The sequence below is a fragment of the Protopterus annectens genome, chromosome 2.part2 (assembly GCF_019279795.1).
Source record: "Protopterus annectens isolate FY-2018-M chromosome 2.part2, PAN1.0, whole genome shotgun sequence".
Classification (NCBI taxonomy): Eukaryota; Metazoa; Chordata; order Ceratodontiformes; family Protopteridae; genus Protopterus; species Protopterus annectens.
In genome coordinates this window covers 989,885,130-989,957,218 of record NC_056730.1, presented here as the reverse complement: position 1 = coordinate 989,957,218, position 72,089 = coordinate 989,885,130, and positions in this window count along the sequence as shown.

Genomic DNA, 72,089 nt, shown 5'->3' with positions numbered 1-72,089 from the left:
GTGAGACTTTGTATCAAAGTACTAAAATTGAAGAATTGTTAAAATGTGAAACACTTTCATAAGTTTAAACTGAATGACTTTCTTAACTGCAAATCCTGAATGGAAGAGGTTAGGAGAAGAAGCAAACTGTTTATTCTTTTGAAAATAGAATTAAAAAGTATTAACAGGGGGGAAATGTCAGAAAAATATGTATGAATGTGTGTATGTTTAATGCTAATTAGAAACTAAATAAGTTAACATGTTTTTAGTTCTATTTTATATGCACTGTTCTACATACAGCTGAGTTTCATATGAGACTGAAAAGATGCTTTTTGAAACTGCAGTGTGCTTTCTGAAACTTGCAAGATGCCCTCTGACCTAGTAATTGCTAGCACAGCAATATTCATGTTTATGCCTTTTGGAAATGTACTTGAGAAGCAGGTGATTATCTGCTAGGTCAGGAAGAAAAGAATGAACAATGCTATATTCTGTAAATGTAATGATTTTAAACAATCAGCTCTGTTCGAAGTATGAGAACATACACAGCTGCAAACGTTAGAGATAACATAGACAAAGGACTGTTAGAGAAATGAACTGCAATCTATACTTGCTTTGTGCTCAAATTAGCCGTAGTACCTTGAATGGTAACATTGCATATATCTAACCAGTGGTAGCCAAGGCCACATTGTTTTTCTTAGGAAGTTTCTCATAAAAATTGATAGTACCAACAGAATATTGTAAAAACAATCACTACAAAATGATGATGACAAAACTTGTGATTCACTACGTCAGCTTGGTAGGCAATATCTTATTAGAAAGTGTATAAAAATGTCTGCATTTCCTGATTCTAGTTAGACAAACTCTGTATTAGCACGTTTTTGTCTCCTTGCTGCAAGATTAAAGTGCCTTAACCTGAACCTACCGTGTTTTGATCATTTTTAAAGTATATTTTTCCTTTGACAACAAAGCTCAGCAGTCACTGCACACACCTCCCTGAAAAGTCACGCTCAGCACAGTAGTGTGCCACACAAACATGTGGAAACACACTTCCAAAGGTAAATTAAGCTTAGCAATCAGTGTACACCCCCCCACTGAGCACAGTGACATGATGTGCAAACAGGCACAGCTAAGCACCAATCAGCTTACAAGTCCTTAGATACAACCCCTCCTGATATCAGCTACCTGTTCTATGGAAGCCAACATGGTTCTGTGCCTACATCAAATTGATATGTGGACACGGATACCCTTTTGTGCTATTCAGTATCCCCATCTTATTTTCATAGGGATCCATGCTCACATCCAGGAAACTACACTGTTCCAGGCCCTACCTGATTAGCTACAGCACCATTCCACCACTGTAGATACTCCACTCAGTGTCCTTTAATACACTTCTGTCGCATACTATTCAATGTGGTTTTTCCACTTTTTTTTTTTCATAAAAGCATGCTTGCACACTGTGGTGTACTGTGCAAACATGCCCAGATCATTAAAAAAAATAAAATAAAATAAAATTATTTTAACTTATTTCCCTTACATTTTTGGACACACAGTGGATAGTTCTGCTCATATCTATATCTGCTATGCCATTTCTGTCCATCTACCTGTGTTTCACAGTCCCTGTTGTCTGATTGAAATCCTGTACAAGGACTTTTTCCATGTACACTACAGACAGCATTGCACACAGGACAACTAGCTTGCAGTGACAAGCACTGTCCACATAGTTGCAAACCGGATACTCCTGACAGTGATTGATATTCTCAGTCCAACAGTCTAATAAATAAAAAAGGGTCTGCTGCCATGGATATGAACTTTCCTACTGTCTTCATTACCAGCTTGGTGGATATGGGCATCCTGAGGCAATGTAAAAATTGCCTCATGTTTACTGACAACCAGTTAATTCTCAATCAAACTGATAAGGTATGTAAGAGATGTATTTACACAATGTCATTGGAGGCAAAGTTTTCACATAAAACTACTCCTAATGTCAATAATGTTGTCAGTAGTACACATGCTGCACCCATCATGCACAGTTCAAAGCAGAAATATAGACCCACGTATACTGAAGCACTTACATGTAACCTTCCTAAACTACATCCTAGACAAAGTACACATAAGAAATACACTCAGCAGCCCTAAACGCACTCTTTCAAAACAACACCCACAACACATAGAGCTACATCTCACAGAGCCTCTACCTCTAAACCCATAAGGCAAGTCACCACACAATCCAACATTCTAGTTATTGGAGTCTCCATTGTGAGGCATACTGATGTCCCTCTTACCAGGCTAAGTAAGGAGAAAGTTACAGTCAGCTGCTTATCAGGGGCTAGGGTCTGCCATGTTATGCATGCATTCAGGTCATTGGATCACAATTACCAATATGACTCAGTCATAGTCCATGTGGGAGTAAATGACCTGAGATGTAGCTCCCTAGACTATATGAAGAAAGACATCATAGAGCTTTCGGAATATGTGTCTCAGGCTGGTATGAGCCTAGCATTGAGCAGCATTTTGCCTTCTCCAAGGATGATGCCACAGCATGGACAAAAGATGATTGACTTTAATAATTGACTTAGTTTCTGGTGTAATTCTGAGAGGGTGCAATATTTGTCAGCATGAAAGGACATGATCATCAGACCATGCTGCTTTTCCAGGGATTGTCTTCACCTCTCCCCTCTAGGCTTTCGAATAATAGCTAAAACATTCTCTTCCCCCATATGCCTTTTTTAGGCACTGCCAAACTGAAAGTACTTCTGACATAGCAAATCAAAGCCAGGAAAATCTAAAGGTATTACTGCTCAATGCTAGGAGCCTAAACAAAAAACTCCACTCCCTGGAAGCTCTCTTTACCCTCGAGAATGCTGATGTCTGTGTGGTCACAGAGATGTGGTTTAAAGACGTGGACAGCACACCAACAGTGCAGGGTTATAATGCCTTCCACACATTTAGACCAGCTACTTCACAAGCAGGGACTAAAGGTGGAGGTGTCTCTATTTACATCAAAAATAAATATACTTCAAGGCTGGTCAAACAGGACAATGCACTTGAGCTGCTCCATGTTCAAATCACCATAGGTAAAATCCAATACCACTTTCTTGCAAGCTATAGGTCACCCTCTATGACCCAGGAAACACATGCCATGTATTTAAACTTATAGAAAGACTAACCATCCAACCCAATACCATGGTCATGGGTGACTTTAATTATCCCACTATTAACTGGGAATCCTATACAACCTCAAACATACATGCACAGAGATTCCTGGATTTTGTAAACACAAACTCCATGGACCAGAAAGTTTATATGTCAATCAGTGGTGCAACCATACTGGATCTGGTAAACAGAGTAGTACCCATTGTCCCATCTAATTTTTTAAAAAGTTTAATATCAAGAAATTCAATATTGGTGTAATTAATATTAAATTTAAACTGTAAAAAGTACTAGTGGAATGTAAATAGTTAATAAAATCATCAAAAACAGATAAAAGATCCATCCCAAATAAGAAAAAGATCATCAACAAATCGTTTATAAAATAAAATATTGTTACTAAATCTATTATTTTCACTGTCAAACACATATTTAATTTCCTACTTGTTAACAACTAAATTGGCATAACTATTAGCCATGGGCGTACCCATGGCTACCCCTCTGCACTGTTTATATATAACAGTCTGGAATAAGAAAACATTATTATTTAAAATTAAGTCTACCAGAGCACAAATAGCTTCAATTTCTGTAGAGCTAAATATCGACAAAGGGGTTATATAATCCCTTAAATAGTCAATTCTCACATCATTGGGAATAGATGTAAAAGAATTATCCACATCTAAAGTAACAAAATAGCAATTAGAAGCATCATGCTCATCAGACCAGATGTATAATTGTTCTAAAAAATCAGGTGTATCTTTTATAATATTAGTAGAATAGCTTAAAGCTTTCTTTAGCTGTAATTCTACATATTTAGACAAAGGTTCGGTAATCCCAACCTGATGCAGAAACAATAGGTCGCAAGGGAGGGGGAAATAAGAGATTTATTATTTTTGGAATACCATAAATAAAAGGAGTTCTTGGATGCATAACATGAAAATATTGTAAAACGTCTAAATAAATCTGGCCATTTAGATGCATATCATATAAGCATGCCTTTACATTCTGAATAATATTATCTACTTCATTAGAATTCAGGATAATATAATCTTCTGTATTCAACAATTTCATCATGCCAGTTACATAATCTGATAAATTCAAAATATCTATTCCCCCTCCTTTGTCCGCTGGTTTGATTACTATATTGTTATTAGCAATAAGTGATTTAACTGCATCCTGCTGTTCCCTACCTGGATAGAAACTTTTTTTATTATGCAGTAACAAATCATATATTTCATTTGTAACCACTTCTACAAATGCAGCTATTAGTGGATTGTTGACAAGAATAAAAGTACCTTTCCTACTTACAGTTAAATCACAAGAATTCCCCAAGTCTGGCTGGTTCATTCCATATATTAATTTCAGGTTCAATGTACATGCAAATAGCTTAAAGCTCGTTAATATATCAGAAATGTCAGCTAACTGCCACAGGATAAAAGTCAAACCCTTATTTAATAACTATCTTTCTTTATCAGTCAAAATATAATCTGAAAGGTTAATAGCAGTAACATTCAAAATCTCTTTTGACTCCGAGTAATCATCCTGTGGCTTGTGTTCCTGGTATGGCTGTAGCCATGGCTGCTGTGATAGCTCTGTTTCTCTATGGGTAAAGGGTACAGTTTGTTGGGAAGAAGGGGTGCATCTAATGGGTCCAAGGCTGTGACTAAATTAGAGTCCACGATGGTATTTGTTAAATGGCTAAAATAAATTTTTTCTATATTTGTTGTAGATGTTAAATCCACTACAGGTTCAGCCGTTGGACCCCTAGCTGCAAGTAGCGCCACTGAAGATTCAATTCATGAAGTAATGCCTTCATGCATTGAGCATTGTTGCTGATTGGATGAATTTATTGTGACTTCAGTAGTTCTTAGAGCGGACTGGTTCTGAATATCCACTTTATCTAAAGAACCCTTATGTTGTTCTGGATGCAATGTAGTTCTAGTAATGTTAAAAGCATTACCTAGTTTAAAATCATTCATGTCCCTTCTTATTTTCTTTTTTTACTCTCAGTCAGGGTCTTCTCGTATGCTATTGCTATATGCTTTATTTTATAAATGATTTGTTGATGATCTTTTTTTTATTTGGGATGGATTCTTATCTGTTTTTGATGATTTTATTAACTATTTACATTCCACTAGTACATTTTTATGGTTTAAATTTAATATCAATTACACTAATATTGAATTTCTTGATATTAAACTTTTTAAAAAATTAGATGGGACAATAGGTACTACTCTGTTTAAGAAGCCTGTGAAGAAGAATACTAATCTGCACAGAAGTAGTATGCACCCCCCCCCCGCATATTTTTAAAAATATAGTTTAAAATCAAACTAAATGAATTATTCGTTTAAATACAAATACAGATTTAATGGATACACAAATACAGGCTATGACCACAGATTTTCTAGACAGGGGATACATGGAAAGTACGGTTACAAAACTAGTTACAGTTTTGAAACAGGAAGTTAATAGTAGTAATATATATATATACCCTATTTTTTCAGAAGTTCATGTCAAACAGCATAGTAATAAACATCATGCTAGAATGACTAAAGATAATGTGAGCACTTTTAGATGTATTCTGCCATATGATGTAAATACCAATAAGAATCAGAATATTATAAAAAAAAAAAAAAAAAAAAAAAAATTAGAAAATGATAAAACATGTACCAGCCTTTAAAGATGTATCTTTGGAACATTTATCTTTTGGCTATAAAAATCAAACAAATTTGAGATACCATCTATGTTACAAATAACAACAGCTTTATAATACACATAGTATATTTAATAAAAATGGTACACAAAATTGTTATAACTGTCTTTTTTGTAAGTATATTTTATAGGAACATCTTTTATTCATCCTGTAACATCAAAAATGTTTTATTTGAGAACTCATGGTACTTGTAACACTACTGATATAATATATATGGCTAAGTGCTCCAAATGTAATGCATTTTATATAGGCAAGAGCAATAGGAAACTGAAGGATATGATATGTGAACATCTTTCGGAAACAAGAAGAAAGTTAGAAACTAATGCCTTATATCGACATATTAAAAGTACAGATAATACACATGTATTTAATTTTCTTATTTTGCAGAATATTAATAAATCCATTAGAGGGGGTGATTTACTTAACTATACAGAGTTGTCAGAGAATAAATAGCTATTACGTTTTAAAGCTTATCAATACCCAGGGTTAAATGATTATTTTAGTCTAAAACCAGTTCTGAAGGACATAAGAAATAAATTATAACTGTTCTTTATATTATTTGTTGTTTTATTTTATTTTCAAATGATTTGATATATATGATATATATCCTTAATTGTATTTAATTAAGGTTGCATGATATGAATCAGACTGTATTTGAACTATGCTGATATGCTTATGCAGTTTTTCTGCCTGAAGAAGCCTTAAAAGGTGAAAGTATTGTTACTAGTGCACTGTTAATAAATGGAGCTTCATTGAGCATCGTGGTGCTTGTGTCACTATTTTTGTATGACTTGGACTTTTTGAGTGACACTGGCTTTGTCTGCATGGTAAGAGCCTTTTTTGTTTTGTATTACTCTGAGAACCTACCTGTATGAAACAGTCTTTTACCATACAGGGAACTGGTGGTTCAGACTTTTCTGGAAAAATTAAGGGGCTATCAGGGTGGGGGTGGGGAAGAAAGTCAATCATGGAGTCATTCAGACTTATTGGACTGCCATCTACAATAGGCAGTTCCTGCTTTCTTTCTGGAACCGCATCTGCTGTTCAAATGACTGCTCACTATCAGATTGCTGGTACTGTTTGTTTTGCATTTGATTGAAACTATACAAGACAGCATAGAATCCCTTAGTAAATTTGGAGAAAGGAGGCTAAAAAATCTATTAGATCCCTTGAATCAACCTCCCCCTCTTATCACATTTTCAATGATCTCTGCAGCTGAAGATCCAAAAACTAGTTCTCTATCCAAAGTGAATTCAAATTTTCATTTTTGACATCCTCTGGGTGGTTTTGTGAATGCAGCCAGGCAAGCCTTCCCGTAAAAATACCAGTGGCAGCAGCCCTTAAAGTGGTATCAGTAGAGTCATACCCTCATTTTAAACAATGGGTAGTGACTTGAGAAATCAAATTATACAAATCTGACATTTCCTCATAAGAGGCAACTGATACCAAAACATTCCACATATTCTTTTACATGGTCAGGATAAACTTTAATGCATGATCCTGACAGCTGAGAATTCTAAAAACAAGAGTTGCAGAACTATGCACTTTTTTCCCAGATGTTTCAAAATCCTTCCCATCCTTGTAAGAAGGAGAAGGATTAGTGTTAACAAAATGCTTAGTAGCAGCTGGGTTTACTAAAGCTACTGGGTCAGGTTTGGGATTATTATATAAAAATGTAACAGACTGAAGAAACTTATATAATGCATCTTTTTTTTTTTTTTTTTTGAGGCAGCAGGCTGATTGTCAGAGAAATTGCAGACTTTGAAGAAAACATCCTCCAATGCAGAAAGAACAGGAGGAATAGGTGAAGGTTCCAGAAATTCCATTTGTAACAAATCATAATATTTTCTGTGGCACTGAGTAACTTTACTGTTTTCCCACTAAAAACTAATTTATTCTGGAAATAGTCTTTGAGAAAGAGAAAGGGAATTCTTCACTGGGACTATCCAAAGTCACACTTTCTTCAGAATCTGAATCAGAAATTTGTGGAAATTTTACATAATCTGTTACTTCACACTCCTTTGGAGGTTTAAACTCTGGCATCTATTCAGGAAAAGAAAAATCACGTTTTCTTTTAACAGAACCATCCATATGAGAATGGTCAAGAGTCCTCTCCAGTCCAGTGTTACTGAGATAAGAGAAGACACATGTTTAGTCTTTTGTTTATCTTTGAAAGGAATTCCTGAAGAAACAGAACCAGGGATGGACATAGCCTTTTGGCTAAGCAGAAAAACACTCCTTCCTCTTCTCCCAGGACCAAGAAGGGCGGATCTCTACTGCCTCAAAGAAACACACTGATAGCTGCAGAGGATATGTCAAACCCCTGGTCAATGGTAGCAATATGGACTACACCAGCAGGACCCAAGGAAAAAGATGAGTGGTCCAAATAACCAACTTTTGCCACAGCAGAACAACCTGCAGTTCAGGAAAAAATCAGCCTGCTGAAGTGGCAAAGGCTGCTTAACATTTTTTTTTCTTTTTTTGTGGCTGGAAGAAGGTACAACTGAGGACTGGAAGATTGTTCCAAGGTTAAGCTGAAAAAGGTGCTTGAGCCCCATGAAAGCTAAGCAGTAATAGTAGGTAAACTAAGTAAGTTGTAAGAATTAACTTTTCCCTGAAAAAATGCAATAAAAAATGCTTTAAACACTTACCTTCAGCCCTCAAAAAGTAACACAGCACCAGTTTTTCCAGAAAATATAGTTATAATTAAATAATGTTAACATCTTTTTACCACAAAAAGTAATATTCCTCTTTAAACCTGAAAAAAAGTCACCAGCTAATGTGTATATATAATATATATATATATATATATATATATATATATATATATATATATATATATATATATATATTAAATGTTTGTGTGTGTGTGTGTGTGTGTATGTGTATAAGGGATTAAATTGATCAGTTACAGCAGGAAGTTATGACAAAGAGTAGTGAAAGCAAGGTTAAGAAGGGAAGTGATGATTAGTGATTAACAGTATGGTTTCATGCCAGGAAAGAGCACTACAGATGCGCTGTTTTCTCTAAGAGTGTTGATGGAGAAGTACAGAGAAGGTCAGAAGGAGTTGCATTGTGTTTTTGTTGACTTAGAGAAAGCATATGACAGGCTGCCTAGAGAGGAGTTGTGGTATTGTATGAGGAAGTTGGGAGTGTCAGAGAAGTATGTAAGTGTGGTACGGGATATGTATAAGGGTAGTGTGACAGCGGTGAGGTCTGCAGTGGGAGTGACGGATGCATTTAAGGTGGAGGTGGGATTATATCAAGGATCAGCTCTGAGCCTTTTCTTATTTGCAATGGTGATGGACAGGTTGACAGACGAGATTACACAGGAGACAACCTATGGACTATGATGTTGGCAGATGACATTGTGATCTGTAGTGAGAGTAGGGAACAGGTGGAGGAGACCCTGGAGAGATGGAGATATGCTCTAGAGAGAAGAAGAATGAAGGTCAGCAGGACTAAGACAGAATATATGTGTGTAAATGAGAGGGAGGATAGAGGAATGGTGAGGATGCAGGGAGTAGAGGTGGCGAAGGTGGATGAATTTAAATACTTGGGGTCAATAGTTCAGAGTAACGGTGAGTGTGGAAGAGAGGTGAAGAAGAGAGTACAGGCAGGATGGAGTGGGTGGCAAAGAGTGTCAGGAGTGATTTGTGACAGACGAGTACCAGTAAGAGTGAAAGGGATGGTCTATAAGAGGGTAGTGAGACCAGCTATTTTATATGTGTTGGAAACAGTGGCATTGACAAAAAGGCAGTAGTTAGTGCTGGATGTGGCAGAGTTAAAGATGTTAAGATTTGCACTGGGTGTGACGAGGGTGGACAGGATTAGGAATAAGTATATTAGAGGGTCAGCCCAGGTTGGAAGGTTTGGAGACAAACCCAGAGAGGCAAGATTGCGTTGGTTTGGACATGTGCTGAGGAGGGATGCTGAGTATATTGGGAAAAAGATGTTAAGGATGAAGCTACCAGGTAACAGGAAAAGAGGAAGACCTAAGATAAGGTTTATGGATGTGGTGAGAGAGGATATGCAGGTGGTTGGTGTGACAGAGCAAGATGCAGAGGACAGGAACAAATGGAAACAGATGATCCACTGTGGCGACCCCTAACGGGAACAGCCAAAAGAAGATGATGATGATGATAGACACACACACACACACACATGCACACAGCATATATATATATATATATATATATATATATATATATATATATATATGTATATATATATATATATATATATATATATATATTTTTTTTTTTTTTTTTTTTTTTACAGAAAACGTGAGTTCTGTGTCACATAAAATATAGTGGAAGTTTTTTTTTTCCTTAATGGAACTTGTCTACCAGCAATAGAAAAGCTGACCATCAGTACTCATGCCTAGGAAGAACTGTTTTCAGGATCAGAAAAGCTATAAAGGGTTTGGCACCCAAATCTAATTTTTAGTAAACTTGAAATGACTAAGAGTTTGGGCGAGTGAAAGGTATACTGAAACCTTGGAAACTGCCTGGCTGTTATGCCCTTAGCAGGACATACCCGCATAACTTAGTTTATTGTAGCAGTGATCATAAGACTAACATCAACAGATCAGATTGCCTAATAGAAAATATTCACTTTCTTCCCTCCAAAGTGTCCAGTTTCCTCAATGTGTATAACTAAGATTAAATGTATAGAATTATATACAAATATTGTGCATATCGCCTCCTGATCTCATTATTTTTTACATAATGCTTGCTGTTATTGGTAGACTTGCTTCCTCAGTCCTTTCTCAGGCTTTTGCACAAAAAAAGTCTGCATGAAATATAGTAAGGTCTTGTTTTGTTCAGTGTAATAGCTAACTGGGCTGATGAAATGAGGTATGCATTTAAAAATGATTCATCTGAGACCTGAACTCACAATTATCCACTAGACCTGTTTTTCAAAGTGAAAAACTTTCAGTTTGTGGGGTGCTTTGCCACTTTTCTACAGCAAAGCACAGCATCTTTTGAATTACAGCAGGTTTTCAAAACATAGTATGTGATATCATTCCCTAACTTTGCATAATTGCAGGTGCTGTACTAAGAATGTTTACTGTCTAGTGCTTATCTGAGTTCCAGACAGTGAGCTGACACAGTGCATCAGCTCTAAAAAGTCACTTAGCAAAACCATAAAGTTTAATTGCATTTATTTATTGAGATGTTGCTTCTAGAGATAACACCTCTTGAGCTGTGACATCTCATTTATCAGGGCCCTAAAGGATAACAGCTGCTAATGCAGAGGACATAGCAATTACTGTACAGTACAATCAACGTGATACATGGCTTAGTGCACCACTGGCAATGCATATGCTGAGCAGCAAATTAGACAGCTAATGTCACAAGACACTGTAAAACATCTTTGCAACAGGCTATGGTGTGATGCATTAAAGACCTTGAATGGCACCACAGCTGAATTTATGAGACTAGCACAGACAAAAAGCTGAACTGCTGATGACTACTAAATGCATATATATATATATATATATATATATATATATATATATATATATATATATATATATATATATATATATATATATATATATATATATATATATATATATCCCCCCAGGAATTAAGTGTTTGCTATATGATAAATGTGCATACTTAGCTGAATTAGATGAATCTGAGCATTCTAATGTTTAGTCTACCAATGCAGTGAGGAGTCTATAGGAGGCCACAAATGTTTTAAATATTACATTTTTTGTTATTATTTTTAAAAAAGCCTCTCTTAGATTTTAAAAAGGAAAAACTTTTTACTTTACCTTCTAAGCCATTCAGCTCCATGCTTGTAGATTATATGGTACACCTGTTTAGATTGTTTCTGTTAAAATTGTATCTTTAATCTAAATCAAGCAAAATACATTCTATATCACTGCAATGAATTAGGCAGCCCATTTGAAACAATAGCTTTGAATTTAATTCATTCCAGGAGTTCACAAAAAAGTTTCTATGGTTTGAAAGTTCTTTGGAATAAACCTTAAGAAATAACAAGGGTAAAGAAACCTGCCTTAACAATTCTTATGAGCTGTCTTCATCAGTTAAAGGACAGCTCCACCTAGAATCTAAGGAAGGAAAAATGGTTACATACTGTTCTGTTTTATACAGTACAAACCCATCCATATCTTGTCTATTAGTATTATTTTATGTTTGGTTAAAATCCAACATTGCCTCAGATGTCTGTTTACTTAATGCAGCTTTATTTTTCAGTTTTCCTTCATTTCACAAAATGCACATCCTATTCTTAGGACACAGCTGTTTTGTATCTATATTTATCTACAGTGTCAATGTTGAGATCGCTGTTTTTTTCAGAACTTTCTTCAAAGACACTGCCAGTGTCACTTTTAATTATCTCACTTTGGTTTAGGTAACTTGTATGCTGTTAAATGCTTTTAAATGCATATTTAACCCTTTTTCTAGGCAGAGCAGAAATATAATATGTTTTGCATAACTTAAAATTATTATTAGTAACACTCCTCACCATCTTTGACAGTGAATTGTTAAAATGCAAAGTAACTTATTTCCCTTACTGACCCCCTCAGTCATCTGTGATTTGCAGTAGACACATCATAGACCTGGTCTGACCTCATCCATTCTGGACAAGTAATCAATGTATGCCATGCAGAATGACACGTTCTTACACAAAATATTTAAGATTTCAAAAAAATGGAGTGATCCTGGCTGTCTGTTGCAGCCTCTGATGAGAGATGGAAAATTAAGAGGAATCAACTTTTTGTTAACATTAAGCTAGATAAAGCTGCAGTGCATAGAGAGTCATGATTATACTCTAAATGTGAAAAAAACAAACAAAAAAAAAACAAATGCAATGTAAGAATGAGTCTTAAAAATGGTTTCTTAAACATCTTTTAATCCTTTTAAGCAATAGTCTTTTGCTAGAACATAGCAGTCACTGCAGAAGAGATTACAAGTGTTGTCACTGGTGTAAAACCTTTTATACACTTCACTGTCACACACACACACACACACACACACACACACACACACACACACACACACACACACACACACACACACACTATGGCAGAGTGAACTGTATAACACTTTTTAAAGCCATTCATTCATCAGAAAGGAATTCAGTTTCTGCCCAGTACCTCTTGTCACTGCACTAATTGTTTTACAGCTTTTAAAGCTATAAAAAATGTTGCACTCCTTCACCTTTTTCTGTAATTGTTAGTATATGAGGCAGGTAAAGTTCAATGCATTACAATGAATTACGATGGGATGTCTCTAGTCATAACTGTTTATTATGTATAGTCAACATGGATTTCAAGTTCTGAATATGCTGACATCCATGTCTGAAACACAAAACACAGTGCAGCGTATTAGGTATCTGAGACACAGATACCAAAACACTAATTCTGAAAAAGAGGCTTAAGAGCTGAATCTTGACATCCATGCTAAAACACATAACAAAGGGTTATGATCAGTGGCACAATCACAATCCTTTTTAGGGCTTGATGCTTTATCGGCTGTGGCATCTGCCAGTAAAAATGAAAAAAAACTATTGGAGTGCAAAGTATGTTACTGGCTTTCAAACACTTCTCAGAAAGCAGACAGAAGTGAAGTACCCCTATGTAGTAGTAGTGGCTTTACATGCTACTAAACATTTCTTTCTGCTCAGCATTGCTGCTGTTCTATTAGCTTTATGAGGTTTGCATTAAGCTGCACATGCCTTTTTTCTTAGTCATGCTTGTATATGTTGCTGTCGTCAGTTTGCATTTTTTGAGCTACTCTGTTGGCCACAAGGGAGCATGAGTTTTTCTCCGATTTTATTATTCAAGTATCCATTACACTGTGCTTTATCATTTTTAAGCTGCATAAACCTGGATCTGACAAATTCTTTGAATTCCACCCTTAGTTTCAGTTTCAGAAGTTTTGCTACCTCCCTACTGAAAGCAGTTTTTGCGTTCAGATTTTTTTCTTTTTATACATTTTATACATTGTATATGCTATTCAGTTTACAACAGACACAGTTTTATGAAAGAATATGATTACACCTAATTTAGCTTGACACAGCTTCTCTACATTGTCATTCACTTGAAATACATGTCTTTTTAACAAACTCTTTGTTAAACTGATGGTGTATATGACAAAACTTACTTATGCAATCAGTTATCGGGTTCACCCATCTATTCTTCAGTGTTAGTTGAAAAATATACAAGATATTGGCTGGCATCCTTAAGAAACTCCCCCTGATTCTGTCATGCCAGAACTTATTCTCCCCACTAATTGAAACAATGACATAATTAAACAGTTTAAAGATTGTGAATTTTGTCTAGATCCACCACTTAAATTTGTAATCCATGTCCAAAAGACAATTACAAAACCCATGTGCTCCTTAGAAACTATTAAACAGTGTAAGCCTTCTCGTTGAAGAATCTGGGTTTACACTGGTAAAGACATATTGTCATTCCCATATTGTAATATGGCCTCCCATCGTTACATACTCCAGCAAAGTTCATTTTAACTTGAAAAGTACCTGCTTGCTCGTAAGTGTCTCAACAGGGATAGATCACTGCCACCTCACCATTCAAAATATCAAACATTTATTACTCATAGATTAAATGTAGTTAGCACATTTATGATTTTAGTCAAGTAGATATTTGATATGTGTGGTGTAACATGTATTCATATGGCACTAATGCGTATTGTAGGTTAAGATATATAGCGGTTCAGCTGGGGGTGATTTTAGGATTCTACTATTTTGCACTTTAATATGTGATTGCAGCTTTGCACTGCAATTTATCTCACATACTTCTGTATGTCATAGCTTATATGCTCCCTTCTTTGTGTGCTAGCTTATACGCTCCTTTTCTTATCAGTGTGTGCAGCAGAAGAGGTCAACTATTTTGTCTGCTCTGGAAGGTCGGAGAGACTTTAGAAACAGGAAGGTAGCCTAGGTATCATGTACTGACGTAGTATACATCATCTTCACTTATGGCATCTTCTCATTTCAAAATTCTAGCAATATTATACTACATTTTGGCTATGCTGTATGAGTTCCTTGTTGATATAATCAACCTGGGCTCCAGTGTGCTATACACTATGTGACAACTAATAAAATGGTACCCATTCCTAATGGCATTGTTCTGTCCATGGACACCTTTATTATAACATGCAATCTATTCTACCAAGTACTTTAGGGAGATGGAAGATGCCAGGGAAACCACAGACAGAGGTGCTTCTCTCTTCTGATGTGTTGAAGAAACAGATATGCTCATATACATGGGTAAGTATTCCATCGAGGAATGTATTATGCATACTACAGGTTAAAGCCCATGATATACCCAATATGTCCTCCACTTGTCTCTAAAAGGTTCCTGCAGCTAAGATAGTGAAAGCCATACATATCTTGGTGTCTACTGGTATGGGAAGTCTACATATTGGTCTGATCCTGATTGTGGTTTATACATGTGAGTCAATACCCATATGATATCTCTGCCTACTTGAAAATGGTTGGTCAGCTGCCTGCAGATCTTTTAGCTGGTTTTAGTTTGCATGCTGCAGTGGTGTCAGTTTGTACCTCTTGCTGCCATATTATGTCCCAGAGGGGAAGAGACGGATGCTTGCAGAAAGTAAATGATATTGTATGAAGGCTGCTGCAGATCCTTTCATCTTCGGTTATTGCAGCCACACAGTTTGTCCAATAATATTTGTTCTTATAGTGATATCAAACTTGTCTTGCATCATCTGCACATAAAGTAATGACCTACTTTCTGATGCATATATTTGCTGCTCATTATGTGCCCTTTAGACTGCATGTCATTATTTGAGCATTTGCTTACACCATTTCCCATGTTTTTCCTCGCTGTTTATGGTGCTAGGTGATACTACGAACTGGAAAACATCTGTGTAAGGCCTCTTCCCATGCTGTTGTGCACTGAGTATTAGGAAGCTTGTTTATGAATCCAAAACTAAATATGCTCTTCCAATGTGCATGCATTTATAGCCCCAAGATGCAGTACCTTATTCGGACACTAACTCTCACTCCACTAAAAACAGCCACAGCATCATCCATATTTGAATTCAAATGCAAATGGCTGATTTGGACTCTTTTTAAGTAGAGATAGAAAGCAGGTAGATTGCATTTCTGGAAAGTACTCTATTAAGACTGCATTTTGCTTGTGGAAATATACATCTTTTTTTGGACATGAATCAGACATAGTTAGAAATCCATTGCACCTCTTCAGCTCTTGTAGAAACAGGTCCAGATAGGCTTTTAATTATTCTTTTTTTCTACATGCCATATGTTTGTTTACATACATTTATTTTGTACTTTCCTGGGTTAAAGCTACATGTCTATTTTATTTTACCAAGTACTTTTTTCATTTAAAGAGTGTTATTATTCACTTTAAATGGTTATAGAGGGTGATTTATGTTGTTTGTACATTAGAATGGTACTCTAATGACTGCTGGCTTCTTCCTTTGAAAAGTTACTGAACAAGATGTTGCTACCATACAAATATTTAACTTTAAGCCTATTTTAATTTTAATTTTCATTTTGATATGATGTGCAGCATTGGGCACCATTACCATAAAGGAAATGAAAGGCTTGTTGGTGATGCAGAGCTATCATTAACCCCTTAAGGAAAATACTGTGTGTTTTCTTCTCTGTTCATATGTGCAAAATAAACTTGTCTTTCCTTTACTGTTGATAAAATTTGCAGTAGAAGGCACTGTATGCAGTCTTTTGTGGGTGAACTCTCATCTGTAGCTGCACAGTATGAAGCATATTTGGGCATGGTAAATTTTGGTTGTTAACTGAGGAGGCAGTGTGCATTTTTTTCTGTGGCATCTTAAGGCATGTCATTTCTTGTACATATTGGAAGCCAGTGGTGCAATACTGATCCTAATACTGTCACATAAAATTTATCAACAGAGATGCAGATCATGGGACTGTAGCACCTGCCCATTACAAAGAGCAAGAAAAATGCATGTGTGGATAATAAACATAACAACAATTTGGTACTTTGCCAAACATCCATTTAGGAAACCACTTCATTTATGAACAATGTTAACTACAGAAAAGGAAACAGTATCTGAATCTAACAAACACTCATACTGTACAGCATATCTTACTTTCTATTTATTTATTTATTTGTTTGTTTATTTATTTATTTATTATTTACTTTTTTGCATTTAGTTATAAGGAAGTTCTGACTAGGCCATGCAAGATCCTTTTTCAGCTGAGGCCCTGGGAGAAAATCTCCAAAAACATATTTATTGAGAGAAAATCATGTAAAAAAAATTGTATCAGATCCTTTTTGAGTGTGAACAGTAATTGAAATAAGTGATTAAAGATTCAGCATAGACTAGACATCTGGTGAATATGACATGTAGCAGTTGTCAAAGAAGGAGAAGTAATAAAAACGTAGGATTGCAGTAGATGAAGGAGTTAGGGTATACAGCTGTGGAAGAGTAGGAAGAGGTGTACAAGAAGAAAATGAGAACAAGATTATTTAACATTTGTTTACTGGAAAAGAGCCTATTTCCAATGGAGGCCTGTGGAGAAATACTCCAGACACATGTCTTTGGAATGTGGGAGGAAACATATAAATGCAGGGAGGACATGCAGACTCTGCACAGAAGGTATCCCAGCTAAGAATCTAACCGGAGAACCTCCATCTTGCTGTAAGGCGAAAGCGGTAACCATTGCACCACTGCTTACAGATATCCGTGTTTTCTATTCAGGATGTCAAATATCTACTGTTTTTACACATAAAGAATTGTTTTTTTCAAATGCATGCTTCATTTTGTCTTGAAATATTTACTGTTTCATGGACATTGCCATATTCAAAAATGAATTGCCATATTAAAAAATTAATTTCCATGAAATTCACCTCGGGGATCACTTCTGTGGTTCTGCTTGACAGGGGCACAGGAAAATAATTTTCTTGGGTGGCGAAAGCCAGGGTACCTTTTTGGCTAGGCTTGTACAGGCCCTGGGGCCAATAGCCTAGTACCTACCTATGAACCTATGTCAACTCAGTATTCTCAACATGAACATTTCCATGTTAATCTCATTATTCTCAAAATGAGATAGAATCTCTTTACAAACTTATCTTACAACCTTTTAGCTCATTTATTTGTAGTTCAAGTTGCAGCTCAAAAGTTCCCAGGTGCTATATCAAATTGTATTATTGTTAATCATCTCAGAGAAATTCTTTTTTTTTCATGTGTCCACATCTTCCATTCATTACTCTAGATGTGCTTTGTTTTTATTAGACTAAAGGTCTGCTTATGTGAAGTGCATTTTATATACTCCCACTAAACAGCATCACATAATTTTTTGAACTAAAAAGAAAATGTCAGTTTTTTCCAATACTTACCATTTCATCTGTTACAAAAAGTATTTCTCATTACAAAGCTTTCAGAATTCATTCATTTTTTTATAGCAAATGTAGTATTTATTATATGAAATCTGACATTTTATAAAGCTGAAAAGAAATTAATGTTTTTCAATTAATAATGATCACTTTTGACTTTTGCACACTGTATGCAGTTATGTGATATAATAACAAGCATAATCATTGAGATATGCAAGCCACTTAGTTATTTTTAATAATGATTTAGTATTCTATTTATATTCATTACGTTTCACATAACATTTTTGGTCAGAAGCTGGGAAAATGTCATTATCATTTAAAATGCCATGCAACACTGTGATGTCCTGTGTAGTTTGATATTTAATAGAATGTTCAAAATAATGACTGCTATGTATGTCTCATTCAGTAGTAGCATTAGCCATGGGGAATTGTATTGCAATGATCTTAGGTGTCTCTGGATTATGCACAGTAAAATACTTACTTTGATGAGGCTATCTTACAAGTGCAGTTTGCTTGCTGTCATGAACTGTGGTATGTGTTATCTTTTCAACGTATCGTTGTCTTGCTGTTCTGTACATAGACTCTTTCCCAAATATCTTTCTATCTGTGTGTTGCTTGCCCTCATGCTTGTTGAACATCAAGCTTCTCTCACTTGGTCTTGAGAACATTTGATCACCAAAACTGATTGAACTCCAAATAAGGGCAGTAATATGCATTTGGAGCGGCCATCATCCAAGCAGCCATGGAAGGGTCTTGTTGGTATCCCAGCAATGAGGGCTTATTTGTATGGGATAAAATAATTTCCCTTGAGGGGGATATATGACTTATATCTTAGTAGGAGAGGGGGGCACTATGCCTTCTTCCTTGCAAATGCATGCTCCCAAAAACTTCTGATAAAAGTTACTGTTTATCTGATGTGAATGCCAAACATACTCTCTAAGGTTCGTGAACACAAAAAGACAGCGAAATTGCAGATGTTCTTCTTTTCCAAAACTTTATTCCGTAGGTGCTTTCGTAAGGACTAGTATCTAAACTTCCTCAGACAAAGTTACATAAGCAGTCAATGACTTATATACTTATACAATTGATAAATAAAACAATAAAGCAATTATATAAAAAAAATTGAATAATTAAAATAAACAACTCAATTCCTTTCCACCCAAGGAAAATTATTTACTTTGTATTTCCATATATAATTCATGATTTTATTACTAAATACCTAGACACTAAATTAGTGACTTGAATTAATATAAAATACAAATGTATTAAGTAGAAAAAAATATATATATGTATAAAAATATTTGTGGTATAATTGAATAAATGAAATACCTGGTGCTATGTTTTTTGTGTTAACGCATGTGGGCACTAAAATAACCATTAGAGATGTTGAATACAACATATTAGGTAAATTTAATTGTGAATCAAAAGGCATTGTTTATGCCACTATATGCCAACAATGCCAATCCTTTTATATAGGAAAGACAGAAAGGACAGTGTGTCAATGCATATACGAGCATACATATCATATAAGTAAAGGTACCACCACAAATGCTTTGGCTAGGCACACATTGCAACATCCCACTCACAAATTGTTGTTTGCCATTGTGCACCAGGAACTATATATAACAAAAGAGGAGGGCCATGGATATTAAGGTTAGAAGAAAAGGAATTGTTGTGGCAAATTGGAACTTTTGCACACACACCCCCTGGCCTTAATGAATATGCTTTCATTAAATGCATTTTGAAACTTAAACAGCTAGATAGGTAGTGTGTGTGTGTGTGTGGGGGGGTTAACACAAAAAACATAGCACCAGGTATTTCATTTATTCAATTATACCACAAATATTTTTATATATATTTTTTTCTACTTAATACATTTGTATTTTATATTAATTCAAGTCACTAATTTGCTTGTGTAACTTTGTCTGAGGAAGTTTGGATACTAGTCCTTACGAAAGCGCTTACGGAATAAAGTTTTGGAAAAGGAGAACATCTGCAAGTTTCGCTGTTTTTTTGTGTTCACGAGTACTAGTTGGTTGTGTTGTTTTTAACACTCTCTATGGTTATCATTTACCTGACTGTCCCCAAGAGATTGTGTCAACGAATATCTCATAGTGCATTTTTATGCATAGTCCAGCAAATGGATCTCCCAGCCTAAAAAAAGAAACATGTCAAGCACCAGACCACTTCAAAATGGCTCTGCTTAATTTCAGATGCTTAAATAACAAATTGCTTGTCCTTGTGGCCCTGCTTAATTTAGAATGCATCCATGTGTGGGTAATTGCATGTACTTAGTTGAAAGGTACAGAAAGTACTCCTTCAATAAAAGGGTTTTGTTCCTACCATGCCTTTCAGCTCAATAGTAATTTTGGTGGAATATCCATATGTGTTAAAGACCACATCACTTCTAGGAAGGTCCCTAGTAACCCTATAACAGAACTGGCTGAGATCCAAATCAAACTAAATTGTACAAACTGTCAAGTCATATCACATTACTGGGCCCCCCTATGCTTCCAGAAAACCATGTTAGTTTCCTTAATACACTAGATGAAATTTAAATTTACAGGAGTTCCATTATCATAGGAGACTTTAACTACCCAACAACAAACTGGGATGCCTATATCTCAACTACAGGATATGGGCAAAACATCCTACATTTCATAAGTAAAAGAAACTGCTTGAACCAAACTGTCATGGAACCCACTAGATAACAAAATAGTTTTGATCTGGTCCTTGCCAACATAGCATCAATATCAGCTATCCGCCCAAACTCCCTTGTCCAGTTAAATTTGGTCAAAAAATTGTAACTTTTCCCTTTAAAATCACCTTTAAATCACCTTTAAAATATGCAAGTGCCACAAATACAAACACAAAATAAACATAAAAATTGGAAGTTTAAAAGTAGATCAGCCTGGTGGTCCTCACCAATAAATACGAAATACAATAAAAACAGTTTATAAACTATATAGCAAAAAAGCAAAAAAAAAAAAAACCTCAAATAAAGGCTAACATTAAAAAGCTATTGAAAGAACTAAAAAAAATCATCAGAACAAACAAAGGCATCTTGTGATCTTAAAGGTCCATCATAACCTGAAGACAGTTACACATTCTTATTTTGCTACATTAGGTAAAATAAGGAATAACACTCAGTATCGCTAAGAACTTATTCAACATAGTACCACCTACATGGATTCAGTTGATATAACAAACACACTAACAGGCACATTTAGTTGCATTTCACCCCTCTCACAACTGTATAAAACTCATATATGCCGCAGAATCTGAATCTCCTAGCATAACCAAAGAATGATTTGTAAAGCTACTATCCAAAATAAAGAATACATCATCCACTGGGCCTGATAATATAACTGGTTATCAAACACAAATCCCTTGAATCTGGATAAAGTAACCAACGATAAAAGTATAATGTTCCAAAAAAGCCACCAACATTGATTATGTTCAATCACATATTTTAACATATATACATATATTTTACAGTTGTAACACTATCTAATTTTATAGAGCAAGCTTTTACAGTTTTTTACATACAGTTTTTTACATACATTTTTAGTCCACTATTTTTATGATTTGATTGTTTATATAGTGTATGTCTTTTTAATTTTTATTTCAAGATACTGTCAACTGATTGGATTTGACACAGATGTGTCATTATTTAAACAAGAGCAGCAGTTACTGTAGTATGTCTGAGGAAGCAGAGATGACTCTGTGAAAGCGCTCACATGTTTTATATATTTTTGCTATTTTTTATTAAAGTGTTGTTTTGCCGTGTGTATTCCAATGAGTTGGTGGCTTTTTTGGAATAATATAGCTGGTTGCCTAATAAACAGTACAAAACATGCCCTAGTGAGTCACTCCTACAGCTATTTATCCCAATCTTAGCCATTGGTTTTGTCCCTGACATATGGTGTACAACTGTTGTGATCTTATTTCACAAACATGGACCTACCAGACCCTAAAAACTGAAGACCCATTAGTCTGACTAGTCTCATCTGAAAAGTCACAGAACTTTTCATGACTGACCTAATTATCTATGGTATCAAAAATCTTATAAGGCTTGACTCCCAGCAGTTCAGATTTGTCCAGGGTAGATCTTGTCTAAACAATGCAGTCAACTTCTTTGACAAAGTAACTAAAGCTGTGGACAGCAGACATGCTATCCATACACAATATCTCAACATGGCAAAATCATATTACAACATATCATATGATTCTATAATAAACAAGCTGTGTGAGCTCCAAATTAACCCATGTGTAGTTAAGTGGAAAGAATATTTGTTGAAAGGTAGATCACATGTAGTAAGGATAACAGGTGTATCCTCAGCAAGCATGAATATAACCTATGGTGCTCTTCAAGGCTTTGTGCTGGGACCTCTACTATTTGGTATAAACTTCACAGATCTCCAAATTGCAGGGTCTATATTATATATTTGAAGTTTCAAAACTTAGAACCTCATATAATCAAACTTATATAAGCAAAGTTTTAAAACTTCGAACATGTAATAAAAAAAAAGAAAAGAAACCTATCTGAACACTGTGAGTAGGTAGGCAAGCCCCCCTGCACCCCCCACACCCCCTACTACTTAAATATGCCAACTCTGAGATCACACTTCAGTGAAGTGAGATCGTCGTAGGGAATATTTCCCTTTACTTCACTGTAGTGCAATCTCGGAGTTTGTATATTTAAGTAGCGGGGTGTGGGGGGAGTAGGGTGGCTTGCCTCCTGCTCACAGTGTTCAGGTAAGTTTTTTTTTTTTTTTTTTTTTTTTTTTTTTTTATTACGTTTGAAGTTTTAAAACTTCGCTCAGATAAGTTCGATTATATGATGTTTGAAGTTTTGAAACTTCGAACATATACTTTCCTTCGGTTTTTCCTGGTTAGGGGTCGACACAGTGGAACTCTGGTCTGCTAATGATTGACAGCGGATTTTTATGGTGCCGAGTTGCCAGCCCAACCCCCAACCTTCAAAGAAGGCACACCCATTCACGCACGCACCTACCTGCATGTCTTTACAGTACTCACCCATAGGGAGGACATGCAGACTCCACACAGAAGGTGCTCCAGTCAAGAATTGAATGGGAGATCCTCTTGCTGTGAGGTGACAACGCTAACTGCTGTACTACCATGACCTGTAAATTCGAACATATAATAACTGTCTTTCGGCTTTTCCCGGTTAGGGGTCGCCACAGTGGAACTCTGGTCTGCTAATGATTGGCAGTAGATTTTTACGTGCTGGCTTGCCGGGCCTAACGTACAACCTTCAACTAAGGAACACCCATTCACGCATGTTGACACACAGAAGACGCTCTAACTGAGAATCGAATGTGCAACGTCTAACTGTGAGGCGACAATGCTATTCGAACATATAATATAGACCCAAATTGCAAAGTAGGATATCTGGATAACCAAGTCTGTAGATTACTGCAAACTATGTGTCATTCTCAAGTCCTCCTCTGATACACAGAAGCTGCAGCTGGGATTCACATATGTTAGTAAATGAAGATCAAAAATGTAGTTAAATGAAATGCTAAAAACTGCAATATTGTCGCATTTGGTAAACAATCCCTTCATTCATCATATATAATATAAACACCCCACTTCATATTGAAAGTTTAGCATGAAACCTTAGAATATGGGAAGATATTTCCTTTGCCTTTAACACTCAAGGTGTAACAGTGGTTACAATATTTTTTTTAACTGATGCAACTGATTGCAAAAGGTATTTCATCAAAATTTAAGTAAGTTCTTAGTCCTCTATATTCAACATTGTTCAGACCAATTATTGAATACAATTCCCTTTTTGGGATGAGTCTTAATAGACATAGCAAGCAAATGGAAAGACCTGAGAATTTCTTAACTAAAAGGATCACAGTCTTAAAATAAAAAGATCTGCTAAGAAAGGTTGGAAGCACTTTCCCTTTATTCAGTGGCCAGTAAGCTCCTTTGGTGTGATTTGTGCCTAGCCTTTCTGGGCTGTCAGAGATCTAATAGTCCAAGACCTCTTATATTTCCACAAAACCAAGCAGTCTCATTAATAGCGGAAACAAGAACATAACTTTTCTTCAGCAGATAAAACAGAATGAAGAGACTGATTTGTCAAGCAATGCTTAATCCTTCAGATCAAACTTCCACTCCAAATTAAGTATTGCAACACACTTTCTTCCTCCAAAAGGGAGTTAGGCAACCAGATAGCTATCCATAAATACACCTTTGGTATGGCTCACCTCTTGCTACTTGAAAGAAAAGGAAGGGTCTAAGGGAGGGTACTGGCAAGATGTAAATGGGCACTGGGCCAAGTTGCCTTGTCTATTCTGACTCTATGGCTGTATGACTGTTCAGCTGTCTGCTATACCTCTATGTCTTGTTATATTTAACCTGTCTGCTTCATTGCTTTACCTGGTTTCTTAAACTTCACAAGACATAGAGGTATAGCAGACAGCTGAACAGTCTATTCTGACTCTATGGCTGTATGACTGTTCAGCTGTCTGCTATACCTCTATGTCTTGTTATATTTAACCTGTCTGCTTCATTGCTTTACCTGGTTTCTTAAACTTCACTGCCATTCTTTACACTTTACCTAAGTGACTTATTTTACAATATGCTTTGCATATTTTTTCCAGTGAATACATACAAACACAAGACACATACTGAGAAGCATCCTCACAGACACACACACACACACACACACACACACACACACACACACACACACACACACACAAGTACACAATAATCTTGTTTACATTTGATCACTTATTCCAAAGACATGCATCTGGAGCATTTCTCCCCGGGCCTCGGCTGAAAACAGGCTCTGTGGAACCTAGTCGGACATTCCCGGTCAACAAATGTTAAATAAATAAATAAATATCTACATAATGATTTTTTTTCAGTTATTTTACATTTTTTGTTGTATGCAAGTTATTTTTTATTCATTGCGTCTTCAATTCCTTTGCAATTTCATTTATCAAAACCACCATTCATGTTTATTGACCCTAAATGATTTGTCTTGCCTGCAATTATAAGTTTTGCCTGTATCGCTGATATTTTTAACAAACTTGCCAAAGTTAGTAAGCTTTTTCATGTCAGCAATTATTCTGATAAACCTTTCTTTCTAATCTTCCTTGACATGCAGTTGTTATTAAACTCTGGTCACCTTGACCATAGTCAGCGCTTCATCCTTCTATGACACAAAAACTGGCCTCTACAATAATTTTTAAGGCATTTCCTTCTCAAATGTCCTTCTACATTGTTTCCTGAAATGTGTACTGCCCCTGTTAAATGCAGTTTCTGAAGGGGAATTACCACACTCATGAAGTCATTTGCAATTTAACCTTACTACTATAGAATATAACCTGCAAAAACTGTAACTCACAACTTGCAGAATACCAAACCATTTTTTATTTGCCCCATTTGTAGCAAAAGTCTTCCAAGAGCTGTAAAAATTCATCCTGCTTCTTATTCTATTTTCAAGTGATTACCAGCTGTGTCCAACTTGGCTGTAGATCAGACTGGCCTTTGAATTAATTTCCATTCACCTGCCATTCCCTCCTCTGTATGTACTTTGCATTTATCATAATGAAGACTGATTTGTGTAAGGAACAGTTTCAAATATTTTCCAGTTTCCTGTGGTTCTTACTGACTTTTCTGACTGTCTCAAATGGATGTTCAGTTAACCATAGTCAGAAATAATCAGAACTAAGCATTGTACTTAGATGATTGTTAATAATATTTTTTTAAAGAAAGTGAATAGAGAAGCAGACCAAAATCAGATCCCTATGGAAGTATCAGACTCTACAGACTATAGATGAGACAAACAAACACATACTAGCACCCAATAAGATCTCAGATTGAAGAAAATGCAAACTTACCCTAATACAGGGGTGCTTAACCCATAGTTAACACATAATGAAGCCCTGGATGTGATACTGTGTGAAATGCTCTGTGAGATCTACAAATGTCTTCCAAGTTAAGTGACAATTTCCCTGGCTTTGAAATGTAGTAGGTGAGGGAACACCAATGATATGGTTTGTAAAAATAACATTGAGTTATCACAAAGAAGACCAGGGTATTCAATATACTGCTTGAATAGATAGGGAACTGCATGTGGTAGGTGCCTGGTGTAGGTACTGATATAACTAAAGTTTATTTCGAGAAACTGTGAAAAGAAAAAGAGGTAAAGATGAGGTTAATTTTATGTGTGGTAGGCATGGAGATGATGGTTTCACATGGTCAGATGAATTTAGGACAAAATTCACTCACTCGCTTTCCATAGGTGGGGATGGCTTTGATGCATCTGTGCATGCCAGTCAAAGTGAGCTGTTGGAAAACAGAATATGAAATCAGTAAAAAATAATGCCCAGCAGAATGGTAATTTCTGGAAAATACAGACCAGTTAAGAATGCTATGAGACCAATGTCACAGGAAAAGTACCTCCTCACCATTGGAAGGTATTACTCACTGTAATCTCACCGGAGGGTACTTTTGTAATTTAAATTATGTTTTGTGTGTGTTTTCTTTTACTTCCATGTGTATATCTAGTGTTTTACTATTTATAGGGCTTTGTGTACATTTTGTGGTTAGGAGAAAATATTGTTGTATAGCCCTTCTTTGCTCATTCACTCCAATGGGGCTCAGGAAGTTTGCACTGAAATTTCAATGGGCAGAGTCTAAGCCTTTTGACAAAATCAAATTATGTTTTCACATTTCAAACAGATGTTCATATCTCTGGAACCATAGAGGTTATAAAAGAAGTATAAATGGCAAACTCTGCAGCACAAACTATGTTTATAGTGATAGCATTCTTTACGTTCTAGGTCTTCAACTGAATTTTATTAGTCACAGTAAAAACAGTAACTATTCCATTTGTAATATTTTGTAAGCAACTTAAAATATTTCAGCAACCACTGAGTTCAAATAATAATGCAGTTGCATTTGCCATTTTGTAAGCTTTAAGATTAAATATTTTTAAACTGTGTCCATAGCATGGTTTTAGACTTGTTGATGCAAATATGAACAAGCAATACTTAACGCTTAGATGTGTCAGTAGGAGTTAACTGAAGATACACCCTGGAGGCATCACTCAGATGTAATGAGTTAAGCGCTGAACACGTTGGAAATACAATTCTCAATTTGAATTTTTATATGCTTAGAGTCTACATTTCCTCTTTAGGTATGTTTATAGGTTCATAGGTTCATAGGTAGGTACTAGGCTATCAGCCCAAGGGCCTACATAAGCCTAGCCAACAAGGTTCCCTGTCTTACACAACCCAAGAAAGTTATTTTCCTGTGCCACTGTCGAGTAGAGACACAGAAGTGATCGCTGGGGTGTATTTCCTATTTCCCATCCACTCATCAAGATTTTTCTTGAAGAGTGCTAATGATGAACTTTGCTTGACATAGATGGGTAGCCTGTTCCAGAGTATGGGAAGTCTCTGGGACAGGAATCTATCCCTCCAGCATGTCCTGTTTATTGTGGTGACAAGGTTTAGGTCCCTAGAGCATGTAGCTCAGAGGGATTGGGATATCTTTAGGTGTAGCATGTCCAACAGCTCTGGGTTTGACATAGCTCTATATGTTAGGCAGAGATCTCCTCGGAATAGGCAATATGCTATGGAGTAAAGCTGGAGTTTTTTGAGGCGGTCAGTGTAGGGCATTTGTTTGAGGCCAGTAATCTTCTTTGTGAGGTACTTCTGTGGCCTTTCCAGCTGCTGCAGATGTCTTGTGAGGTACATTCCAAAAGGGGCATTGTACTCTATAATGGGTCTAATGAGTGTTGAGTAGAGGGGAACAATGACCTCTTTTTTCATAGATGAGAATCCTTTTATGATGAGGTGTGCCACGTAGAAGGACTTTCTGACTACTGCGGTGATGTGACTATCAAAGGAGAGACTACTGTCCACCTGGGTCCCAAGGTCTCTTATCATGCATTCAGTGTTAAGTAGATTGCTGTCTATGTGGTAGTCCATGGGTACAGAGTTTTTGCTAAAGGGGATGACACTGCACTTTTTGGCATTGAGCTTGAAGCCATGGCTCTGACACCAGGCATCTGTCTCAGCGAGGCCCTTCTGTAGGATGTTCACATCATTTGGGGACTTGACTATGGCTCTTAGTTTGCAGTCATCTGCAAACTTCATTAGCCAGAGGCCTTCAGTGTTACTGTACTTCAGAGAAGTAGATACCAAACAGGAGAGGTCCCAGGATGGAACCCTGTGTTCCTCCACTTGTCAGTGCTTTGAGGTCAAATTTGGAGTCTGCAACTTTTACAGTGTGGGTTCTGTCAGTGAGCCAGTTGGCAACCCATCCTGTGACATAGGGATTTATACCTAGTTTAGTGAGTTTAGCTATAATTCCAGAATAGGGGATGGTGTTGAAAGCCTTGGCGAGGTCAAGATAGGCTGAGTGAACCACCTTACCCTCATCTACGGCTTTGGTGACTGCCTCAAAGAAGTCGATCAGGTTCAGGAGGCATGATCTGCCTTTCACAAACCAGAACTGGGTGGGATCCAGAGTTTGGAGGTTACCAATGTCTTTGTTTATGAGTTCCATGATGATACGTTCCATGGCCTTGCAGACCAGGCTCGTCAAGCTAATAGGTCGATAGTTCCCGGGATCAGTGGTGGCTCCCCTTTTGTAGGGTGGGATAACTGTTGCTGTGCACCATTCAGTGGGCACAAAGCCTGATGTGAGGCTATTATTGAACATGGTGCTTAAGTGAGGAGCCAGTTTGTTCTGAAGTTCATGTAAAATGCAGCCTGGAATGTTGTCCTGTCCCATGGATGCTGTGTTTTTGGGTTTAGAGAGTGCAGCTTTTACCTGCGTAGTTGTGATTACAGGGACTCTGCATTCTTCCTGTATAGCTATGGGCCCTTTAGGGGGTGAGAGGGGGGTAAAGTTAGCACTGAACCTATCTGCCAGGATGTTGGCAATATCATTGGTTCTGTAATTTTCTTGCCTTTGTGCTGTAACTCAGAGCAGATCTGGGTGTCGCCATCGAGATTCTTGACATAGCTATAGAATGCTTTGTGGTTGTCCTTGGAATTAGTGGCAATTTTGTTTTCATAGCTAGCTTTAGAAGATCTTATAAGGGATTTCAGCTTCTTACTGAGGCTGACCAGGGAGCTCCTCCACTCATGGGATTTTACTCTCTTTTGCAACAGTTTCTTCCTTCTGTTGTACAGTTTGTTTATGGCAGGGGACCAACCGATTGGCTTCCTTTTTTTGGAGGATAGCGTCTTGGTTCTGTTTGGGATAGCACAATCCATACACTCGTGTAAGTGCTTATAGAGTGCATTTGTGTAGGATTCAGCAGTTGTAACTGTATTGTCCATCTGCATGGGTATCATGAAGTTCAGCACTTCTGTCTTACGAAGCATGAAGTTGGCTTTGGAGAAATTTTTTACTGTGTTTTTTTTAATGGGGGGTGGGGGTGGTATGTGGATATCAAGGGTGATTAGCTTATGGTCAGATCGAGCCAACGAGGAGTTGACTTCAGGTGTGGAACACCGGTCACTCATGTTGGTAATGACTAGGTCTAGGATATTGTTGCCCCTGGTGGGGGTGTGGATAAGTTGAGCCAGGGCATTGGAGTTTGTGAATTCCAGAAAGCGTTGAGCTAAGGAGTTGGTACACAATTAGTTTTCCCAGTTAATGGTGAGGTAGTTGAAGTTGCCCATTATTAGGGTGTTTGGTTGAACCCTAATATTTTCCAGTACTTCAAGAAAAGAGGAGTGGGAATCCTGGAGCATGGTGGGGGATCTGTAGCAAGCTATAATTTGGATTGCAGTTTTGCCCAGAGTTAGTTGCACTTGGATAACCTTGGATGCATTATGCTAGGCAACTAGCCTGGAGGTGTGGATATCCTTAACGAATATGGACACACCTCCGCCTTTGGTGTTTCGGTCCAGGTTACATGGTCAAAATGTGTGGTATGAGTTATAGTCTGGTAGTGCAGGGGTGCTCTCTGGAGCCTTGAACCAGGTCTCAGTCACTGCACAGATATCGATGCTCACCATTTAAAGGAGTGCCTCGAGGTAGTGCATTTTGAGATTTAGACTCTAGCATTGAGTATCATTACCCTCAGTTTTTGCTTGCCTGTTCCTGTTATGGTGGTGAATTTGTTATTTGAACCTTGCCTAAAAAAGGCACTATAGGGGCAGCAAGAGCCTTAGCCAGTATCCGGAATCCCAGGGGGCGACAGGTGCAGGCCATCTGTGGCAAAGCATCGTGGTCTGTCGACCATGTCATCCCATGCAGACAGATACTGGATCCCCTTAGAATGACACCAGAAGCTTAGTCAATTGTTGAAGTCAATCATTTTGTCCTTGCACTGTGGTATCATGTACTGTATGCTTACATTTATAGTTCAAGCTATCTTTATATGAATTAATGTCAAATAAATAAGTGAAATAAAATAAATAAAAAGTTTGATCTACATACTCAACAGTGCATTAAAAATACACTTCAAAAGTTAGGCCTTCTTGAAAGACACAAAAAAATCCTTACAAATGTTTCTCGGCTCCCCCTTGCACTGTCTTTCTTAATCCTCACCCTACTCTCTGCAGCCCCTATTCTTATGCACCTCCAGTCCAACCTTCTGTCAAAACTGGAACTCACCTGCAATAAAATGGCTAGATTTGCCTCTAACCTCCACTACCAGTCTCACCACTGCCTAGCCTTAAAAAAACCTACAGTGGCTGGAATTCCATCATCAGTTCCAACTTCCCCTGCTTCTCATGGCTCATTCTGTCTTACATGAGCCCTCCTCCTGCCCCTCCCTCTCTTCCCTCATTCATCACTACATCCCAAGCGAGCCCTCCATAGCATTCAACAGCATCTTCTGAAAGTATAATTACCCAGCAAAAATATCAACAACTCCTCTACAGTTACTTTGTGGCAAATGCCTGGAATAAACTACCACTTTGTGTTAGATCCATCCCAAACCCTAACTCTTTTAAAACAGATCTCAAAGATGCCCTTCATAAATCATGGTCATGCTCATGCAATCACCCAACTTAACACTATATTCCCCTGTACTCCCCCAGTACTCCTGTAATACTCCTACAGTAATCTGTCTCTCCCCTCTGTCTTTCTAATCTACATGTCACTTTTTCTCACAGCCTTCTGCTCTGCAGACTTTGGAACGTGACCTGTACCTTGGGATTTCCTCCTGTATATAATCTACATTTTTTACACTATTTGATCTTTCATTCTATTATGCATGTATGTGAGCTTTGTGAGCTTTTTTTTTTAGTTTTCTTTATTCTCAGCACGGTATATAGCTTTGAACTCTAATGTGTATTAAGTCATTGGTCATGTCCTAGCTTGTTTTTTTTTTTTCTGTTAACTCTAAATGTTTTAGCCTAATCTTTCACTTGATTACTTTTGCTATATGTAATACTTTGAATTTTTCTCCTCAGGCCTTCGCTGAAAAAGGGCTGCTGTCCAGTCAGACTAATCCGGTTAACAAATATCAAATAAATAAATAAATAAAATTAATACTATGCTTTAAAACCTTTTTTGAGTAGCATTGATGTTGAAAGTTTGCAGCATGTGTACAAATTTTTATTATATTTCTTGGAATCTTTTCCTCTTTATTTTTATGTGTTGCAGATGTATTTAATTTGTGTTACAGTGTTTCTTTAACTTACAAGATATGTAGTGGTACTTACCTTTTTTTGCTGGCTTTCGCCTACCAGAAAAGTCTGACTGAGAAGTGACCTTTTTCTGTGGAGGCCTGGGGATAAATGTTCCATTATGCAGAGATGTTATTGTTTAAGGTCAGATTCATTTGTGAGCAACACTTCCATTATTCAGACACACACACACATCAGTTACATCAGTTACATCATTTATAAAAAGTTTTGATTAAAAAACAGTTATATGGGTTGTATAGCCATATGTTTTTTTAAATACACTGTGGTATATGCGGTGCAATATCATCAGTATATAAAGACTGTCAGGTTTTATGTAAGAGTATCTGTTACTATAAGGACTTATTGAAAATCTAGGACATAGGAAGATAAAATAAAGAGTTAGAGCAGACCAAAGAAAGGAAGGAGGGGACGAAGTACAAGGAAAATAAAGAAGATGAGATGATAGAGGAGGGAATAATTGTGATAATATAGCATTAAGTTTTCAGCATCAAAGATTCATATACCTATACTAGTACAAGTTTAACCAGGGGATATGCAGGTACAGAGCCGTTAATCTGTCAGGTGTTTTGTCAATTGTCTTTTAACACTTTTCCTGTTGCAGACAGTCCTTAATTGAGTGGAATGGTATTTTAGCTATTAGCAATAGAGTGTGAATACGGGGAGTGTCCTACATTGTTGTTAGGTTTAGTTATGGAGAGTAATGATTTGCAATGGAGGTTAGAGGTCTTTTATTAGTGTAAGACTGAATAATGGAATGAATAGATGGGAACTGTTCAGGGCTGTAGAGTAGTTTGAAAGCTGTAATTAATTGTGAGTACAATAGAGAATAATTTGAGCCAGCTTACATGTACGAGATAGAGGTAATGATGTGATCTTTATTGTTGTTTGCAAATTTGGCTACTTTATTGTAGCATTGCTCTAGTTTGGCTGATAAAGAGGAGTTGAGATTGGTTAAGATAGGAGAGGCATATAATAAGATGCACAGTAGAAAAGAAGTGGCTTTGTTTTGTTTAATTTTGTTTTGTTTTAACAAAGTCAACAAGGTAGTGTTTTACTCTATAGATGCTAGCATCTGGAATATCTTCTTTATGATTTGCTGATGGTGGAGATCAAATTTCAGGTTGGTATCTATAACCCCACCCAGTGGGATACCAGTTCTATATTGATTTTGTTGGATAATAGTATATTAAAGGTAAATTTTGGGAGGAGGGAGAGTTGGGGGTGAATTTAACTATTGCTCTAATAAATGTAGAAAGTTGCTAGAATAACAGGATTTGTGTTAGCATGCATTTTCTGAAGGATATGAAGTTTGAAACTTAAATGTGTGCTATTATTTATTTGTTTCAATCCTCAGGGATTTGCCTGGAATTTTGAATGATTTAATTTAAATATTTAAAGTATGACAATCAAATAAAATTGAAATATTGCATGAAATAGAAAATGTTATTCATTAACCTTGTTTGATATTTAGCATTTTGTATTACTCTAACATAAATGTTTCAAGTATTATTAACAAGTTAGGGATTAGAGTATATATTCAATTTCACACAATTTGTATGGTTTATAAATGTACCACTTATTAAAGATGTATTTGTTATTAGATAGATTGCAAGAGAAGAATTGAAAATTAATGCATAGAGAATAAGAAAGCTAGGTAAATTTCATAAAAGGTGTTGAGTTATGATCTACCTATTTAATTTGTCACCATAATGTTGTATTCAGTATATATATATATATATATATATATGTGTGTGTGTGTGTGTGTGTGTGTGTGTGTGTGTGTGTGTGTGTGTGTGTGTGTGTGTTGCAGATGGGTTATATAAACTATATCTTGCATTATTTGCAGAAGTATCTATACTGGTAATGTTATGTGTACTTTAATTCATAATTAAGTTTATTAAGAAGCGGTGACAATTTCATATCACCATTGCAGTTATATTTTGTGGCCTTGCTATAATTAATTCAGATTTGTAGTTACCTCAAAGTATCTGCCAATATTCCTCAATATGGGGGAGTGGGCTGTATCTCTCCAATGGTGCATGACAACTTTCTTGATAGCTATGAGCACAATACAAAGTAAAAATTGTGCTTTTGTTCCCATTGAGTATCCTAAAACAATTAATTCTTTCTCTTGAGAGGGAATAGTGAACATAAATTAAAGAGTTCTATCCAGAATGCCTCCTAGAATATTTGTGTCTTTGGACATACTATGTCCTTCCATATTGCTTTGATATGAGGTTATAAATATCTCCATCAAGTTAGATCTGAAAGTAAACCTTGCTTGTATAAATTTGCAGGTGTGAGAAGTAACTGATTCATGCATTTCCAGGGGAAATGTCTGAAGAGAGGAGGATACAATTTCCCATGACATTTTCAAGATGCCATGAATTTCTCTACATGTAATGTTTGTAGCTTGGTTAGCAAGGACTGTCTGCTTGTAATTTTCAGCTGGTTTGAAAAATGTTGATGTTAAATAAACATAAAATTATGAATAGCCTGTTTTGTGGACCATGTTAATTGAATAAATGGGAATCTGAGGATTCTGTTATTATTTGATCATTAAATTGTGTTGTAAAGATGGATATTGACTGATCATAATGTAGGACTCATGTAGGTGAAAGAGAGAATGCATCTGTTATTGAAGAAAATGATTTTAAAGTATGTATAGCAAATAACTTAAATGGAAAACAGAGTCCTTTCTGTATCCAGGATACCAAGAGGAAGGAAGTTGAGATACTAGCAAAGGAGGAATGGGTCTTATGTTGGAATAACAAAAAAGTAGAGCTCTTAGACTTAGAAATGGTTCTCAGGGTTTTAGTGTTACCAAGGTAAATTATATTTAGGTAGTGAGCATTACTGACAGTAGATTGTTTCATATGTATTCCTTTAGCTATAGCATATAATAGTAAGTATTCTGTTTGCTATGGAAATCCAATTCATCAGTCCATGTGGGTAAAGAGGGTGAGAATATGGCTGTTTTATTGGCTTGCATCCAATGAGTCAGGTGATCCTGGGAGATATAAATCTATCTCTGAAATATCAATGTAAACTGGCTTGATAGGTTAACCATAAAGATGAAAGGTGATCCCACTTTCAGACTGAGAGCTTAATAAATGGGGAGAGGTCTTCTCAGACTATATGGCTTCCAAAGAAATTTAAAAAGACACTTGTCCCATTTATTTAAAGTAGATTCAGGAATGTACATTGGGACCCCATGTATTATATAGGAAAGTTTAGGATATAAGATCATTTTTATTGAATATAGTTTAAGATCGAATGAGAACATCCATCTTTCCCACTTGATGACTATATTCTGCAGAATGGATTGCATACATTTAACATTTGTGTCCTTTGTTCTGATTGGGGTATAAGCAATAGACAGACCTAGATATATAAAGAGAATAGGATTTAACAAAAGTGAGTATTTATGAAAATTGAGCTCAGGAGAAGGGACATTATAAGGACAAAGTATGGCTTTAGAAGGACTAAGTGTATATTCTGAGGTACAGTAACAATTTTTAAGAGCACACCAGAGATCAGAGAGATCTAATTGTGGTTTTTAAGCATTAGTAATAAATCATCATCAAGAAGGACTAGTCTGTTACTAATGTCAAAAACACCAGCATTAATATAACATGTTTGCAGCAGTTCAGTTAATCATATGGCTAATGGCTTGCTCGCCAAAATATGAAGAGTATGTGGCCTAGTGGTCAGCCTTGTCAAACTCCTCTTGTCAAGACAAAAGAAGATGATATGTAGTGACAAACTTTAACTGCTGTCTAGAATCTATGTATAGCACTCTTGGGTTGTTGCTGAATGATGTTGGAAAAGCAAAAGTATTTAGGACTTGGTCAAGATGCATCTAATTTACCATGTCAAATGCTGTCTCTGCATCTACTGAGAACAAACCTAGAGAAGCTTTCTGTAGCTGTCCATACTCTTATAAACTGGGGAACTCTAAGCTTGCTTTGTCAAGCAGAGTGACCCTTTGCAAAACCAGCCTGGTCCATATGGATCAGGTGAGCTAGAATAGACCCTAATCTGTTGGACTATAAATTGGTGAACATCTTCCTGTCTATATTCAATAGAGAGATTTGTCTATAGCTAGAGAGTTGTGGAGGATTTTTCCAGGTTTCAGTACTGGGAAACATATAATATTTACAGAATGATGGAATTAGCCTGCTCTTTGCCACTGTGATACATGTGTTCCAAAATAGTCTACAATGGGGGAGGGGGAAGACCTTTATATAATTCCAGGAGTAAACAGTCTGGGCTTGGTATTTATTTGTTTTAAATTTTTTTAATAGATGAAAGATGTTCAGATCTGGTGGGTGGATGTGCAATAGTTTCTCCTTGAACATCTGTGAGTTGAGAAAAAACACAAATTTTATGAGGAAAAGACCTAAAATATGAGGCAAAAATCTGGACATTCTATGAAAATCTTGTTAGTTGAGAGGTATGCCTAGCAGCACATATTAGAGTACAGTTGTTGGTCTATTATACAGTGGTAGCTGCTGTGTTTAGCTCATTGATAAATAAGTTAAATAGTAATGGTCCTAAGATAGATAAAGGAAGGAAAGAGGGGGAAATCATCTTACCATTTCACTGCTTGCTACCTGCTGGTGAGATGACTAAAATAAGTGACGAGGGCGATAGCTCATAGGAAGAAGAGTTTAGTTTAGGAGAATTTGATGACTGGCTATGTCTAATGCCTTGGATAGATACAGAAAAAGAGCAGAGATTAGAAGACCTAATTTCTATTGTGATTTGGTTGTATTGTGATTGGGTCTGAAGTCATGCTGTCAGGGAGAGAGGAGATTATGAGAAGCAATATATGTAGTATTTTGAGTGTGAATATATTTCCAAGACTTTGGATAAGGGTGAGAGAATTTCAAATGGTGTATAGCTTGTGAGCTCAGTTGTGAGAATTAGAGTAGAGTAATCTATGTACTACTGCTGCTTGTAGATATTTATTTGCTTTTTGCATCTGTTATGCAGGGTATCTGATTTATGTACTTTTTATTAATGTGTTTCTTTGTTTACTTTATTGTCCCTTTGAAGCTTACATTTTATCAGTTGTATTTTATAGAGTTGTGTTCTGTATTACATTGCTACTGCATGTTTTTGCTTTTATCACTATAAAAGTTCTTTATGAGTGATGAAGTTTGCATTCTATATTGTTCATGTATGCTACTGTTAATATATAAATAGAATTCCATATGCTCTCAGGGCTGATTTACTGTGACGTATGATAGTATAAGGCATGGCTACACAGAAGAATTATATTAGTAAACATTTGATCATTTAATTTATGCCAGTTTTATGCACACATTTCTGCAGCTCTTTTCTCTTTTAGTTTCCTTTTTTTAAATATCTGTAGTGCACCGATGACTTCTAAATTGTATACATCATACATTTCTCTTTTATGATATAGAAAAGGGTGAGGTTGTCAGAGTTCCTATTTTTCTTTACAGTGATGTGCTGATTGTTTTATGTAGTATATTTTTCTGATGTATGATGGATAAACTTCATTACAGTGATTAATGTGCTAAAACTCAGATAGTTGTGGGAGAAGAAATAATTGCTGTCAATTAAAGTTAATGAACCTGTTTCAGTAAAGTTGTCTGCTAAACATATGGCAAGAGACAAAAGGACGCCATGTAAATGACTTGCTCTGTTACTTTATGCCCTACATAAAAGCAAGCCTTTTACCTGTGATGTGACCTACTTTAGTTACAGTATCCTGGTAAGCCAAAACATTTTAAGCTGAAAAGTGCTTTACTGTGACATTTGTGAGTGGAGGCCTTCAGTCGCTATTTGTTTCAGCTTGCTGTATGTAGTACCATTAATCAGTTGATTCTGTAATTTTAGCCAGACAGGAGGCTTCCTATTCCCTAACTGATTTTCTAATAATAAACAACATTGTTGATATCAAGACTAATATCAGTAGTCTTGCCTAAATTGCTAGAAAATTTAAAAAAAAAAAAAAAAGATATGGCTTCTGCTTCTTCTGATAAAATTGGCCACCTCAGGATTACATGTGGCTATGATATGCAAAATACTTCTAGACCTGTTTTGTAAGTTGTTTCTTGCCTTGGGTGCTTTGGGTTTCCCAAGTAGGAGTACACATCATAAGGAGTAAGATTTAATTGTCACTCACCAGTGAGATACATAGTGAAGGGTCCAGCTAAATGAGCTCTTGTAAATTTGGATGAGTGCAAACGATCTCATGGCACTTAACATACAGAGTATAGAGGCTTCACCCAATATAAACAAATTCAAAAGAAGCCAATATTCCTTAGTTCAAAACAAAATGATTCTACTCACACTACTAAACATTGTTCATGTGTTTATAGAAAGCAATATTTGTGAGACTATATGAAACAAATGGAAAAATCTCAAATAAGAGGCTTCTGTTCAGGTGGTATTCACATTCCGGGGCCTGACATATTTGTAGCGGTGATCCTCGAAGAGCGGTACTACAAGATTATGCAAACTCAAAATATCAGGATGACTACGAAAATGTAGAAGACTTTTTTTTTTAACACACCCCCTTACTGGAAATGAGTAATGTGATTTACGCATAACAGAAAGGGGGACAGTTACTACGCTATTAAGGGGGTTTACACATATGTGCATGAGACTGATTTATAAACATGAATCTATAATGAATTCATTTGCATACAAAGTGTGTAAATCACCCTGAAATGATGCCAGAAAGTAGCATGTTTCAGTTAGAATACAGAGATGTGAGGGGGGCTGAGTTGGTGCTTCTGCATACCTGAATATTTTTACTGGAGCGTTTGCTTGGGTAAATGTTTTAGTTTGGTGCTTGTGCATTACTGGACATTTTAATGAAGGGCTCACTGGGGTGAGATGTTTCATTTCAGTGCTTGTGCATACCAGGTCATGTTACTGAAGGGGTCATTTGTGTGAATGCTTCATTTTGGTGGTTGTGTGTACAGGGGCATGTTACTGAAGGGGTAATTTGGGTGAAATGTTTTATTTCAATACTAGTTCATACTAGAAAATGTTACAGAAGGGATTACTGAAGTATATTGTTCATTTTTGTGCCAGGGAAGTGCTTGTGCATACGTGGTCAGGTTGCTGAATTGATTGCTGGGCGAAATAATTTATTGTGCCATTGTTGTGCTTGTGTATACTTAATGCAAACTGTTGAAGGGGTTGCTGGAGAAATAATTAATGTTCGAGTCAGGGAAGTGCTTGTGCATACTTGGACAAATACATTTGTGGATTGCAACTCCAATAGGAGAAGCACCACATTTAATAATGGATGTGCATGCAGCAAGGATGTCGAACAATGAATTGCAAAGTTGTCACATTAGCATACTATGCTTTACAAAATTCTTATTTGCATCTCACTATTTTTAGGCCTTGTGCATTAGTGTAAATTTCATCTACGAATTGTGTCTTTGCTACTGTCATCTGTAAGCATCAGGAAAATCACATTTGTGCAAGTGACTATGAATACCATCCTTTACCTTTACATTTTTCACTATTAATGTCATATGTATGGATATTCCAGGCTACACTGATTAAAGAAAAATGAAATATGAGAAAAAGTTAGCAGAACATTCAGAAAAAAATATATTACAAATATAATTCTAAGGCTAGTTCACAAACTTCCATTACCTATATTATGTATAGGTTCATAGGTTTATAGGTAATTACAACCCTAGCCAGTTTCCCTTTCTGTGCTCAAAATAACCTATCCCACTTAGTTATAGATTAGTCTTACCCATCCCATGGTCGATAATTATATATTACCCCTAATGATAATAACTGGGATCATACCCTAGATAATTAGAGGGGACCAATGCATCAGATAAAGTGTTTCGGAGCTGTCTCCATCCATTAGTAGTACAGGGGACTGTCCTGGGATAAATTTTCTGTTTCTTATCCATAGATCTAAGTTGTGATTGAAATGTACAGGAATGATTTTTTTTTAATTCAGAACCTTTACTGACAGATGTTACAAGCACTCAGCAGTGTAACCAGTGTAAAAAGATATATACACACAACAGGACAGAATAATATAGTCTGAGTTGCAAATAAACCACAATCTTAGCTAATAACCTGAAGTATAAAGTAATATATACATTAATGACCTGTTGAGAAATTAAAAAAAAAAGATATATCAGTATTGTAACTCAGGTGAAAATCTTGGTGACTTTTAGGCCTTGAACAGTTTGTTCACATATCTGATTAATTCATGCTGAAAGTACATTATTAACAGTTTCCAATGTTTAAAGATTATGGCAGAGACCATAACATGTAGAAGGAGTAGCAAAGCATGTTCAGTATAAGTTAAGCCTACTAAATGATCAGTAGTGCCTAGAACCCCAAGAATGGTATCATCCAAATAAGGAATTGGTTTACAAAGAGCAAAAGCAGCATCATCATCGTTCATCCCCCAAATGGGGTGAACTTTATTACACTGATGGCGTTGATGCAAATAATTAGCATTAGTCATAGCACATCTCCAGCAATTGGTATTGGGATAACCATTGGTGGTGGCTTTCATTGTGGTTATATGCCAAAATAATGCTTTTTAAAATGTGTGAACTAAGTATTGTTTAACCAGTTCAACCCTTTAGGAATTATAAGACTGTCATTCCTTGCTTTGGGGGTATTTCTGTTGCAAAGAGAGTTTCCCATTTAGAAAGATCTGGGTCAAATATATTTCTACTGCATGTGTGAAGCTCCTTGTATAAGCAAGCTAAAAGGTGGGACTTGACAACTGCAGGGTGTGGCACCCGACACCCACTTGATTTGATTCTCATCTGCTGGTCTCTGCCTACATGTACCAGTTGTAAGTACTGCCACCAGTTTAATCACGCACCATTACATTTGTCCCAACATTCTGAAAGGGGTAACAGACCCCCTCTACTTTGTTGGAAAAGATCAAACCAGTATAAGAAACCAGACATTCCATGTTGTTAGGTTGCATACCATTAACCTTTTTTGTGATGACCAAATAAATGACCATCTAGACTTATGACTCAGTAACAGCTGAAGTTTGATCACCTGTGCTTCCATCTTAAGACATACCCCTCCTCGGGTCCCACAACCTCCTTCTATCTATGCATGGCATGTGTTTGTTCCGGAAATGCAAACGCGTTAACTCAGGGATAAGTCAAATAGGTCTAGACTTTGTCCTGGCCATTCTTACTTTTGGCTACCCAAGAATTATGCCAACTGTCTCTCTTCCCAGCTGCAGAAGTCTTCCTAGACCTTCACAAAGAACTTGACACCCTGATTTGGGACTTTTTATGCGAGACCCTAAGATGCTTTGTGATTAAAGGAGAGTTTGTAAGTTGGTGCAAACTTTTATATGTCAACCCTCTAGCACAGGTGGCTACAAATAATACATGCTCCTCACCCTTTCTACTATACAAAGGTACCAGACAGGAATGCTACCTATCACCCCTTCTGTTTATACCAGTAGTAGAGATGCTGAACCTGATATCAAACAACATTACCAGCACTGTGACATTAGCCTTTTAGTTTGAGATGCTCTGACTAGCATCTGGCATGATGACAATCACACTATTTGTCTAAAAAGTCCACTCAAGGACCTTCCTGAGGTCCTTACCCTCCTTAAATTATTTGGGGATGCCTCGTGCAGCCGTGAGGGTGGTGCTACTCCCTAAAATTCTGTTTGTTGCTAGGTATCTTCCTAACATTCAATCATGTAAAACAGCTCTTCTTATTCAAAAAGTGCTAATGAACTTTATCTGGGATGGGAGACACCCATGACTGGCGGGGAAAAAACTAATAGCCTCAAAACCTTTTGTTGGACTGGGACTCCTTGACCTACAGTACATAGATACGCCCAAGCAGCAGATCTAGTACATTTTGTCAAACCTGGGATTCCTTGTCTGTTTGACACAAAACCTTGTTGGGAGTCTGCGACCAACAAGTGAATGAGTTTATTTAGTCTAGTAGCTATAATCTTCGGAAATAATTTGGTTTCAACTGGTAAGAGGGAAATCAGGTTTTAGTTAGAGGGTAATTAGTGTCTTTGTTTTCCTTCAAAAATGTGATTGTTGCTGCCCTTCTTGAAGTATTCAAAAGTATACCTGCCACTCTGCTATTAGTAAACAAATTTAGGAAATGTGGAGCCAAGTCATTTGCTGCAATCTTATGCAGCTCAGCCAGCATCCTGTCAAGTCCATGTGCTTTGCCTGATTTCAATGAATGGATGGCACTTTTTATCTCCTCAACTGTTAAATGAGCATTAAGCAAATGTTTCTGTTTCCTGGAGTTGAGAGGGACAAGAAGTTCTAAGTTTTTAACAGAATTTTACTCAGTTTGGGGGTTGTATTCATACAGCCATTGGTTGTATAACTTTATTCTCTCATTTTTCTTCTGGGTAGAATGGATCACCACATTATGGCCATTCACAAGTGCGATCATTGCCTGGCTCTGCTTCTTTTGCCTCAGATGGTATGCTAAGAGTTTCAGGAAGTTAAATAAGCCTGTCCAATAAAATAGTCTGACCCTATCCCAGAATAGCTATTGTTTGCCTTCACTTGAGGGTTTTAAATTCTTTTCTTTTTTTTTTTTTTTGTTTTATGCATTTCTTAAAGTAGAGCTCTGTATAAGCAGTCCCCCTTCATATATCATGCAGTCGCAGTGCCCAAAGATGCTTGTAAGTTTGTAAAGGTGTGGTTATGGTAATTATTCTCTATCTGTTTTTTATATTAGCTATACTTAGAGATGTCTCTTTTAAACTGTTTCCATATAACCTGGGTATGTTGGCCAAGGCTGGTAGCTATATGCCAATAATGTGAAATCCAGGTTTGGATCTCCACTGATGTACCCTTATTTGTCAGTAATAAGGGCTCATTCCTAGTAAGGTTGGAAAATCTGTAAGATCTGGAGATTCAGAGGACCCTCTACACCATGCTTTGATCTAAAAGACAGCTGGGCAGAATGTTAGTCTGTGTGATGCTATGTATCAAGTGATGGTTGATGAGAAACATGTCCAGTCCACTGGCTGATCCAGCAAATGTGGCAAAAAAATGAGTGTTCCAATTTAGAAGGATGTTTTGTCCTCCAAGCATCTACTAATTTGAATTCTTTAATCCAAGAGATTATTTGTTCCCTGTGTTTTACAAACATTGGTGTTGTTCTTGTTGCTTATCTAGCACATCTTTTAAGACTACATTGAAGTCCCCCCAAACAATTATCTGGTGGTAGTGGCCACCATAAAGCATGTGTAGAATGTTTAATAAGGTTCATATGTTCATAGGTTCATAGTTTCATAGGTTCATAGGTTCATACCAGGCTATCTGCCCTAGGGCATTTATAAGCCTAGCCAGAATGTGTTTGGCTTTCTCCACCCATTTTAAATTTATTTTGCTATGCCCTTTTTCGAGGTTAGTATACTCTGCCTCTGTCTAACAGTGACACAGAAGTGATACCCGGGGTAAACCTACGATATAGGTTCATAGGGAATAGGTGTTCCAGATTAGGGCCATAAAAAAATCCCTATTAATAAATAACTTTACTTAGTGCCGGCATTCACAAGGGCCCGTCATCTACTTTATCACTTCTTGTTTTGCATTTGACACTTTGTAACTTAGCACTGATTAAGATTAAAACTCCTCTATGTGTGGAATTACTATACCTTCCATAAAACCAGCCTTCCTAATGTCTCAACCTGTCTCTAGCTGCTGAATGTTTTAACTTAGTCTCTTGCAGACTCTCCTTTAAAAGGCAACCTGCTTTTATTTTTGCATTTAGGCCTTTAACATTCCATGACAGACACCTCCCTATTAATGCTGTGAATATGTCTGCCATCACTTCTTGTAAGCATGTGGAAAAAGCTGCTTGACACTCATTTAACTTGTATAACAAGACCTCAACAACTCACATGACCAAAATTAAACTTGTTCATATAAGTATTTTAGCATTGTTTTTAATTGATTGCCTGAGGAAGTCTGTGGGTGAAAATTTTAACTTGCATAAGATGGTTCATTATAGTGGTTTCCAGTGCTTTATTTTGTTAGTACTTGGGATTTTTTTGGAGCTACTGGATTAACAACGCTTCACTGTTGTTTTTTGCGTAATATCAGGTAGGACATTAACCCATAGTGAAAGTCGCCACAGTGTTGACTAGTTCTTCCCTTCTCTGCTATTGTTCCAGCTGTTGTTGCTCTTTCTGGACAGGCTCGGGTTCAATGTAATCCATTGCTGATTCCTCCTCATCCCTGGAAAGGCTGGTAAGTGGTAAATATTTGTTAGAATAAGGGAGTTCCAGGCATCATGAAAATCAGAAGAACTCCTGTCTGCTGGTGTTTGCCAGGTCATGCTCGTTGGTTTCTTTTATCCTGGTGTTTAACATGGCTGTTTTGGGGAATGTAGCAGTTTCCACTTAGCTTCTTGAGGCAGGGTGTTGGAGGAGTTAAGCGATCTGTTCAAAAAAAGTTTCTGCGTCTAGTGGCTGGTGAGATATGAGGGTTTGTCCATTCCACTGGATCTGCAGTGCAGCAGGGAAGCATAAAATACTCGACAGCCAGAACAAGTACTTTCCTCTTATTAAAAAGTTAAGTGCTGTAATCTGGGAAAAACACATGGTGACCCCTTGAAGTAGGCAGCTGGGCCCTATCCCTCTAGTAAATGTAAAAGCTTAAGACTGAAAAAAAAACTTCTATAGGACCAGATTATATCCCAGGTATTTTAATTCATAATACTAATAAATAAGTAATTGTAGTATTAAATAAAATATTCATTGGAATCTTAATTAAGGAATCTGTACCTGATTTATGGAAAAAATTCATTAACTCCAATATTGAAGAAAGGAAATAAATGTCACATAGAAAACACAGACCACTTCATTTGACATCACTTTTCAGTAAGTGTTTAGAAAGATGATTACAGCTTCTTCAAGATCCAGCATATAGTTCAGATTACATTGACTTAATTTAACATGGGTTCTCTGCTGAGAAACCTGCTAATACTAACTTAGTTGAGTTTTATGATTGGGTGCGCCTGGTCATAGATACATGTCTGACTGAAATTGTATTTTTTTTAGACCTTGCAAAAAGCCTTTGATACTTTGAGATATATATCTGTTTAGTGATAAACTGGATTATTAGCTAATTTAAAGACAGAATGCAATGTATTACAAAACAAATACAAAGTCAGATTATTAAGCAACTACACAGGGTATACCACACATATCTATCTTAGCACCCTGTCTTTTCAATCCAGTAGTTCTCCCACTCCCTAAAATGAATCTTGCTGGATCAGTAAGTGTGCCAACAACAGCAAGACTGGTTTTATAATAGTTTCAAATTATGACATAGCTGCAATAATTAGATTTTTATTAGAGTTCACAAACTGACGACATACTTGCTGTTTGCATTTCAGTCCTGATAATTGTGAAATTATGTACTTTGGCAATCAGGCAATAACAAAGCTATACTACTGAATGGTAATAATCTTGAGCTGGTTAAGGAGTATAGAATTCTTGTAACTACTATTACTCATAAGTTATTGTTGGAAAATCATGACAAAAAATGAGGTTGAATGCTATGAGAAATCCATGAAGTTTTACCAAAATCCACTTCACAGAGAGATAAACAACACATGGTACAGTTATATAAAATACATTTCAGTCTTGGAATATAAGAATCCTTTTTGCATATACACTTGAAAACAATTATAAAATTTAGAGTCCGTGCAAAGAATATTCACTAAACACATCCCTGCTATAAAAGAAGTATGTTTCCAAGACAGATGCAACAAATTACATGTATTTACTCTTCATTACGGACATTTTGAAGGAAGGCTATTTTGTCTCCTGGGTTTACTAAGTCTTAAATTATATTCTAATCCAGCCATCTAATAACAATTTATGCATAAATATTTTGAAAACAGCCTTGAGTGGGAAACATCTAACTCTTTGTTAATACTGAGAGTCTGGAAAAGTTTCTCTCCCAATGTAAGGGCATCTGACAAAATACAGACCTTTATGAGCAAATTTGACTCTTGGATTGGAATTGAAATTTTTAATACTAATTTCAAGGAGCCAGTGCTTTTTCTGTGGCCTTCATGCCAATAAACACTGGTCTTAAAAACACTTACGAAATGTATGAATCATAAAATTAGCTTGTTATCAGGCCACTGAAAATTTTGCTCACAGTTTGTTAAGACATGAACAATCAAATAAAAAATGATCTATGGCTTCCTCTACTAGAATGCAAAGGCATATAATCTTTCTTACAGGCTTGAGCATTTGACACTTTCCATTACACTGAAATGGTTCCCTGACCTCCTTTGCCTAAGCACTGAAAATGAGTATGCAGGAATAACACATGTAGACCATTCAACTGCACTGTTAGATGATCTTGCAAACAAAACCCTTACATGCACTCATCAGCTGGCACATTAAAAGGTAAACGGGCACACACACACACACACATACACACACACACACACACACACACACACACACACACACAAACACACACACATCAGCATCTCTCACAAATCTGCACACAAACTACCTAGAGAAACATATAGATCACAAACATCCACAAACACAGCAAACACAAACCCTCACAAAGTCTACTGTGTCACATTGAATGAAATAAGAATCAAATTGTTGTTCTGACAAAAACAGCGCTCAAACAATTGCCATGCAGCCACATATTCTAACACACACACACACACACACACACACACACACACACACACACACACACACACACACACACACACACACACACAAAACTACTTGCATACTGTTGATTCCCACTATAGCCACTTCTTTATGACAACAGCTAATTTATCTTCTGCAATAACCCTTCTTCAAAACAACACAATATGATTGGAATATTAGAAGAAATATATTGGATTTATGATGATTCTTCCATACAGTTTCAAGGAACCTTGTGACACTTCACTGTTAATATTGAAACAAAGCCCTTCAACACCTTCAATAAAGTTAAATGGAACATATAACCATTCCCATCAAAAAATATACATTCTAATGCAATGCAAAACAAACAACTAGATTGTGCTGCCATTAAAAATAATTAACAATAAGTAAATATGGATGAAAATATGGCCAGACTTGCTGTTTTGCACTACTAACGATGGCATTAGATAAAGGTATTTGACATTATTATGGAGTTTTAATTTCATGCAACATAACAGCATACTCAAAACTCAGTTGCCATTACAGCTTAGATTTATAGGTTCATAGGAGGTTATTAGGCTAACTGCCCTAGGGCTCTTATAAGTCTAGCCATGTTCTTTCCAAGTTACCCTTACAGTCTTAGTCATATTATACCCAAGTTATCCCAACTGACCACGGATAGATGGGCATTATTTGCAGAACAAGTCTAAGGTCAGCACCTACTACCTCTGTCCACAAGGGATATGAACACCACTCCTGAGGTGAATTTATGGTCTCTCATCCAATTTTCTATGTTATGCTTGAACATGGTCATTGTGGAGGTCTTCTTGACATGAACTGCGAGTCTATTCCAAAGGAGCGTAAATCTTTGGGAGACATATCTGTCTCTCCAGCATGTTCTGTTGATGTCACAGGCCAGGTTAAGACCCCTCGAGTGAGTGACTCTTGTTCCATTTGCTTTCCAGATGTGCAGCACTTCCATTAGGGCATGGTCAGAGACTGCTCTGCAGGCCAGGCACAAGTTGTCTCTAAGCAGCTTGTATGTAACAGAGTACAGAGATAGGGCTTTAAGTCTATCCATGTAAGACCTGGTTTTAGGCCCTGAATTCTCCTTGTGAGAAACCTCTGTGGTTTCTCCAGCTGATGCAGGTTTCTGGTAAGGTACATGCAAAAAGGGGCATTGTACTCAATCAGAGGTCTAACAAGGGTTGAGTACAGTGGTGTTATAACATCCATGTACCTAGATACAATGATCTTACTTATGAAATGTGCAATATAGAAGGCTTTTCTTACCACTGTGGAAACATGGTGATCAAAGTTTAGATTTCTATCAATCTGAGTTCCCAAGTGTCTCACCACTGAGTCTGAGCATAGAGGGTTGCTGTCACTACTGTAATTAGCAGGGTATCCCTCTTTGCCAAGGGGAGTAATAATACACTTTTTTGCATTTAGTTGTATTCCATGTCTTTGGCACCAGTTGTTTGTCTGTGTTAGTCCCTTTAGTAATATGTTAATATCATCAATGCCCCCAGTTTGCAATCTTCAGTGAACTTGTTAAGTCACTAGTCATCTACTTTGGCTTGGACTTCTGAAAAATAGATGATAATAATAATGGGCCCAGTACAGATCCCTTTGGTAAGCCACTGGTGACTGGTCTACTGGTAGAGGTGGAGTCCCTGACTTTAACAATGTGAGTTCTGTCTGTGAGCCATTTGGCTACTCATCTAGTGATGTAAGGATTAATCCCTAACTGGGTGAGTTTCTCAATGATGGCTGAGTGGTGAATAGTATCAAAAGCCTTTGCTAGGTCCAGATAGGTGGTATGCTCTGTCTTACCTTCATCCAGGTCTTTGCTGACATTCTCAAAGAAGTCTACCAAGTTTAACAAGCATAATCTACCCCTAGCAAAGCCACACTGGGTTGGGTCAAGAGTTTGAAGGCTGTCTATGTCATGGTTGATAATGTCCATGATGATTCTTCCCATGGCCTTGCAGATGAGGCTGGTTAAGCTTATGGGTCTATAGTTCCCAGGGTCAGCTTATGGGCCATCATTGTGCAAGGGGATTGCTGTTGCTGCTCTCCACTCTGCTGGAACATAACATGTTTTCAGGATACTGCTGAAGACAACCTCAAGTGGTTCCACAAGGTCTTGTTATATATTGCTAAGTAAGCAACCTGGGATGTTGTCTGGTCCCATTGAGGTTGTGTTTTTGTCCTTGGAGAGGGCAGATATGACCTGTTCTCTAATGATACCAAGGAGGTGACTAGAGTCAGGAATGGTATGATGTATGGCTGATGGAGACAAGGGGGGTGAAGTTTGTGCCAAATCTGTCAGCAGGCAGGTTGGTAATTTCCTCAGGTGGCATTCTGCACATAGCTGGTCATTCCCTTTTAAATTTCTGACATACTAAAAAATGCATTCTGGCTATCCTTAGCTAAGGAAGCTATTTTAGTTTTGTAATTAGATTTAGTGGACTTAACACAATGTCTGATTTGCTTGTTCATGCTGTGAAGGATTGTTTGTGTCTGCTGAGTCAGTTCCCTCATTCTCTTGGACATCAGTTTCTTCCTCTTGTTATATAACCTATTTATACTTGAGGTCCACCAGGGTGGCTTGTTTTTTTGGGAGGACCTGGTTTTGATCTGATCAGGTACAGCCAAGGCTGTACAGTAGTTTATGCGTTTATACAAGGCATCTATGTACACCAGTCCGTAGGAGTTATTGCTGGCTGTGTTTGCAGGGGGTTTGAAAGTTTTTATGCAATCACTTAGTAGGCTATATTAGCTTTGGAAACATTTTTAGTTCTATTGCTCCTGTGAGGATGTCAGGTCTGATCGTTATGTCAAACGAGATTGATTTATAGTCTGACCTTACTAAGGAGGGTATGACATGGGGGGGCACAGTGATCCCCCATGTATGACATGGGGGGGGGGGCACAGTGATCCCCCATGTTTGTGAATACTAAGTCCAGGACATTTGAGATCCTTGTGGTGGTCTGGACTATCTGTTCCAGTGCATTTGTATTGGTGAAGTCCAGGAACTTTTCGTCAGTTATGTTTGTGCTCATGTATGCTGCCCAATCAATGGAAGGATAGTTGAAGTCTCCCATGACAATGTTGTTTGGCTGTATGGAGTAACAACAGTAGGTCCAGGTAGGCAGTATGTTTTTCTTGACTCATGGTGGGGGACCTATTGCTAACAATGATGTGGTAGGGTACTTTGATTATAGTTAGTTGGACCTGGAGTAGCTCAAAAGAGTCATACTGTTTAACCAGTCTCGAGGTGTACTTAGCTTTAATGAAGATGGCTGCACCTCTGCCTTTGGTCCTTACATGCTCATTCTCATTTTGAGATCCAAAATGTAGAAGGAGTTGTAGCCTTACATAGCTGGAGTGCTTTCCACAGCCCTGTATCATGTCTCCATGCCTGCACAGATGTCAGCATCTTCCAGGGGAGGAGAATGCTTCCAGGGAGTGCAGTTTCCTGTTTAAGTTCCTGGCATTAAGCAGTATAACTTTGAGTTTGTTTTGAGTGAGCTTTGTTACGTCGGAAGTTTTATTTTTTGACATTGCCTACAAAAGGCACAATGGGGGAGGCAAGAGTCTTTGGTCAGTATCCAAAAGCCAAGAGGAGACAGGGGCAGACCATCTCTGGCAGAGCAGAGCAGTCTGTAAAACAATGTCCTCCCATGCTGATAGATACTGGATCCCCCGGGATTGACACCATAAGCTGAGTCAATCATCGAAGTCTATCATTTTTGTCTATATTGGAATCATCCTAGGTGAAGGTAGAATTCTGCTTAGGTCTAGGGTCATATCTGCCTAGGAGACATAATCTGAGAGTTCAGTCATGACCCTCTTCATATACTCCAGAGAGGTACTGTACATCTTAAGTCATTCACCCCAACATGGACTATGACAGAGTCATAACTGTACTTGTTGTTGAGGGACTTGAGTGCATGCATAATTTGATGGATCCTGGCACCTGACAGGCAGCTGACAGTAATCTTCTCTTTGTCTAACCTAGTGAGGGGGACATCTGTGTGTCTCACTATTAAGTCAGTTATGACCAAGACACTTTGTCTTGAGGCGTTTTGCCTTAGGGACTTATTTGCTTAAACACTGATATGTGTGTTGTTATGTGTAGTGGATTCTGTATGTATTCCAGTATGTGTGAGTGGTTTGTGCTTGGGAGGTTTCTGGTCTTTTAGTAGGCTCTTAGGGAATACCTCTGCATATGTGGGTTTGTTTGTCGTGACCTTATCTGGTGTGAGAGGAGAGGTGTGTGTGCTGAAAACCTGTTAAATGTCCTGTTTATTGTTACATGAGAGGATTGATTCCAGTTTCATGCTATAGTTACATCTCTCACATATTGTATCTGTTTACTTTAGAAGCTTCTTTTTCTCAGCTCCCTAAAAATCTCTCTATGTACTATGGTTTTACAGCATCTTAAAGATATAAGAGCTTTTTACACATAGACTGATATACACAATTACATGTATACAATGTTATCACCACTGTGTATAAAACAACTGAGAACTCACTGGACCTTCTTGTATTTTTACTCCAGTGCGTCTGAACAGGTGACTTAACCTATTGATTCAGGAAGACTTGTATGGAATACAGACAGTACTTGTTTTAAGAAAAAGAAACCCCTCTCACCAGAAGTTACTGAAAGTCCATTAAAAGCTACAGATATTCTGTTTAGATCATACAAAATAATTATTTATGTCTAAGGATGCTGTCACCATGGTGTTCCTAGTTATGAGTTCAAACACAACGCTGTTTTGATGCCCATAATTTCCCTGTAATGCCCTCATTAAGGGATATTAATGCTTGCATATCTGTTACAAAGTTATAACACTGATAATATCTTGATATACTCAAAAAAGTATAACTATTAATTGCCACCAAGAAAACTAGGTATTAAGAAAAACATATTCAGCCAGATTCAAAAAAGATTCAATGGTGTGTTTCCACTGTGTGCACATTGTGCCGTGACACGTACATGGTAGCATACTGTTTTGCATTCAATAAGTGGCTCTACACAGGGTCTAGAGCCACACACAGGCATGCAAACAAGGTAAACATCATGAAATGCAAATTACAGCATATGCAGCTGAATTCTATACTAATGAACCAATCCAATTTGGAGCAGCTGTTCAACAAGATATAAGGTCACTGTGTAGACTCAGTGCTGGTTTTCCCTGTGAATTCCAAAACCTACTGGAATACAGCCATAGAAAGGAGTCTACACAGAAAGAATGTTAGGGGCTGCTTTAATTCATGTGTATGTGCAACAGGCTGAAGTCTATGCTGCTGCTAATAGACCAAGTCCAAGAAGGAGAAGAGTTTTCAGACCCCAGGTAACTTATCATAATCTACATGATGTGGAAATTGTAGAACACTATAGAGTGAATAGAGATGCTACAGGAATGCTGCAACCCTGTTATCCTCAACTCAGAACCAGGGGAAGCTAAGAGGAACCAATCCCACTAAAGACAAAGGTATGTGTAGCACTTAGAGTTTTAGCTACAGGTACCTTTCAGAGACTAATAGGGGACATGCTGAGGGTGTCACAGGCATCAGCATCCAAGATCCTACATTTATTCTTGACTACTATGCTCAAACATGCTAGTGTTCACATATATTTTCTTTGTACTCCTGACGATAAGGCCAGAAATATGCAGGAGCTCTGCCCTGTAGCACACTACCCTGAAGAACTGGGTGCCATAGATTACACACATGTAGAAATTAAGGCACTACATGGGGAACAAGAGGGAATGCTCTACATTAGTAGAAATGGATTCCACTCTATTAACTGCCAAGTCATGTGTAATACTAAGGGAATCATCTTGAATGTGTGTGCTGGAAACCCAAGCAGTTACAACTACTTACATATCTGACATGCCTCCCAACTGTATCAGATGGTCATGGGGGGATATCCCACAGGTTCCTTTACTAGGAGATGCAGGTTATGCACTGGAATCGTGGCTGATGAAACCCTTCAGAAATGCACACACACCTGCTGAAGAACTCAATAATGAGGCACACGCTCAAACCAGAAATATCATACAGCATGTGTTTGGGATGCTGAAGTCATGGTTCCAGTGCTTAGAAACATCTGAGGGAGCCCTGCAGCACAGTCCATGTCCATGTACTGAAATATGCAAAGTATGTGCCATGCCACACAACATCATCCTGAGAAAACAGGTTTAGCTAGATCAACAAGGGGAAGGGGCACACATCCCTCCATCAATGGCAAGGTCACCCCAGCCACATGAAGGTGAGGTGTCAGAGGGGAAACCTGCAGCTGTTGTGGGTGTAGACAGATGAAGGCATGCTCAATATGCCTTCATATTAGCTAAGAGACAATGCATAGTGTACTTACTCACCACCTAAGGGCCTAAAACCTTTCTCCTGTGCACATACATATAGTAACATTGATGCCAGACAACTCTGACAACTTTTAGCAACCCATATACTGGCTGTGTGTTGCTTGCATCAGACAGAGTCAGCCCTGAACTAAAACTGTTGCAACTGCTGGACTTACAAGGTGAGTGTTGAAGCTGGTAATATAAGCAAGTCCTAGGTGTCCTAAAAGACAACAGAAGGATAATACACATAAGTATCACATAACTACAAAATGATTGTTCCCAGATAAAATAGAAAAGGTAGTATTTCAGTATTACCCACTGGAGAAACATAAAACAGTCTATAGGTCTGAAATATGAACAACAGGCTGGATACAAAAATGTAGAGTAACAATAGCAACATCTCCTTGTTTGTGGCATAATAAAAATGCAGCTTTTTTTTCACAGTCAACGGCCACAAGGACTTCGTACAGACATGTACAATGTGAGTACGACCTGCCCAAACATTTGTATTGGTTCCGTTGAACATGTAGATAATTGTACTAAATTGGCGCCTTTTTTAAGTAATTCAAACCTTGAAGTTGAATTAATACTTGATACTGACATTGTATGTGCATCGCATAGTATTAGTTCTGGGAAATATGTAGATAAAGACATACATTTGGTATCTTGTGTTAGTAGTTTGAATCATGTAGTTGACCTAACAGTTGATAAAAATCTTGTATGTGAATTGTACAATAGTAATAATTCTATTACATCTGGGCACAAACTAGATAGTCATGATAATACAACTAATGATGCATTATTAGATTTGAGCATATATGAGTTTAATGCAAATGACTTTAACAAAGGAACAAATAATGTTTATTTTACAAATGATGACAAACAAATACATGAATATGAAAGTGAAGAATGTTGTTGTAATGTAGTTAATTTTTATATTGATTGTAATCCTGACAATTATGTAGTTAATAATCAGAATTGTATGGAAAAGCAACCTATAAATATAGTCACACAATTTAATGCAAGCTTAGTACCTGATGTTAATGATTACGTTTTCTTAAGTAACCCTAATATAGTGACAAATACACAACAGGATTTTAAAGTATATAATTATTCTTCAAAAAATATAACCGTGGAACATGCTAATTTGTTTTCTAAAGGATTTAATTTTATTCCTTGTAAAAAAGGCAATGTAGTAGATACTATATTGGACCTAAAATTGTTTTCACGCAAATTGAATTTAAAATAATTTTTTCATAATAAAATTGATAATCAAAGGCAACAACATAAGATATTTATAAAATCTAGTTTATTCAATCCACCAATGAATGAAGAAATAGCGAATTTTGAAAAAAGAACTGAATATGACGTAAGAATGTTTTATAAAAAATATAAGTATAATAAACATTCAAATATGAGTCAAAAGGAAGAACAATTACTTAATGACATCAGTAATGATTTGCAATTAAGAATTATGAGGCCAGATAAAGGTAATGGCATAGTAATATTAGACTATAGTGATTATAGTTCTTATATGACTAATATGTTACTAAGTGATACTTACATTCATATAAGTAAGAACCAAGTGAATATAGCCTTCAAAAGAATAGAAGTATTACTGGATGATATGCTATACCAGGGGGAAATCACTGAAGATGAACATGAATACTTACAAAATGAACATCCAGTAATTAGTGGTATTTTTGGAATACCAAAAATACATAAAGGCCTCAATAATTTAGAATTTAGACCTATAGTAGATGGAAATAGAAGTGTAACATGTAATATAAGTCACTATTTGGATTATTTCTTCAAAGAAAGTATGAAATGATTTACATATATAACAAAAGGTTCATGGGACTTTTTGAGTAAACTAAAAGAGATAAATATGAAAAATTAATATACTTTGTAACAATTGATGTCGTAAATCTTTTTACAACAATTCCACATGATATTGGCCTTATATGGCTTGAAGAACAATTGTTTGAGACACATTTATACGAACAAGACAAAATTAATACCTTAATAAATTTGATGGACATTGTATTAAAGAATAATTTTATATACTTTGAAGGAAGTTATTACCAACAAATACATGGAGTAGCTATGGGGGCACCATGTGCCCCCATGTATGCAAATCTTATAATGAGTTATTGGGAATATAACTATTTGTTTCAGACAAATTTTCGTAAACATCTTATAATGTATACTAGATATTTAGATGATATCTTTATTATTTGGGACCATGAAAAAGATATGTTGGAAACTTTTTTGGAATATATATAAATACTACAATAAGATTTTTAAGATTTACATATCATGTCCATGAGGAAAAAATCACCTTTTTGGATATAGATATAGTATATAACAAAGAAACTAACATCTTAAAAACTAAAATACATAGAAAACCCACTTTTTCTAATGCATATTTGCATTTTAATAGCTGGCACTCTGACCATCAGAAAAAAGCTATAATTAAAGGGCAGATGGTCAGGGCAGCCAGAATGGTAAGTGAAGAACAAGATTTTATAGAAGAATTGAAATATATTATGCAACTATTTACAAATAGAGGATATCCAGAACAATTTTGTGTTAGAATATACAATGAAATAATAAATAAGAGACAAAATGGAACTTATACTGCAATATTAAAAACTGGTTCTATAAATGAAACAACATTGGATAGTAAAGGAACAATAGAGAAAGATTACCATAATAATGTTCCATTGTATATTATTCATTACAATGATTGTTTTAAAGAAATAGAAAATATAATTAGAAAAAATTGGGGCTTCTTTATGAATGAAAAGATTTGGAGACAGCTTTTTCAAGGTCAAATAAAATTTATATACAAAAAGATTCCATCTTTCAAAAATATCTTAGAGAATAAAGGAAATAGTAATACATACAGTAATAGAAGCAAAGGCAATTTTAAATGTGGAACATGCACTATATGTAGTTACATATATTGCTCAGATACAGAAATAACAATTAATGGTTGTAAAATTATGATAAACGGGCATTATAATTGTTTAACATCAAATGTAGTGTATATGGCTTTGTGTCAACAATGCAAAGCCTTCTATATAGGGAAAACAAAAAGACAATTCAGAGAATGAATTAAAGAACATCTATTGGATATACGACATCATAAAAGTACTAATGCTTTAGCAAGACATATAATTGAAAATAATGACCATAAATTTAAATTTATGGTCATTGACCAAGTTAAATATGATTTGCAAGGGAAGACAACAATATACCATTTAGACATGGAGGAATTGAAATGGCAAATACGTCTGAATTCATGTAACCCACCAGGTATAAATGAATATTTGACTATTATGCCATTATTGAAATTGAATAGAGTCTATGGGAAATAGTTGATGTGTTTTATATATATATATATATATATATATATATATATATATATATATATATAAAAATAATAACACATATACACATCAATTATATTTATGTATTACATACATGGTTTAATTTATGTTGAAATCTTTATTATATCAATTTTGATCTTAATGGGCTAAATGGTGGAGAATGCATATAAGAAAATCAAACATAATAGGATATTTACAGCAACATTTGTTAGTAGTTTTTAAAATATATGCTCCATCTATTTAATTAATTGTGTTATTTTATTATGAATTTAAGCATCATATATTGTATAGATGAATTTCATTATATTGTCACAATTCTTTACAACATAATATAATAGTTAGATGTAATATTATGTGTATTAAGTTTAATGTACATATTATACATACATATATAAGATAGTATTTTAATATAAATATGTAAATACAAGTATAGTATAAGTAGGGTATGTTTTTTATGAATTGGTGTAGCTGATTATGTTAATTATTCTATATTATTAATTTAGTAGTTTTTAGCATAACTTGTTGATTTTACATATTAGTGTGTATATATACTTTACATCAAGCAATAGGTTTTCATATATATATGGTTGTTACATTGGGTTCTAATAGTATGAAATGTGTTGTATTGAAACATTTCCCTTTTAAGAATCCATTATTGAAAGTTAATTACATCAATTAAGTAATTATTCAATACTTTAAATCATATAAAAGCCTTGTGTTGAAGCAATAGTATGTATTCTGAAGAAGTTCGTATGGACGAAACCTAGGTCAATAAAGTGGTTTTACAGAAGGAACGTGTGGTGGCTCCTTGTTTGAATTGGTTTCAGTGCTATAAGCATTTTGTGGATTTGCTTTTTCATCTCCTCATTGGCATCGACTGCATCTTGCTTCTTAACAACAAAAATGCAGCTTTGCTCCCCATGAACAACAAAAAAACAGCCAAATGACACTTTTTGTTAACAAACCATCTTTGTGCTATCAAATGAAGTGCCCCTGAAACATCTCTACAGATTTAACAAAGAACATTCCATGTTAAGGTATTGCCAATCATGTATACCTGTGAAATGCCCTGACAAACATACATGTCCATGCCATCAGTACTCTTCTAATGCCAACAGATAAAAGTGCAAAGCCTTTGCTAATCAAAATAGATACATAAAACTATTAAACAGGTGTTTCATAGCTGACAAAATGCAAGCATACCTTCTCAAGTCCAGTAATCCTCTGTGCAGATATATCCCAAAGTAATAACCTCTTTTCTGTGTTCTCCACATAAACAAGTCTCCTCATCTTCACTTTTCCTAGCTACATGTTTACCTCTTTATGATGTAGATTCAGCACCATCAGCATGGTGAAGAGCAAATGAGGTGTGAACTCATTAGAATTGCTGAATCCCAAATACTTGGCTTCATGTATTACACATAAACATAGTGCAGGCACTCCCTCTGCGTTTGTTTTTAATGGATGCAACTGTGAATGATTACTGGTAGGGAGAAGGAAAACACAGCAGCAATGCAGACTGCCCTACGTCCAGCAAGTATGCCAGGTTAGACTTATAAAGTGTTACATGTAATTTTGTCTAGGTTGGAAATGTAAGTAAACAGCACACAATTCACAAGTTCTGTTCATTAACGACCAACCTCCCCTTCATTTGTTGGAAACTGCATATTATATTTTGCCATTTAAAATCCTCACATTTCAAGCAGCCATGGAGATCATACTGCTAAAAACTAACTGCAGACATTACTTTTTCAGTCACCAAGCAGAGCTTTTGCTATTTAGTGACTGTTAAAAAAACAGAAAGAAGTGTATGTGTGTATGTATGTGTATGTGCGCGTTTATTTTTCTGTCTGTGTGTATGAATGAATGAGTGAATGAAAGCAGAAGTGACTGTGTGTGTGTGTGCGTGTGTGTGTGTGTGTGAGAAAGAGAGAGAGAAAGAGAGATAGAGAGAGACTGAGAGAGGTCGTGTGTGAGTGAATGTGTGTATGAAAGCAGAAATGACTGCGTATGAGAGAGAGAGAGAGAGAGAAAGAGAGAAAGAGAGAGAGAGAGAATGGGCTGTCTGTAAAATTGTTGTATTTTACTTACTTATTTATTTTTTTAAGTACTATAATTTATATATATATATTTTTTGAAGGAAAATGCTTCCTCCAACACCATTAACATATACTACAGAAAGTTTGAAACATTAGGCGGAGGAACTATATTACATCAAAAATATACCAAAAAAAATAGCATAGTACTTAAAAAATAAGTAAGTAAAACACAACAATTTTACAGAGAGCCCATTCTCTATGTGCAATAATGCCCTCCAGGGTGTGTGTTAATGTGTAACTACCTCCCTTCCAGGGGTGCAGAGGCCATCTGCCTGCAGTGTCGGGCCTCATAACACACCTGGGCAGGCACTAATTACACATTAATACACAGTCTGCCGGGCATATTGCTTATGTAGTGTCTATGTCATAGATTGCTTTTCCTCATTTTAACTACTTTTCCTTTTTTGGGGGGGGGGCAGTATTTGTGTGACTTGTGATTTAGCACAAACATGGGAAAGAGAGAGAATTAATGTCAGATTTGGCTCTGCTCATCTAGTTTGTGAGAAGCGAGGCAGTGTGCAAACTGGACTAGTGGCCCACCCAGGAAGCAGATGGAACACCTGCAGAACACTTGCAAACAGGGTGTCTGCAAAAGGCAAAGGTCAAAAAGAAAACATTGTTGAAATGTGTTTGTTTTCCATAGTGCAACTGCACTTAGTGCCATTGCCCAGCATTGCACAGTAGCTAGCAAGGTTTCCCAACACCTACAGACAGGACTCAGACAGCCAATAATTGAAACCAGATATATTCAATTAATTCTGTTGGACACCATGCAAACAATCTAAGTGGCATTGCACTGTGGTTAACAAAGACCTTAAGAATGGTCCTGGGTTCTAGCACAGGGTGTGCAATCTATTTTTAATGTTGTGACAGTGCTGTTTATAGCATTGAACTGAAAAATAGACAAGTGTTATTTCAACATTCTTGTTGCAACATGTGTAATAAACATGGTCTTGGGTTCTAGTGCAGGATATTCCATATACTTTTACTGTTGTTCCACTTCCCATTATATTCACTCTCACTTATAACACTTTAGGTAGTGGAGCTAATATGAATTATATGTATGAGGGATGAGACACTATTATTGTGTTTTCAGATGTATGACTGAGGGTATATTGTCTACTATATTTCTGTAAGGATAATTCTGCTGTCTGGACTTGCATGGGCTTCACATTTACATAAGACACAGCCACAACTGGATTTATATCCAATAATCTTGTCAGGTCACACAAATACATGTGTTACAGCTCAAACTGCCACCCGTATTTATGTATGATTCCAAACTATGTCTGATCAGCACTTCTTCTGGGGCAAAGATAGTAAATCAATGCTGTGGAAGGAAATGTTTTGTCCCTTTTGCCTAGGTTTGAATTCCACAGTGTAAAAATTAATTTTCCTCAGTGCATAAAGGCAAAAAAAATGTGTCAGGTCATTACATTTACATCCCCAGTGCATATCTGCAAACTTAACAGCTATCTTCCAATTTTCAATATGTATTTCCAAGTTACATTAGCAGACATCTCTCAAACTTAGATCAAGTGTCAGATTAACCTTCCTATATGAAATATTTATTTCATCCCTGCTTGGCACTGCTGCGCTCCCCCTAATATTGTATGAATGCAGTTGACATTGTTGCTTGGGTTTGCTCACTACCAGAAAATGCAATAACTGGAATGGATGGGAAAGCATCAGTTTCCATTGCTCTAGTTCAGCTGGTAGACATGGCTGGTGTGGGGGGAAGTGCCAAGTTTAGGGAACAGAGGTTGGGTGGCCAAAAGCACCACAGCTAAAGGCTTCTGCATGGGAACTATTCTGGCTCCCAGTACAAGTCTGAGATGAGGAATAGTGTGGCCCAGGTTTAAACCAGTGCCACTAGTTACTGGTATGTCATGCACTGCAGAGCAGTGTAAGCATCATTTTAATGACCTACACAGGTGAAAAAGGGATACTGTCAACCATTGGTTGAGTGAGTTTGAATCTGCGGACATCTCACAGCTGTGTAACTATGACAATAAGAGAGTACTTGTAAGACTTAGAAACCTAAATATAGGCAAGACTAGTATGCATAGAGCTCTTCTGTTCTTTTATGTACTTTCCCTAGCTCCCACCAAATGTAAATTTAATCAGCAGGCTCATGTTACTCAATTGAAGAGACTGAGGGAAGCAAGTGGTATGTATGCAGCAGAATAGAAGTGTTATTGTACCTTTAAAAGTTAAAGATAGCTTATTTGGTCTTTTGTAGAGATGTATCAAACTGAGCATGTGTATCCCAACTGTAAAAGCAAGTATGCGTACATTACTGTGTAGCACAAACCAACTGTAGGAGTCTAATATTAGACTGTATTCAGAAGTCGTGGGTTCAAATACCACAATTCACAACTATACAATAATGTTATTTCTTCAATAATATTTGCACAAAATGAAAAACTCTATACAATTGGCAAAAATGTTGTGCCGTAAACTGTAATCTGTATAACTGGAACATGCGTGTGTGCAATATATGCACATTTCAAGGATTACTTTCAGCAAGCTGTAGTATAGTGTGTATCTGTTAGGCTGTAATAGTTAAATATAATACTTCAGATAAAACAGTTGTAAAATTGTATTAATGCATAGTATATCACATATGATGGTACTAATTTTATATCTATTTTCTCTCACTCCAACCCTCATCTCTTTTTTATTTTCTATTATGTGTCATCAAAATGTCTCCAAGTCATTCATATGTACCACATCACTAAATGCTACACAGGACAGTGAGGAAGGCCAGCCCCAGTGAATAAGCCTTCCCTGGCTCCACCAGCTCCAGCACTGATGGCCAGCACGTCTGGGAGCCAACCTGGCAGTACTTCCTCTGCTGCCCCTGCACTACCTGTGCCCTCAGGTAGTACTGCCCTGGAAGCTGGTGGAGTGGTACCATCCAGGAGCATTGGGTGGGAGATGCCAGGGTTGGTGTATAGGGTCATGCACTGCAGCATTCATGTATGCCTTGATGGAGATGCTGCTCTTCCTCATGATCCATAGGAAGAGAAAGAGTCAACCACTCCAGCTGCCAGCAGAGTAACCTGACAGTGATAACAGTCCAGTGGGTGAGGACTCAATTCTCACTGTCTCCAAGCTTGATGAGCATCAGCATGGTTTTCCCATCCCTCACCCCAATCATGTTGTCCCCAAATCTTTTATGTCCCTCACTGTCCCTGTCTCTTTTCTTGTTTGTCTTGTTTGCATGCATTTGCTTTCTCACCTACCCAACTTACCAGATCCAGACATACCTACGTCCCTTACCCTGCAGTCATCTCTTACTGAATTAAAAAAAGAATGGGCACCTGTCCCACAAAAAAATCATCCCATACATAGTTCACCATTTTGCACACATGTCTGCTTGACACACTTTATTTAGTCTAATTGGCTATGCAACATGATTACGTTGTTGTCACCCCTCCCTCTCTCTGGAGGTGACAGTGCAAATTCAGCTAATATTCTGCACATATGATTAGTTTTTATTGTTAAAGAAATGGATAGCTATGGTTCTCCTGCACATTCCTGTATTGCTTTTCCTTTGTTCTTCCCCCTGCTTGCTCCCCATTTCACCACTTTCCTATCTATCCCATTTTAACACCAATCTGGTCAAAAAATAGAATCACATACATCATAGATAAATAGCAGAAAAAGCAAAGGGTCCATTCAATTTTTGGCCTCTGTGTTTGCGCGGAGTTTCACAGTGCTCAGCAATGCCAAACGATGGTGAGTGGAGGTACAATGCTGTGGTTATTTACATGCAATCTCACTTTATCCCACTGCACTATGCCAACACACAGCAACACATGTACTATAAGAATTAATGTCATTGTATTATCACTGTTTATTTAAATCAAGTATTTAAAAGTGTTAGATAAACTTGGATTTGAACCCAGTATAATCTGGGCTCAAACAGAAATGTGTCACTGCATTTACACCTGCTGCCACAGAGTTAGTTAAGCAGCAGATATGTCATAGGCTTACTGCTAATTGTCAGAGTTTTGCATTTGTGCACTGCTTAACTAAGCGCAAACATGGACAGTATTGGAAATGTATATCTCACATGGGCAAACACTTTGCCAACCATCACTCAAACCTGCTGCTTGCACTATGGAAAAGTAAATATTATTATGTATTACTGTTATTTAATGTCCATTTCTGTCTATGACATGAAATCACTTGTTGAAACATAACAAACTGAAAGCCTTATCTAACAATATGTCACATATTTACAATCCAGCAATGTGTTGCCTCCCCCCAAAGCACTGCAACCCTGGTGTGTCAGTACTTTTTTCACACATATATCACCTACACTACAGAATGTGATATTAAATCTTGTGTGATATGCAATGCACACCAATCTGTTAGCATGCAGAATTAGAAGTATTGACCCATAGGCCTAAAAAGCCTTATCTGCAAGGCTACTGAAGGAATCAGCATGGACCTTATCCACAGGGACATAGGTGACCTTCAACACACTTGATCTGGTGCATTTTGGTTTTTTCAGGTGTAGGTCTTGTTTATTAAACCCAGTGGACTTCTTTGATACTGCCCTCAAATACCTAAATGAAGGATAACAGGACATACTGCCTATGTTGAGTTACCCAAGGGCTTTGACACTATCTCCAGTCAGATATCATAGAGAAAATCTCCCATCTGGGAATGAACCCATAAATTATGAGATGTTTAGCCAACTGGATCACCAGCAGAACACACACTGTCAAAGTAGGGGACTGCACCTCAACCACTAGACCACTTATCAGTGGAATACCACAAGGATCTGTGCTGGGCCCTCAACTGTTTGAAAATGATTTCTCTGAAGTCTAGGCAATGGTTGATGGCCTGTGGCTTACCAAGTTTGCAGATGACTGTTAACTGGAAGCAGTCATATAGAGTCCCCAAGTATCTTAACATATTACAGAAGAGGCTGACACAGACAAAATATTGCTTTCAAACTCACAGACTAAACCTTAAAGCAAAAAAATGCCTCATTGTCCCTTTTGGGAATGAAGTATCCCTGCTAATTATGATATACATAGCACCCCTCTACGGTCAAACACAGTGTTGTGAGAGTTGGAAACACATGTTGGTAGCAATTTACTCTTCAATCACTATGTGTCCATAGTAGTGAGACACACATTCTATATTGCACATCTCATAAATAAGGCCAATACAAGACCAGGGAGTTTATAGCTCTGCTGTACTCTACCCTTATCAGACCACTAATTGAGTACAATGCTCCTATCTGTCTGTACATCACCAGACACTTGCAGCAACTGGAGAAAACACAGACATTTGTGACTGGGAGAATCCAGGGCCAACAAGACATGATATACATGGAGAGACTGAAAGACCTATCACTGTACTCAGTATCATGCAGGCTATGGAGAGGTGACCTATGTCTAGCCTACAGAGCAGACTCAGATACTGCCTTGCTGGAAATGATGGACATTTGAAAATCAAATGAGACAAGAATAACTTGCTCCAGGGATCTCAACCTAGCCTTTGAGATAAATAGAACATGCTAGGGAGACAGATATATCTCCCAGCGGTTGCCACTCCTCTGCAAAAGGCTCCCATTGCATTTGAAGTAGTGCTCCTGAATTACATTATTTAAGCACAACCTTCACAACTGGATGGGTGATTGCAAAGTCACCCCTGGGGTGGCACCTATGTCCTTTATGGACAGTGCCAGTCAGTGCTGATCACGAGTTTGCTCTGTTAACAATGACTATCTAACTATGCTCAGTAATGGTACTTGTGTTTTTATACAGCTAGGCTTGTAAACACCATAGGGCCATTAGGCTAGCAACCTGCTATGAACCTTTGCAGGCCTTAACATCTTCTCTCCAGCATGCCCTGCTGCTATCATTTACTATAAATTGACCTGCAGTCTTGTAAAAGTCAGATTTGTACTGTGGAGTTTGTTTAAAGTATTGAGTTCTGTAGTCTGTGTACTTAGGTAGGGGTTCTGTTTTCACTGCAGTCAAGTGTGTGTGTGTGTGTATGTGTGTGTGTGTGTGTGTGTGTGTGTGTGTGTCTAGCCAGAAAAGCATAAGTATGTATCCTACAGTTACTGCTCCAGTTCCCATGGATTGACAGTATTTTGATACTTGCACATGCCTGCACATCCACTTCATGCAGGCCTCCCAACGTCTTTTCTCCAACATGAACTGCTGATGTCATCCACTATAAGTTGCAGTCTTGTAAAAGTCAGACTTATACTACAGCACTTGCGTAAAGTACTAAGTTCTGTAGTCTGTGTACTTAGATAGGGAAGAATTCTATTTTCACTGCAGTCAACTGAGGTGTGTGCATGCTCTTGCTTGACATTACAGAGAGCCTTTTACACCAGCATGTGGGACAGTGTTATAGCCATATTCTCCTCACCAGATGCCACTGATGTCATCAGCTATAAGTGTTGTCTGGGACACTTCAAGGCAGATTTGAGCTGGGGTGCTTGTCTTAAATACAGACTTCTTTAGTCTGTGTAATTAGATAGGGGACCTATTTTCACTGCAATCAACTGGTGTGTGTGTGTGTGTGTGTGTGTGTGTGTGTGTGTGTGTGTGTGTGTGTGTGTGTGTGTGTGTGTGTGTGTGTGCGTGTGTGTGTGTGCGTGTGTGCGCGCGTGCACTTGTTTGACATTCCAGAGAGCCATTTACATCAGCATATGAGGGATTGTTATTGCTATATTCCCCTCAACAGGCACTGCTGATGTCATCAGTTATGTCTGATTTGTGGATGTTCACTACTCTAACTAGGGAAGGGTCAGAGACTGGCCTGAAGGTCAGGCAGAAGTCACTTCATCCTATATGATACAGATTACTGTGACATGGATTTCAGTCTATCCACATACATTATGGCATGGTTTGTATGCACTGTGTTTCCTTGGTGAGTAACCCATGTGGTCTCTCCAGCTGCTGCATGTATCTGTTGAGGTATATGCAAAAGAGAGCATTATACTCTATATTAATGTTCTGATGAGGTGTGAGTACAGTGCTGTAATATAATTCTGAGACTGGAATATGATGGCATGACTTATGATGTGCACAACATAGGCTTTCAATACTTGTATGGACACTTTGTGGTCAAAGTTCAGACTGCTATCTACATGTGTTCCCAGTGTTGTATCACTGTGTTTCAGGATAGCAGGGCTGCTGTCAATGCTGTAATTAGCAGGGAATTCCACTTTGGAGAAGGCCAACATAAAAATACATTTTTGCATTTATTTGTAGACTGTGTGGCTTTGTCACCAATCATTTGTCTGTGTTAGCCCCTTCTGTAGTATGTTATCATCATAGGTGAACTCAATGATTGCATGCAGTATGGAAGAATCAGCAAACACTGTAGCCTGAACTGTTGAGAAATATATTCTAAACAGCAAAGGGCCAAGCACAGCTCCCCGGGGTTTGGTAATAGTGACAGCTCTACTGGTACAGGTTGATTCACCAGCTTTCACAGTATGTGTTCTGTCAGTGAGCCAATTGGTTACCCATCTAGTGACATGAGATTTAATCTTCTGCTGGGAGAGTTTCTCAATGATCCCTACATTAGGGATTATATTCAAACCCTATGCCAGTTGAGGATATCCAGTATGGATTGTCTTACCTTCATCCAAGCCTAGCACACAGAGTCAATAGGCAATGACAACATCATAAATCACTTGCCATGTAAATCATCATATAAACCTTCCTGACAAGGTTGAATAACCACTTCTACACACTCTCCACACATATTATGTTTCAGTAGAAAGGTGTTTTCAACATGCAACCATGTGAGTTGCGGGGACACCACCTGATGCATGCATGTGTAGACTCATCCTGAATCTCCTCATCTGTGAGGTGGACTACCGTGTCATCATGGACCTTTTCTAAATGGTCACCAGTGATATCCTGGACATATGCAACAGACCGGTGTGAGCTGTCAATGCTACATCATGTCTTTTACATCTCTTAGATCTCATCAAAGAGGTAATTGAGGACATGCATGACAACACTATCAAGCTTTTGAACTTGACAAGCCCAAGGCATTTGACACAAATCCATGCTGAGGAATTCACTCAGCACTGTCAGATGTGGCCATATACATCTATATCACCAAGTGGATAGACTAGTGTATCATATGGATGGCATCTAAATATGTTGATGTGTGTGAAGCAACCTATATCTCAGGTCAAGTGATCAGGTCTGTACATCAGGGCTGTCTGCTAGACCCTTTCCTGTCTATTATTTTAGTGATGGACATCAAAAATGACATATGCATCTTGTATCTAAACATCTGCCTGAATTACTATAAACTGTGGGCAATCATTGACTCCAACTGTGATTTTAGTATAATATAGTCCATATCAACACATACCAAAGACTGCTGCCACAGCCATAACAACACCGCAATGACAAGAAAACATAGGGAAATTTGTTATGTCAGGAAAACAAGCACACAACCCAAGTATAATGTAGACATCACACCCTATAATCAGACCGTTTGGTTTGTGAGCTGTGCCCTGGGGTAGATGGTAAGTGGAATGTCCACCAGCATGTATTCACGGTGCTGATTACTCCCTTGTATGTAAAACAACTACTGAGTATGGGAAGGACATCCACATCAGAGGCCATAATACCTCCATAGTTCACAGCCTTCATCACACCAATAACTGAGTACCATGCACCCTTCTTCATGTATCTCCCTACACATCTTCCACTGATTTATAACAGAAGTGTACCACCTTTGTCATAGTGGGCTGTCACATATCTTATTGACCATACCTAGGAATTCTTTCTGAGGCATAAATATTACTGTCTGGTAGTGCATTATTACACAAGATGCATGTGTCCTATCTGTTGTGGTGATGCACACAGTACATGCATAATTGCTTGACAACAATAATGGCATGGGTAACATATGTATATCTATATCTGTACACACACATATATATATATATATATATATATATATATATATATATATATATATAGATATATAGATATATATATGTACACACACACACACACACACACACATATGTATATATATATATATATATATATATATATATATATATATATATATATATATATACACACACACATATATATGTATATGTATATATATTTCACTGAAGTGCTGTTAGTATATATGGCACTGTGTAGAGTACTGTAAGGCAAGTAAAAGTTATATGCCTTTTCCCCCACTTTAGTGTGATCATGGAGCAATGCCCCCCCACAACCCCCAATGTGGGGGGCTGTGCCCCCCACACCCCCCAACTATATATAGTAACTCCAGGATCGCACTACAGTGGGGAAAAGGGCATATATCTTTTACTTGCCTTACAGTACTCTACACAGTGCCATATATACTAAGTTCAGTTCAGTGAAATGAGATTCGGTGAAATAATTTTTCAGTAATTTGTGTTTTCAGCGATGTGGTCAGGGTGAAATGAAATTCAGTGAAATGAGATTCAACGAAACAAAGTAGACCTATATATATATATATATATATATATATATATATATATATATATATATATATATATATATATATGTATATGGGACGTCTATGTAATTTCGAAATACTGAAATCCCACAATTCAGTATTTCGAAATTACATAGCCAAAAACTCAAAGCTCCAAAACTGGCAGAAGCGTAAAATTCAAAATCCCGAAGCACGGAATTATTGAATTTCTGCTTCCGCTGTTGCAGTTTGTGGATGTATTGGTCGAATTTAGATAAGTTTGTGTGTGTAAATGTGTTGGTTAGGGGCTTTAGTGTGTGTAAGTGTGTGTTGCAACTGTGATGTGTGTGTGTGTGAGGGACTGTAAGATGTGTGTGTGTGTTTCATTTGTGTTTCGGTTTGTGAGATCTCAGAGTTAGAATATATAAGTAGGGAGGTGTGGGGAGCTGGGGTTCAGGGGGGTTTGCCCCCCTGAATATCTATAGTGTAAATGCATTTATTTGATGATGGGGGGAGTTTTGTGTTTATGTGTGTACTGTATGTGTAGCGTTGTTTCGGCATTTTGAATTTCGTGGTTGTGTGTTTTCAGAATTGTGAGTTGTGCTTGGGTTTTTGGCCATGTAATTTCGAAATACTGAATTTCGGGATTTCGGGATCACATAGTGGACCTCTATTTTATATATATATATATATATATATATATATATATATATATATATACATATATATATATATATATATATATATATATACATATACATATATATACATATATGACATGCACACCAGTCAACTAGCCTGTAATGATCATAATGTTGCATATAGGTATAGCAGTGTCCCTCCTAATACCTCCAGCAGATGTTACGGTGATAGTACAGTGTGCGTGATTGCCCTCATAGAGCATGGATGTATCATAATAGTTGTACAAGTATGTTTGTGCAGAACCTTGCTTATTTATGTATAAACTCGGTGCACAGCATGAATATTTGATGAGCCCTGCTGCTCACCCTGCATTACTAGGAACACATGTAAACTCTGTGTAGGCTTCGTGCGAAGCCTACACAGAGTTTATTGAATCCCAGGGATTGTGTTTAACTTATTCTAAATAAAAAGAGTTTAAGTGGTTATTAAAATATCCAACTGATTATTAGAATCTGGTGTCTCATTAGATACTTTGCAGACATATAATCAAGATTTATTACTGAATATTCACCATGGTAATACAAGCATTTATATTTTCAAAGGCTGTTAGGAGGCTCACATATATTACATGCAGTTCCCGCATATCACATTTTATAGTTATTTACTAGTCTCATGTCATGTAGAAAATCTTAAACATAAGCCTCATTCCAAAATTTTTCAGACTTCTAGTCTCTCTCTCATTTGTCCTAGTTTAATTTCCTTGATTACAGTGTTCCATAGCTACATATTCTTAAATTTCGAGGGAATCAGCATTTTCAAGAGCAGGTTTTATTTACATTAATACAGAATAGCAACTACTAATATGCAAGCAACTAAGTGAAAATTGAATTATGTACAGTTTTTTTAAATCATCCCGTTTTAATATTTGGTTTCTACAGCTGTCAGCTAGTTTTCATAGAGCCCATTTAGCAACAAGAGCTGTGGTTTCTTAGTGCCAAGCATACTCTGATGACAGCTGTATCCTTTATGATTAACTGTATCCATCTGTATCCTTTGTGATTAACTGTTCTTGTAAACACATTCTTGGTGATGCTTTCAAAAGCAGTACAATCTTAGTTTCACATTTTCTTTAGAAAATGCATTTCATTTCATTTAAAAATCACTTGCATTTAAAACTGTAAACATTACATACATGTATTTTCTCTTCTTTGTTATTGTACTATGTATAACTGTGCTTTCTTTAGTCTATGTATTCACACACACACACACACACACACACACACACACACACACACACACACACACACACACACACACACACACACACACACACACACACATCAGACCACTAATAGAGTATAATGCACCCTTTTGCATGTACCTCACCAAACACCTGCATCAGCTGGAGAGATCTCAGATGTTTCTCACTAAGAAAATACAAGGATTTCAAACCATGACCTACATGGACAGGCTGAAAGCCCTGTCACTTTACTCTCTATCTTATAAGCTAGTGAGAGGCAACTTGTGCCTGGCTTATAGGGCAATCTCCATCCCTGCTCTAATGGAAATACTGCACTTCCACAAGTCACATGGCACAAGAGTCACTCACCCTATAGATCTCAACCTAGCCTTTAACACTAACAGAACATGCTGAAGAGACAGATATGTCTCCCACAGACTGCTGTTTCTTTGGAATAGACTTCCTATTCACATAAAACAGAGCTCTTCACTGACACTTTTCAAATGCCTCCACCGACCCTGGAAATTACCGGCCCATTAGCTTGACAAGCCTTATCTGCAAAGCCATGGAGAGGATCATAATGGACCTCATAAATAAAGACATAGGGAATTTGCAGACTTTGGATCCAACCCAGTTTGGCTTTGTCAAAGGCAGATCATGCCTTTTAAACTTGGTTGACTTTTTCGAAACAGTCACCAAAGCCATTGATGAGGGAAAGGCAGTCCATACAGCCTACCTCGATCTGGCTAAGGCCTTCGATACAATACCCCACTCGGGTATCATTGAAAAACTCATCAGCTTAAATGTCAACCCATACATCACAAGATGGGTTGCAAACTGGCTGAGTGACAGAACCCACAGGGTCAGAGTTGCTGGCGCCATGTCAGACTCAAAGCCTGTCACAAGTGGTGTCCCACAGGGCTCAGTCCTGGGCCCACTCTTGTTTGGCATCTACTTTTCCAAGTACAAGCAAACACAGGAGGGTTATGGCTGACAAAGTTTGCAGATGACTGCAAACTGGGCCATAGTAGAAAACACATCTGATACAGATATCCTTCAGAAGGGTCTCACAGAAACGGATAACTGGTGCCAGAGCCACGGCCTAAAGTTAAATGCCAAAAAATGCATAGTCATACCCTTCAGGAAAAACAAGGTTACCCCTAGCTACCAAATAGGTGGCAATCCACTGAGCACAGAAGAAGTTATCAGGGACCTGGGGACCCAGGTTGATAGTAGTCTGTCATTCGACACCCATGTAGCTAAAGTAGTTAGGAAGACCTTCTACATTGCCCACCTTATCATGAAGGGATTCTCATCTAGATCAAGGGAGGTCATAGTCTCCCTTTACTCATCACTCATCAGACCAATGATTGAGTACAATGCCCCATTCGAATGTATCTGACCCGACACTTGCAGCAGCTGGAGAGGCCACAAAAGTTCCTCACCAAAAGGATAAAGGGTCTCAAAATCTGTCCTATGCTGCCCGACTGAAAGAACTCCAGCTCTATTCAGTCGCCACGCTTGCTCAGAGGTGACCTTTGCCTAACATACAAGGCCATGTCAAACCCAGATTTGATGAATATGCTTCACCTCAAAAATCTAGATCCATCAGAGCCACAAGGGCGGGAGACTTAAACCTTGACACGGCTATTAATAGGACGTGCTGGAGGGATAGATTCATCACCCAAAGACTCCCTATGCTGTGGAACAAAATCCCGGTACATGTGAGGCAGAGCACCTCGCTGGCCTTGTTCAAGAGAAATCTTGACCAATGGATGGGAGATCACAGATATACCCCAGGGATAACCTCAGTGTCACTGCTCGACAGAGGCACAGCAAAATAATGGGTATAGTTCCCCATACTAAAGTGGTGGCGTAAGCCACAAAACGATGGGCTAGGCTTGTAAATGCCCTCGGGCAGATAGCCTAGTATGAACCTATGAACCTATAAGTGGTTGGGAGACCGCAAATTTGGCCCTGTGGTGGCATCCATTCCCCTTATAAGCAGGGGTAGCCAGTGTTGATCATACACCTGTTATGTTCATAAATTCATTCTGCTAACTAACCAAAAAGAACAAATGGGGACAAGGCTCTAAGGCCACTAACCTAGTAATGTCCTATGAACCTATGAACAAAAAAATGTTCTTTTCCTATCTGACTAGTGCTCCTAATATCCAGGTCTTTTTTTTCTGTGTCTCTCAACTCTAAGCTGAAGATAAAAAAGGTCTTGCTTCAAGACTAGTTATTTTTAAAACTGTGGCAAACTGCTTAATATAAAAAAACTTATACTATACACAGTGTTGAAGTGCTTCAGT